At 37.8% G+C, this 68,971-nt stretch overlaps 9 protein-coding genes and 4 pseudogenes across 9 annotated transcripts; all 13 read right to left on the bottom strand.

The window, feature by feature from the left end:
• LOC131786715 (collagen alpha-2(V) chain-like) overlaps positions 1–286 on the bottom strand; it is a 2,573-nt pseudogene extending 2,287 nt beyond the window's left edge.
• A 6,626-nt stretch (positions 287–6,912) lies between these two features.
• On the bottom strand, positions 6,913–9,569 carry LOC136277033 (uncharacterized). The gene is made up of 2 exons (XM_066158644.1): positions 9,249–9,569; positions 6,913–7,959 (listed from the first exon to the last, which is right to left on the bottom strand). Exons 1-2 carry the CDS (start codon positions 9,567–9,569, stop codon positions 7,228–7,230), a joined length of 1,053 nt encoding a protein of 350 aa, XP_066014741.1. The 3' UTR covers positions 6,913–7,227.
• Positions 9,570–12,452: 2,883 nt separating this feature from the next.
• LOC136284096 (uncharacterized) lies at positions 12,453–14,791 on the bottom strand. The gene is made up of 4 exons (XM_066173911.1): positions 14,777–14,791; positions 14,359–14,664; positions 13,807–13,837; positions 12,453–13,141 (listed from the first exon to the last, which is right to left on the bottom strand). The coding sequence occupies exons 1-4, from the start codon at positions 14,789–14,791 to the stop codon at positions 12,453–12,455; spliced, it is 1,041 nt and encodes a 346-aa protein (XP_066030008.1).
• A 1,464-nt stretch (positions 14,792–16,255) lies between these two features.
• LOC131786753 (uncharacterized) lies at positions 16,256–18,620 on the bottom strand. Its single transcript, XM_059103813.2, has 3 exons — positions 18,306–18,620; positions 17,564–17,597; positions 16,256–16,964 (listed from the first exon to the last, which is right to left on the bottom strand). Exons 1-3 carry the CDS (start codon positions 18,618–18,620, stop codon positions 16,270–16,272), a joined length of 1,044 nt encoding a protein of 347 aa, XP_058959796.2. The 3' UTR covers positions 16,256–16,269.
• Positions 18,621–22,542: 3,922 nt separating this feature from the next.
• On the bottom strand, positions 22,543–25,017 carry LOC136284095 (collagen alpha-2(I) chain-like). Its single transcript, XM_066173910.1, has 3 exons — positions 24,703–25,017; positions 23,889–23,922; positions 22,543–23,237 (listed from the first exon to the last, which is right to left on the bottom strand). Exons 1-3 carry the CDS (start codon positions 25,015–25,017, stop codon positions 22,543–22,545), a joined length of 1,044 nt encoding a protein of 347 aa, XP_066030007.1.
• A 3,613-nt stretch (positions 25,018–28,630) lies between these two features.
• On the bottom strand, positions 28,631–30,955 carry LOC131777954 (uncharacterized; annotated as a pseudogene).
• Positions 30,956–33,423: 2,468 nt separating this feature from the next.
• On the bottom strand, positions 33,424–35,889 carry LOC131777892 (uncharacterized). Its single transcript, XM_066158731.1, has 3 exons — positions 35,575–35,889; positions 34,769–34,802; positions 33,424–34,118 (listed from the first exon to the last, which is right to left on the bottom strand). The coding sequence occupies exons 1-3, from the start codon at positions 35,887–35,889 to the stop codon at positions 33,424–33,426; spliced, it is 1,044 nt and encodes a 347-aa protein (XP_066014828.1).
• A 1,088-nt stretch (positions 35,890–36,977) lies between these two features.
• LOC136284094 (uncharacterized) lies at positions 36,978–39,805 on the bottom strand (annotated as a pseudogene).
• A 1,325-nt stretch (positions 39,806–41,130) lies between these two features.
• On the bottom strand, positions 41,131–44,401 carry LOC131786743 (uncharacterized). Its single transcript, XM_066173909.1, has 3 exons — positions 44,339–44,401; positions 42,419–42,443; positions 41,131–41,833 (listed from the first exon to the last, which is right to left on the bottom strand). The coding sequence occupies exons 1-3, from the start codon at positions 44,399–44,401 to the stop codon at positions 41,139–41,141; spliced, it is 783 nt and encodes a 260-aa protein (XP_066030006.1). The 3' UTR covers positions 41,131–41,138.
• Positions 44,402–46,818: 2,417 nt separating this feature from the next.
• LOC131786714 (uncharacterized) lies at positions 46,819–49,362 on the bottom strand (annotated as a pseudogene).
• Positions 49,363–53,482: 4,120 nt separating this feature from the next.
• On the bottom strand, positions 53,483–55,958 carry LOC131777957 (uncharacterized). The gene is made up of 3 exons (XM_059094332.2): positions 55,644–55,958; positions 54,830–54,863; positions 53,483–54,177 (listed from the first exon to the last, which is right to left on the bottom strand). The coding sequence occupies exons 1-3, from the start codon at positions 55,956–55,958 to the stop codon at positions 53,483–53,485; spliced, it is 1,044 nt and encodes a 347-aa protein (XP_058950315.2).
• Positions 55,959–58,492: 2,534 nt separating this feature from the next.
• LOC136277047 (uncharacterized) lies at positions 58,493–61,468 on the bottom strand. The gene is made up of 2 exons (XM_066158670.1): positions 61,129–61,468; positions 58,493–59,786 (listed from the first exon to the last, which is right to left on the bottom strand). Exons 1-2 carry the CDS (start codon positions 61,466–61,468, stop codon positions 59,092–59,094), a joined length of 1,035 nt encoding a protein of 344 aa, XP_066014767.1. The 3' UTR covers positions 58,493–59,091.
• A 4,734-nt stretch (positions 61,469–66,202) lies between these two features.
• On the bottom strand, positions 66,203–68,725 carry LOC136277065 (uncharacterized). The gene is made up of 4 exons (XM_066158711.1): positions 68,713–68,725; positions 68,284–68,609; positions 67,543–67,576; positions 66,203–66,897 (listed from the first exon to the last, which is right to left on the bottom strand). Exons 1-4 carry the CDS (start codon positions 68,714–68,716, stop codon positions 66,203–66,205), a joined length of 1,059 nt encoding a protein of 352 aa, XP_066014808.1. The 5' UTR covers positions 68,717–68,725.
• Between the last annotated feature and the right edge of the window lie 246 nt (positions 68,726–68,971).

Raw genomic sequence — 68,971 nt, 5'->3', positions numbered from 1 at the left:
GAGGCTTTCTTCTCTGTAGCTGAAAAAAGTATTTTCTTTGATTTGAAAGAAAACGCCATTTTCGGCTCCTTCAGTTGTCTTTGCCGCCGAGAACAAGACGACTAAAAATAGGTACTCGACCTGCGGAAACATCTGTCGAGAGAATCTTAGGACAAACTTATGATTAGTAAATGTATGGATCATATAAATTACCTGCCTTCAGACAAAATTGTCTGACAAGACAGAAAGGGAGAGAAATTTTAACCCACCCTTTGATTTTAACAAAAACAGCGCGCGACACGCTCAAACCTTTGTGTATAAGTTTGCACCGTTAGTACCAATTGTAAATTTATTATTGATTCCGTGATCTTCGTCTGAATTGTATTTGTCTATTTAAGTATAATAATACAGCTTTGACCTTTTGTTTTCTTAGCGATAAGTTTCCAATTACCCCACAACTCTATTTTGACATTTAAATGAAAACAAAAGTCCTGCAGGTTTATAATGCAATTACCACGATATCTAGGTAAACAGAATATGGAAATACCGGAAAGGTTGCGATAAGCTCTTTTATGAAACAGTTCAGCGAAGAAGAAAATAATTTAAAATGCAAATTTAAAAACAAAAAGAATTGGTGGGAGATAAAATTAAAACTGGAGATGAAAACACATCTTTTTTGTTTGAAACACCTGGCAAAGAAAAAGTACTTTTCTGAGTGCAAATGAAAAAGTAGGGCCTGCTTTTGTAGAGATGATTTAATATGTTATTTGTTAACCAGTCCTTTCAACCTGATATTTTTCCTTTTATTTATTACATTTATTACATATATTAATACATGTTTGATAATTTTTTCAAGATCGAACAATCATTTTTCACTTGGTTGAGCTCGACTCTCCACTAGCATCACGTGTAAGCCAATGATCTCCAGGGCAACTATCCAATTGATAGCAAGACCCGCTTCAGCGCATGCTCCAAGAGAATAACGGTCCATAGCCTTAGGATTTATTGGATGAAATTTTAAAGCAGTAAAGAAGAAAAAGTAACTTTGCATAAAATTCCCTTAGCAAATAATGATTCCGTGATCTTCGCTTGACCGTTCTATTTTTCTATTTGGATACAGCAATACAGCTTTGACATTTTGTTTTCTTAACAACACGTTTCCAATTACTCCACAACTCTATTTTGACATTTTAAATGAAATGCACAAGTCTTGCAGGTTTATAATGCAATTATCATGACTTTTAGGTAAACAGAATATGGAAATACCGGAAGGCTGAAAAAAAGAAAATTGGTAAGAGACAAAATTAAAACTGATCATGAAAACACAGCCTTTTGTATTAAACACCTGGCAAAGAGGAGTTACTTTCCTGAATGGAAATAAAATAGCAAGGCTTGCATAATTCAGCGAGAGAATTGGATCATTTACAAGTTTGATGATGTTGCAGATTGTTGGCTACAGTTATAAAACGTGCTAAAAAGGGCAGGCTAAATGTACAGATACCAAATAGTGCCGAGAATTTGCTAGAAAAATGAAAGGATCCCTCCCTGTGATTTTTAATGATTTCTATTTTGCTTTTCGTTCGGCTTTTTTTTCTTGATGTCTTTTGTTTGTTTAATAAAGTCTGATAAAGTAGAAACAATAACATCGCAAAAATTTTTAAAAATTAAATATACAGTCCGAAAAACAAGGATTTTGCCCTAGGGAACAGCGGCAAGTATATTGATTAAATTGTAACGTTCTGTCAGAATATTCGCGGAGGAGAGTCAAGTGGTAATTTTGTGATACGAGAAAAATCTTAGGTTCGTCAATGAATGATTTGAATATGAGGAAGCGAGAATCTACAGTGACCTGCCTTAAAGATCGCGATCAATCCCTATTACGAAAAGGTTTACGCTGTTGACAAGACCAGACAACGTTTTATTTACATAAAATCAATTTAATCAAATTATAATAATTATTTTATTTGATAGTATTTTCAAGGACATGTACTATCTTGTTATTGCTGATTTATTAAAAAATAATCAGTGGTTGGGCATTCTCTGTGTCTTTACCAGCTGTTTTAGCAAGAAAAACTAATCAAGTAATATAAATTCGTTTCACTTGAATTTTTCTTATGACTGTTTTGTATACCCTTCCCTGAGTAAATGTGCTATAAGAAATATAAGTATAACGGAAACAGGTGCTCATCACAGAACAACTAACTTTCATAAACTAATTTAACAAATGAAATGCTCCTTGATCATGGACAGGCCAGTTACGCCCTGTGGAACCGTTAAAATAATAGTACGGGTTGACGGTTTTGAAAATCGGTCCACAGTTTACTATCCGTTCAAAAAATGAGAATGCCGGTGTATCTTTGCACGTGTCAGTCACGTGATTGATGACCTGACAGTTGATGTCAGCCAATTTTGCAGGTGGTTTAACCAATTCTCTTTCTCCGTGGGGTCAAAACTGAATGGCACAGCAAGAAAGAGTCTAAAGGAAGGACTATAAAAAGAATTGGCTGCCAATTAACTGTCAATTAGGGGGATCATAGGAACATTCCAGAGCCTTATTAGGGATCCAATGAATTTTATCGTTAATCAACCAAACATCTTCTCACCCCCGGCGATAGTAATGACTGGCGTCTTAAGGATACATTAATCACAGTGCATTACATCTTTATTAACTTCCGCCGCTTTTCATTCGATCCCTTCATACTGAAGTCAAAATTTTAACTACTACTTTTCCAACTTTATTTACAACACTATACGTTACTAAGTGTACATAAAATGCCCTTAAATAATATTACATGTCCTTATCTCACTTTCCAAGACTAACATTATCGCCAGTACTTACTTTGCTTAAAATGCCAACAATTGAACATAGCGAACATTCCATTTCACCCCTTACCACCACAACACTTTTTACGGTACTACCACTGTTTAGGCTGGTCGATGCACTGCCCAGCCTGGGTTCCCACCGAGTCATCTAAGTTTAGAGCATGCCCAGAGGTGGCCTTTTCAAATGATGCCACAAGGCCACAAAGTTAAAACCTCTCTCTTTCAGGTTGTCAGTTTTTATTCAGTTATTGGACTTAACGATGTGTTTCACTGGTTCCTGATTGTGTACATACACTGGAATATCTATTAAGAATTTTTCCTCAACGCCTTCACGAAAGGAATTTCGCCTTAGGATTGGTTTATACCTGGATTTTACATGCCTTTGCATGATTGCATGATATTGCCTCTCCCTCCCCACTCCCTACTTTCTTCTTATTTCTAGCTGTTCACTTTTGTTTCAAGGTAATTAGAGTATTTTTCAGTTTCTCCTAGAGTCTCAAGTTACTGGGAATCGTCTGTAAACAAACAAAGCAATCGTGGATAAACATCGACGCCCAATTGAAAATTGCACTAAAAAAAGGAATCCAGGGAGACAATCAGTTGATTTTACATGATGAACGTAGCCAACACTTCGCTTGTGTTCGTTTAACCATAAAAAATGCCTAAAACGTCAGCTTTAAGATTTATTGAAAAATTCTTACTTTTCGCTGCTATGAGCATATCAGAATTTGGTGCAACATAGAATAAGACAGCTGATCATTTCATCGATTCTTATCACTTGGGTAATGTATTCATATTTACAAAGAAAGTAGTCGGCCCTTGGACGTTCTGTGTGTGAGAATTAATTTGCTACAGTCTGCCTTGGCTATAAGCCTCGAATAAAAATATTACCATATGGATTTACAACATTTGTCATTTGGTTGGGCGAATTTGTTCCGGAACGATCATGGGTAGGAAAATGGTTCATGGTAGAGCCATCAAAATAGTAGTACACGGTGTTCCACGGCCCACTCATGGAGAACAGCGGTCCATAGCTTTGGGGCAACTTGTTTGGAAAAAAAAGGGAATGAACCAACGTGTTACTCGGATCATCCGGCACCTGTTTAATTATCGTACAGTTGACGCCACCTTCCTGCCAATCAACCAAGCTGCCACTTCCCGGATCACACACCAGCCAATTGTTTATGTTGCTTTTGATGAGGACCTGTCTGCCGAGTTGTCTCCAGAGTGAAAAGTTCATGGCGTTGTAGTCTGTTTCATTTAATGGAGGAGTTGTGGAGATAGGAACATCCGCTTCAGATCTCACCGGCCAATTTGGCCTCGGAGTGATCGCATTTGATTTACGCCTAAAATGACTGTAGTTAGTGAAGGAATAACTCCATAAAAGAGTCCAACCTCCTCCATCAGTTTCCATGTCACAGTAAGCCTTGAAAGGATTGGCCTGAGATCCACCACTTGGATTAATCCAATAAACACCCGAAGGGGAAGTGGGATATTTCCTGAGGAGGGTCTGGCACGAGTTTCCAATTGAATGCCGGGTTGAACCAGAGTGTAAAGGAGTGGTTTGACCTGGTCCAAGAAATTTAGAGAGAGGATGATAAGATGTTTAATGATTAAAACTAGGTTTCATAAATATTTCCTAATGGTGCCACGTCGGTGGGAGCGTATAAAAGGGTAATTTGGGAATATCAACTAAATTGATAACGTAAATTGGCCACTGTATAGAGTTTCAAAGCTGACGTTGCGAACTGGCTTTGAAACTCTTTACGGTGGCCAATTTACGGTATTAACTCAGTTGATAATGCTAAATGATAGTTTACATCAGTGTTATAGTTACCAATTCAAACAATTTGCGTCTCCGTCTTACCTTGGGATGAGCCGGATTTTTTTGGTAGGTCAACCTGTATTGGCGTTAGACAAAACATCTCAATTAACATCCATACTTCATGCCATGTGCATCTTCAAAGAATTCCTTAAGGCCCATTGGCACACAGTGTATCTTTACACTTTTGGCTTCCGCTTTTAACCGAACGTTTTATGGGTGTTTGAATAGAGAAACTGATATTGAATGAACTTCCTTTGATCATGCATGCTTTCTGAGGAAACTGTGGTGCTGCGCGTGTGGGGGGTATCACAAGATATTTTGGTGTTATCAACTGAGTCGTTAATGTAAACCTGTCACCGTAAAGAGTTTTTAAAGCTGACGTAGGGTTAACGCTTGAAACGAATACTCATCTCAATTTATTTACGTCGATCTTTAGAGATATTTCTCTTTCTTTGGACTTACAGAGCAATGTAAATAAAACGCCAAAGTCCTGTTACGTTCATAGTTTTTCCTAAACAAAAATTACATTTTGCGTAATGTTTTTCTCGTGAAAGGATGGTGAAAGTAAACATGATCGCTGTGAAGAAACCTCCCCTTTGGTGGGAAGGAAGGAGGGTTGAACTTGTTGGTGGTAGTGCTAAAATTATCGTGTTTTGAGTTATCATCTTAAAACTGCAACATATCATCAATGGCAAATACCTTTGTTAAATATATAGAACCATCTCGCTGGTAAAGATGCCCAGCTGCTGAACTTGTTTGCATTTCGCCGCGAAGAAGGTGACAAAGTCTTTGGTTTTCTAAAAAGTTTGCTCTTCTGCAAGAAGTTTCCCGCCCACACAAAGCAGAACAGGAAAGCAAAGAGTCAGTTTTGCCAGACCAAACGAGACTTTCCTCACTGAAACCGAAAAAGCTGTTTTCTTTGATTTGGAAGAAAACGCCATGGTCGGCTCCTTCAGTAGTCGTCTTTGCCAAGAACAAGACGAAAGCAAATCGGTACACGACTTGAAATAGCATCTGTCAAGAGAATCTTACGACAAATTTTTTTTATTTAGTAAACATACGAAGATACAAATTGCCTACTTGTTGAGAAAATGGCAGAAAAATCAGAAAGGCAGAGAATATTTACTTACGCTTTTCGTTTATGAAAAACACCGCGCGACAGTCAGAAACCTTTCTGAATAGATCTGCATCGTTAGTGTTAATTGTAAATTTGCTGATTCTGTGATCATCGTCTGAAAGTGTATTTCTCTCTTTGAATGGTGCAATATAGCTTTGACATTTTGCTTTCTAACAATAAATTTTCAATTACCCCCAACTCTATTATGACATTTACATGAAAATCGCAAGTCCTGCAGGTTTTTAATGCAATCATCATAACTTCTAGACAAACAGAATGTGGAAACACCGGAAAGACTATAATGTGCTATTTCATCTAAAAAAGAGAAAACCATTAAATCTCGAGTAAAAATTCTATCCTGTTAGATATCTGGCATCGAATAATTGCTTTTTTGAGTGCATTCTGTAAGAATGAAAAGCTTAATCTCTGTCCAGCTAAAACAGAGCCACCATCAGACCTCGTAAACATTTAAGACGGGTGGAATAGTCTCGTCTCAGAAGTAGACATATTGAATTTTAAGTCAAATTCAGCCGAATATATTCGCAGAAATAATGTATTTGAAACTCAAAATTTCGTTTGCTATGCTAAAATATATTTAAATATCATCGGCTATTCACTAAGCAATCTTTTCAATCTAATATTGTACTTTAAGTTTATTTATTAAATTTAGTAATATATGTTTAATGACCTTTTCAAGCTCGAACTAAAATGTCTCTCACGCATCCTTTTAACCTTTGATTCCTTGAATTCGCTTTGTGTGCCGGTGTCAGATGAGTAATGTTTACTTACCTTTGGTGTTCTATGTTCTCTCGATAGTGTCATTAGGCCTTTTGGTACAGAAAACAAGTCAGTTTAGACTCGTGATACAGCAACTCATCCTAGCTGCTTAATACGCTGGATGAAGAACCTACATACCCTTTGTAAGGCCCGAAATGATTACCAAACCCTCTTGAGCAAGGAAAACTCTATTGGGTCAAATGTAGAGGTGCTCTTTACCCCTCCCCCATCAAGTGTACAGCTGATGAATAGTCTGAGGTTTACAACGCAAATTGTAGTTTTGAACATGTTTAATGGAGTGATTATGTAATAGATATCCTGTGCAGATTAACATCAGTCTTTAACGTCTAGAGTTTTAACCGTAATGTCTTTTAGAAAGCTATCTGTTGTGTTGCGTTACATATTTTTTTTATTGCGTTAACAATTGGCGCATGTTTTCTAGAGAGAGTTCCACAAAGTAGGAGGTCTCGCTTGTGCTCATCTCATAAGAAGCGGACCGCGCGTGAACCTTCAGCTTTCAAAATCTGATCCGAAATTCTTTCTTTCTGGTAGCGATACTTTTCCACTGAAAATAAGTTGGAGATATTTAGAGTTCTATCAGAATAATATCATATAGCTGATACGTTGATTAATTTTCCTCACTTGTTTGCCAGGTAATAGAATGATTTTTCCGGGTAACTACAAAGAGTTTGTTATCATGTCTTTGCTACTCAGCTCGAATGAAAATGTTGCCGTGTGGATCAACAACATTTTTCTTTTGGTTTGGCTTATTTGTTCCGAGGGGATCATGGGTAGGCCAATACTCCCCTGTGTATCCGTCAAAATAGTAATAAAAGCTATTCGAGCGCTTCCTCAAAGAGAACAGCGGTCCATACCGATTTTGGTGGTACGGTGAAAACTCAGAAGGGACCACCTCGTGACTGAGGTCAATCACGTGTTTGATGATTGTACAGTTGACATCACCTTCATGCCAATCAACCAAACTGCCTTCTCCCGGACGACACACCAACCAGTTGTTTATATTGCTCTTGATGAGGACCTGTCTGCCGATTTGTTTCCAGATTGAGAAGTTAATGGCGTTGTAGTCTGTCTCACTTAATGGAGGAGTTCTGGAGATAGGAACATCCACTTCAGGTCTCACCGGCCAATTTGGCCTCGGAGTGATCGCATTCGATTTACTGTTAAAATGACTGTAATTAGTAAAGGAATAGCTCCATACCAGTGTCCAGCCTCCTCCATCCGTCTCCATATCGCAGTAAGCCTTGAAAGCGTTTGCCTGAGATCCATTAAAAGGATCAATCCAATAAACACCAGAATTTGAAGTAGGATTCTCCTTAAGGAGGGTCTGGCATGAGTGTCCTACTACTGAGTTCAAGTTTGAACCAGAGTGCAAAGGAATGGTTTCACCTATTAGGTCATAAAGTTTTGAAAAAAATGGGTCACAAGTGTTTCAATTATTAAAACTGGGTTTCGTAAGGATTTTATTATTGAGGACCAGTTCTCTATCCCCAGTTCATCATCCAGCTCTTATTCCCTCACCTGCTTATCGATCTGACAATTCAACGATATTTCAGACAAGTATTACTCATTTTTTAAATTTTTGTTGTTTGCCAACTTTATTGCGACATCATGATCACAGTCTTTCAAAACCATGCAATGTTTAACTTCCAATTTTTTGTGTCGTGTTTTTCTGCGGTATGAAAGCTAAGAAACTGCCATCAACTTTTCATTAATAACTTGACCCCTAAGAGTGCCCCCTGGCATTTTTTTTTTCATTACAAAATCACCCTTGAACCAGAATCACGATAATAAAGGAAACGATCACCAACTAACGAAGCTCTTGATTGATAAACAAATTCTCCTAGCCAGTACCTTAAGAAAAGTATAAAGACCAGTTTATGGAGAATATGCATATTGATGTTGGGGTTCAGAGGGTGAAATATGGCAGTTTAAATCAGTCCCCTAGTTATTAATCTCAACACAAGTCTGCCGCTCTCACCTTGGGGTGAACTGGGTATTCCTTGGAGGTAAACCTGCGTTGGAGTCAAACAATACATACAGTTAATATCCATACCTCATACGCATGCGTACGAAATTCTTGAAGGCTCATTGGTTAATAAATGTACGTGCCCGTAATTGTTGGTGGCTACCGCTTAAAACTGGACGCGTTATGTGCTTTGGATGATAAGCTTGATTTTGAAACTAACTTGTGGTAATTGGTTATGTCGTTCCTATGTTTTAGCTTAAGGGGGTAATTTTCGAAAGAAGCTCTGGTGTTAAATCGGTGGGGTCAATGCAAACTAGCTAACATTGAGTTTCTAAAGCTGAAGGAGGGCCATAGCTTGAAAGGCTAGCTCTCAAAACTCTTGAAGGTGGCCAATTAACATTACCAACTCAGTTGATAACGCCAAAATATCTTTTTTTTTTAAGCATATCACCACTGATTATGTTGCTCTTTATGAATATTCATGCATCTAAGACTTTTCCTTTTTTATTAATTCAGCGCACTATGAATTAAACGCTCTGGTCTTTTTCGTAGTTTTCTCAAACTGACATTAAATTTGATAGAGTTTTTGTCTCTTGAAATTATGGTAACAGTAATCAGTTTTGCTGTGAAAAGTCTTCTCTCTGATGGGAAACATCGAGCAACGGTTTTCTGGGTCGTGATAGTGCTAAAATGATCGCAAGTTGTCATCCGAAAACTATAACATGTAAAACAAAAAAGATGTGAAATACCTTTTTTAAATAGAATGAGCCATCTCGCTCTAAAAGCCACCCAGCTGCTGAACTTGTTTGCATTTCGTCGCGAAGAAGATAACAATGTCCTGCTTTTTGCAGAAAGTTTGCACCTCTGCAAGAAGCTTGCCTCGCACACAAAACAGAACAGGAAAGCAAAGAATCAGCCCCAGACCAAAAAGGGCTTTCTTCTCCAAAGCTGAAAAATTTGTTTTCTTTGATTTGAAAGAAAACACCATTTCCGGCTCCTTCGGTTGTCTTTGCCGCTAAGAACAAGACGAATGCAAATCGGTACTCGACTTGAAGTAACATCTGTCAAGAGAATCTTGAGACAAAATGTATAGTTAGTAAACGTGTAAAACATTTGAACTACCTGCCTATAGACAAAATAGTCAAACAAGACAGAAAGATCAGAAAGCAACAAAAATTTTAGCCCACCCTTTTCTGTTGATGGAAAAACACCGCACGACACACAGAAACCTTTGTGAACAGATCTGTATCGTTAATATAAATTATAAATTTAATTATTCCGTGATCTTCGCGTGATAGTCAATTTTTCTATTTGGATATAGTAATACAGCTTTGACATTTTGTTTTCTTAACAACACGTTTCCAATTACTCCACAACTCTATTTTGACATTTTAAATGAAATGCACAAGTCCTGCAGATTTATAATGCAATTATCATGACTTTTAGGTAAACAGAATATGGGAATACCGGAAGGCTGAAAAAAGTTCTTTTATGTACCAGTGAAGAAATCAAAAATTTGAAATGCAAAGTTAAAGAAAAAGAAAAAAAGGAAATTGGTAAGAGACAAAATTAAAACTGAACATGAAAACACAGCCTTTTGTATGAAAACCCTGGCAAAGAAGAATTACTTTCCTGAATGGTAGTGAAAAAGTGAGGCTTGCATAATTCAGCAAGAGAACTGGATCAATTACAAGTTTGATAATGGTGCAGATTGTTGGCTACACGGTTATAAAACGTGCTAAAAGGGAAGGCTAAAGATACCAAATAGTGCCGAGAATTTGCTAGAAAAGTGAAAGGATCCCTCCCTGTGATTTTTAATGATTTCTATTTTGCTTTTCGTTCTGCTTTTTTTTTTGCTTGATGTCTTTTGTTTGTTTTTGCTTTTATTCGTTCGTTTTTACTTAATAAAGTAGAAACAGCAGCATCGCAAAAATTTATAAAAATCAGATATACAGTCCGAAAAACAAGGATTTTCCCTCAGGGAACAGCAGCAAGTATATTGATGAAATAATAACGTTCTGTCAGAATATTTGCGGAGGAGAGTCAAGTGGTAATTAATGAATGATTTGAATATGAGGAAGCGAGAATCTGTGGTGACCTGACTTAAAGATCGCGATCAACCCCTATAACGAAAAGGTTCACGTTATTGACAATACAAGACAACGTTTTATTCACATAAATCAATTTAATCAAATTGTGATAATTATTTTATTTGACAGTATTTTCAAGAGAATGTACTATCTTGGTACTGCAGCTGATTTATTAAAATATCATCAGGGGTTGGGCATTCTCTGTGTCTTTTAGTAAGAAAAACTAATCAAGTAATATGAATTTGTTTTACTTGAATTTTCCTTATGACTGTTTTGTATGCCCTTCCCTGGGTAAATGTGCTATAAGAAATATACGGATAACGGGAACAGGTGCTCATTACAGAGCAACTAACTTTCATAGACTAATTTAACAAATGAAATGCTCTCTGATCATGGACAAGCCAGTTACACCCTGTGGAACCGTTAACCCGCCATTGTTTTAAAGTAGCCATATACGGTCATTGTTAGTCTTTAAACAAAGCTATACAACTTTATTCCGATCCGCTTTTCTTGATACGAAAATAATAGTACGGGTTGACGGCTTAGAAAATCGGTCCACAGCTTACTATCCGTTCCAAAAATAAAGATGCCGGTGTATCTTTTCACGTGTCAGTCACGTGCTTGATGACCTGACAGCTGATGTCATCTTCCCTCCAATCAGCCAAGCTGCCAGTTCTCGGATGCAATGATTTTAAGAATTCAATCACCTCTGAAAGATATATGTGTGGTTTTATTACTATGTCTTTGCCACTCGGCTCGAATAAAAATGGTTTGGCTCTGTTCTTCATTGGTGGCCTGCACCTCCAAGGGAACATTTTATGTACCTTTGGATACAAAACGTGATGTTACAACATACTTCTGTTTGTCGATATTTGCCGCTAAGAACAAAGACCAATGCAAATCGGTACTCGACTTGAAATAACATATGTCGAGAGAATCTCACGACAAATTTCTTTCTTTAGTAAACGTGTAAAACATATAAATTGCCTTGTCGAGAAAATTGTAAAACAATCCAGAAAGGGAATTTTAACTCGCTCTTTTCTTTTAATGGCAAAACACCGCGCGACACACAGAAACCTTTGTGAATAAATCTGCACCATCGGTATATATTAGTTCAAATTTTCTGATTCCGTGCACGTGATCTTCGTCTGAAAGTCTATTTTCCTATTTAAGTAGAGAAATACAGCTTTGAAATTTTGTTTTCTTTACAATACGTTTCCAATTACTCCACAACTCTTTTTTGACTTTAAACTGAAAAACAAAAGCCCAGCAGGTTGATAATGCAATTATCATGACTTCTATAAATAAACAGCATTTGGGAAGAACATCCAAAAGGCTTCAACGGAAAAATGAATGACGAAAAAAATTAGTGGAAGACGAATTAAAACTGAACATCTAACTGCAGTAAAGTTGTTTGAAACACCTAGCAAGGAAACTTAAATGTTTTGAGTACAAATGAAAATGTAAACGTTTAAAAAAGTGTGTCTTAAAGCAAAATTATTGTTACCAACCGGCCTCGCAAACGCATTTGAGATGAAACAAAATAATAATGTAGATGCCGAAGTCAATATTTCAGTCTGAATATTTTTAAAAGTAATGTGTATTGAACGTTTTAAAGAAAAAATGTTTACAAAACACTAAATTTGAATTGCGAGTCATCAGCCGGCTTGAACTTCAAAGTGATATTTAACTTTTTATTTATGCCATTTATTTCATATACTAATGATCGTTAATATTTTCAAGGTCGGTTTTAATTCGTCTTCCACTAATTTTTTTCGTTATTCATTTTTCCGTTGAAGCCTTTTGGATATTCTTCCCAAATGCTGTTTATTTATAGAAGTCGTGATAATTGCATCATCGAACAATGTTTCCATGTGGATGAACAACATTCTTCTTTTGATTAGGCCTATTGCTTCCACTAGGATCATGGGTAGGCCAATGATTTCCTGTAAAACCATTAAAGTAATAGGAGGTGCTCCCCCAGAGTGTACTCAGGTAGAACAGCGGTCCATAGGCTCGGTTCGGCGAAAACTTAGAAGGCGCAGAAGAAAATGATATGTTTGAGTCAATCACGAGTTTAATTATCTTACAGTTGACGTCACCTTCCTGCCAATCAACCAAGCTGCCATTTCCCGGATGACACACCAGCCAGTTGTTTACGTTGCTCTTGATGAGGACCTGTCTGCCAAGTTGTTTCCAGAGTGAGAAGTTTATGGCGTTGTAGTCTGTTTCATTTGATGGAGGAGTTGTGGAGATAGGAACATCCACTTCGGGTCTCACCGGCCAATTTGGCCTCGGAGTGATTGCATTTGATTTGCTCGTAAAATGACAATAATTAGTGAAGGAATAGCTCCACACTAGTGTCCAGCCTCCTCCATCAGTTTCCATGTCACAGTAAGCCTTGAAAGCGTTGGCCTGGGATCCACCATCAGGATCAATCCAATAAACGCTAGAGATCAAAGTAGGATATTTACTGAGGAGAGTCTGACACAAGTGTCCTGCTGAATGCTGGGTTGAACCAGAGTGCAAGGGAATGCTTTGACCTACAGGGTAACCGATGTTTCGGAAAGACGATAACAACATGTTTGGTGATCAGAAGTAGGATTTATTTCCATACTGGCAACAGTCGAGCTATTCATCGACAATACAATCATGTACGAATGGGTATAAAAATTTGACAAGTATCACCTCTTTTTCAGTTTCGGGGTGATATGCATTTAAACCATCATAAAAATTAGTTTAATTGGTGATATATATTGGAAAGGAAAAACTTCGAACCGTTTAAGTTAACCTCCCCCATCAGTCTCCATGTCACAGAGAGCTTTGAATAAGTTCACAGGGGATTCACGATGAGGACCAATCCAATAAACACCCGAAGTCGAAGTGGGACATTAGTTGAGGAGAGTCTGGCTCGCGGTTACTGCTAAATGTTAGGTTGAACCGTGCAATTCTGGGCATGGGCACTCTGCTGCTTTGTCCTGGGGTCGACTAATTTGCCCTGCGTTACAAAAGTACAGAGCTCAATTACAGGGTGGAACGTTGCTACAGTGACCTTATGCGTCAACCCCTTTTTCGTTGCGGTGCATTAAAAGGTGTGGTACAATTAGTTCTTTCGAACAGCTTTGCTTCTATTCATAGAATAGGTCTTAATCACGGAGCCCTTTTGGGTACAAGGAAGACATGGTGAATATAGAAAATGATCACATACCTCGTGGACCAGATATTCCAGGAGAGACAACCTGTGAACCGCAACGAAGTTCAATTTTGGTCATCTTTTTTTGCTCCAGGTTTTTTCTCTAATAATTTTTTAAATTGTTAGCTGGCTGTGGAATTTTATCACGGTTCATTTAAAGTAGTCTTTGATTCAGGCTACCTGAGAGGGTACATACAGATGAAAGCGACAGGTGCAATTTTCTTTTCCAATACTTCAAAGTAAATTAATGAGAATGAATAACAAACATTTACAAAATGGATACGATAGAACATGCCGACATCTATCTTTTATTGATCAGGTCTTCCGGCTATATGGCATTTCCGACACTAGAACATAGAATTTCCAGTCAAACTTTAAGAAAAGGATTGTGAAAACCAAATTGAAACATAAACATGTGAAAGAAAACAATAAAATAAAATAAAAACAACAACAACCGCACAGCATTGCCTAAAATATCTGGCTCTCAAAGAAAGTTTCATTCAGTTGAGATCGCACTGAATAAAAAAATGAATGGCAACGGCAAAGTATACAAAATTTACGAAGTACCTTTTTCACATAGAAAGAACCATCCCGTTTTACAAATCTCTCCAACTTTTTTGCTTGTTTCCCTTCGCCAAAAAGCGAACAGGTGCCTTTGTTCGCCAAGAATGTTGCTCCTTTACAAGAAGCCTCTCTCCTACACATTTGAGCACAGGCCAATAAAGAGTCAGCGTTTTCACTTTGAAGAGCATTTTCATCGACGAGACAAGCGTTTTCTTCTATGCGAAAGAACATGCCCCGATCTTCCTCTGCAGATATCTTAGGTGTTACCAAAAAAGCCCATATGAGAGCAAATATGTCCCAAGGAAAGATCTGCAAGAAAGGAAATTAAAATATGATAACATAAGGAAGAACAGTCAAAGTAGGAGGACCCTGTTGGATTATTGCTTAACATATTGCAAAACTTTGAAGAGAAGTTACTCACAAATTTTAAAGCCATCATCGATGGGAAAATTAACATTGGGAGCAGATCTTCATGATTTTATCGAGTTTTGTTTGTCAAACAAAAATAAACGTAATGCATTCGAGTACAACCTAAAAGGACTTTATGTTCTGTTTCATTTGTTTACTTATCATTCTTATCATTCTCTCGGGGATCGGAGAAAGTATGGGTGTACGAGTTTTTGGGAAAAAAGATTGAGTGTTCAGAAGTTCAGAACGCGTGGTTCAAAACCTTGAAATAAAGATCAGCTTTAATTTGCCTTTTTTTATCGAATGAATCTAAGAAAACAATCATAAAAGGCAAAAACACCTGTAATAATATCCAGAAATCTAACGAGGATTGATTTTTGGAAAGCTTCTGAAATATATCATTTACGGTTTATTAATGCAGAATAAGTCATAGCAAACACTATGGTCTTAACATGTAATACAAGTTGTTTTTATTAGCATTTCGAAGGTAGTTAGCCTAAAGGCAAACTAAGTTTCCACGCAGTACACTATTTTGAAACTCCGTTACATGTTTTTATTATTACTTAATGCTCATTACTCAACCCCTTTACTTCTGGCCTTTCGATGTAAATAAAAAAAAAACTGCGGCGACAATGATATCCAGAAATCAAACGAGAATTTATTTGGTCAGGTGGCTGTACTCAATTGCCAAAAAACCTCAGAGTGGTTTTGGAAAGCTCCTGAAATATATCAATTACGGTTTATAAATGCAGAATAAGTAATAGCAAACACTATGGTCTTAACATGAAGTAAAAGTTGTTTTTATTAGAATTTCGAAGGTAGTAAGCGTAAAAAGGAAAACTCAGTTTCCACGCAGCACACCATTTTCAAACTCCGTTATATGTTTTTCCTATTAATTAATGCTCATTACCCAACCCCCAAGAAAAAAAAACCCGTGGCGACAATTATTTAATGTGGTCATCGATCCAGGCTTCCTTAAGTCAATCTTATTTACTCATTTTATTCTAAGAATTGCTCTAGCTGATTGCAACTATCTGGTTTAGTGGTTGGCACGAGTTTTGTAAACATCAGCGGTAAAAGTCATTATTAAAAACACTGAGAGCTTAAATTTTGTCGTACAACAACAAAGAAGAAGCTAGCACCTAATCAAGTCAAAGTTTCGCGAAGTGATTTGAATTCTCTAAAATTCCGTTGGAAAGTAAAATTCTGAAAGATAATCCCCCAATCTCTCATGATGAGTGTAACTGGTGCTTTGCCTGTTGTCATCTTACGAGAGTGAAACAAGCTTGAACCTTCAGCCTCCAAGATCTGATCCGAAATTCTCTCTCTAATGGGGTTTTCTCAGTAATTGCGATAGAAGAATTTAGAGTTTTAGCAGTTTCATGCCTTCAAGGTCCTACAGATGATTCTCGTCACACGTTTTCAAGGTAATGTAATGATTTTGTGCAGATAAGTTAACCAACTCTAGAAGATACGTGTGTAAAGGTTTGTCATTGTCTGTCTATGCTACTCGGCTCGAATAAAAATGTTACCGTGTGGATCAAGAACATTTTTCTTTTGGTTGGGCCCATTTCTTCCACAAGGATCATGGGTAGGCCAATATTTGCCCGTGTAACCATTAAAATAATAAAAGTTGCTGTCCCAGCGCCCACTCGAATGGAACATTGGTCCATGGTCGATATTTGGTGAAAACTTGGAAGGCGCCGAAGCTGATTCTCCAGGGTCAGCCACGTATTTTGTGATTGTACAGTTGATGTCACCTTTCTGCCAATCAACCAGGCTGCCAGTTACCGGTTGACACATCAGCCAGTTGTTTATGTTGCTCTTGATGAGGACCTGTCTACCGAGTTTTTTCCAGAGTGAGAAGTTCATGGCGTTGTAGTCTGTTTCATTTAATGGAGAAATTGTAGAGATAGGAACATTCACTTCATTTTTGGCTGGCCAATTTGGCCTCGGAGTGATTGCATTTGAATCATCGTTAAAATGAGTGTAGTTAGTAAAGGAATAGCTCCATACTAATGTCCAGCCCCCTGCATTTGTATCCATGTCACAGTAAGCTTTGAAAGCTTTGGCCTGGGAGCCACCATCAGGATCGATCCAATAAACACCCGTGGACGTTGCGGGAGACTGTTTGAGGAGAGTCTGGCATGAGGTTACTGCTGAGTGCTGGTTAGAACCAGGGGGTGGAGAAGTGTTTTGCTCTATAGCCATAAATTTGAAAATTGAAAGTGAGTCTACTGAAGTATCCTCTATGTGTACTAAAGCCCTTTAAGGGAAAATAGAGCTGGCGACCTAAATGTAGTTACGAGCATCAAACAAGACTGAACCAATTTTATGTTACTGAGCAATTTAAAAGGATCTAAACTTAAACACCGGCCCAACGTTTCCTGACATGCGTTCTAACTTGGATTTATCTTCCTTTTTTTTTACAATTCCGTTGAGCTGTCTCAGACAATTAGGATTCAGACTCGGTGAACGTACAACCACTAAGACATTCGAAACCATTCTACGTAGCTGTATAAATGTCCCGATTTTTTGGTGTTTTATTTTAATGACAATCGAAATTAAGGAAAAAGTATTCAATGCAAAAAAAATTAAAATTGGTAGCAATAGGCCAGGAAGGATATGGAAGAGAGGTAGAAGATGGAAGACACCAAAACGTGGTAGAAATAAAGAAATTGAAAATTATAAAAGTTGAAGTTTGTCTTGATGCATCTAGATTTATCCAATAGCTATGGCTGGTAATTTACATTAGCGCTCGGGTTACTGATCTTAATAATACTGAAGTCATAATTCTCACCTTGAGGTAAATCGGTTCTTTCTGGAAGGTTGATCTGAATTGGAGTTAAACAAGAAATTTATAGTTAGTATCCGCACCTCGTGTTATGCGCATATGTACGAAATTGTTGAAGAATCACCGGGCGACTGTGGTCTTATTTCAGTTGTTGGTGGCTTCTGCTTATAATTGAACGTTTCATAAAGTTTTAAATTATGGTCTTGATGTTAAGACAAGCTTCTGTGGGTCTTGTCGTCTTAACCTTTCCTATAAGGTCTCATCTCAATTTATTCACGTTCCTCCACAAATGTCCTCTCATGTTTCAGCTTTTTTCCTGCTAAAGCGCAAATTACTCTAAACGCCCGATCAAGTCTCTTACGTAGATCTCATAAGCTTAATCAAAACGTTTGCGGAGTTTTTGTTTCGTGAAATGATCGTAGCAGTTATCTTTATCGCTTTCAAAAACGTTGTTTATTTTGACAAATTTTCAATCATCATAAACATTTTACAAGTTCGGATTGGAGGTGAATTCCTTAGCAAACTATGCTGGCTGGTCTTATGAATAGATCGGGCGTTGACGGAATTTGACGGCTTTTATATTTTTAATGCGGATGCAACAGACGAAACAAAAATTTGTCCTTTCATTTTAACCGGGAAATTCTAGTTTTGTCTACTTGTGCGGAAGGCCCTTAAACTTGTTCGTGATAAGGTGTACATTATCGGAAGGTGTCACCAAAAAACATGGTATGTCATCAATGCCAAATACCTTTGTCAGATAGAAAGAGCCATCTCGCTGTAAAAGTCGCCCAGTGGCTGAACTTGTTTGCATTTCGCCGCCAAGAAGGTAACAAAGTCCTGTGTGTTCCAGAAAGTTTGCACTTCCGCACGAAGCTTGTCTCGCACACAAAACCGAACAGGAAAGCAAATAATCAGTTTTTCCAGACCAAAGGAGGTTTTCTTCTCTGTAGCTGAAAAAAGTGTTTTCTTTGATTTGAAAGAAAACGCCATTTTCGGCTCCTTCAGTTGTCTTTGCCGCCGAGAACAAGACGACTGCAAACAGGTACTCGACTTGCAGGAACATCTGTGGAGAATCTTTGGACAAACTTATGATTAGTAAATGCATGGAACATATAAATTACTTGCCTATAGACAAAATAGTCTGACAAGACAGAAAAGGAGAGAAATTTTTAACCCACCCATTGATTTTAATTGAAAACACCGCTCGACACGCTCAAACCTTTGTGAATAAGTTTGCACCGTTAGTACCAATTGTAAATTTATTCATTCCGTGATCTTCATCTGAAAGTCTATTTTTCTATTTAAGTATAACAATACAGCTTTGACCTATTGTTTTCTTAGCAATACGTTTCCAATTACCCCACAACTCTGTTTTCACATTTAAATGAAAACACAAGTCCTGCAGGTTTATAATGCAATTATCACGACTTCTAGGTAAAAAGAATATGGAAATACCGGAAAGGTTGCGATCAGCTCTTTTATGAAACAGTTCAGTGAAGAAGAAAATAATTTAAAATGCAAAGTTGAAAATAGAAAGAGTTGGTGGGAGATTTAATTAAAACTGGACATGAAAACACATCTTTTATGTTTGAAACACCTGGCAAAGAAAAAGTGCTTTTTTGAGCGCAAATGGAAAGGTAAGGCCTTTATTTTTAGAAATTATTTAATATGTTATTTGTTAACCAGTCCTTTCAAACTTATATTTTTCCTTTTATTTCTTACAAGTAGTAGTAGGCTACAAGTACTAGCCTTACCGTTTTTAAAAAGCAACTTAAAACATTTCTATTTAGGAAAGCTTTTAGTTTGTTTTGATAGATCTAATGTTTATTGCCTTTGAATATTTTAATTTTAATTAGTATAGAACTTTAACTTCTGTAAAGCGCTTCTGAATATTGTTTAAAGTTTGAGCGCTATATAAATTCCATATCATTATCATTATCATTATTATTTTTTATATAAAGTAATACATGTTTGATAATTTTTTTCAAGATCAAACAATCATTTTTCACTTGCTTGGGCTCGACTCCTCCACTAGGATCACGTGTAAGCCAATAATCTCCAGAGCAACTATCAAATTAATTCAGCGCATGCTCCGAGAGAATGGTGGCCCATAGCCTTGGGATTTGTTGGATGAAATTTCAAAGTAATAAAGTAGAAAAAGTGACTTTGCATAAAATTCCCTTAGCAGATGTGGGGCCATCATCCCATCACTCAAGCCTCCAAGATGTGATTCAAATATCTCATTTTTGGCTTCTATGCTCTTGTACAGTAAAGTACTCAAAAGACCAAAGTGAAATATCAAAATGATACCCTTTTGCTGATAAGTTCGTTCATTTTAATAACTTTTCTGGTGGATATGGTATTAATATTGTGAGGAGAAGTTAATTACTTCTGAAGTTATTTGAGTAGAAATTTGTCAGAATCTCTCTTTCCTACTCGACTCGAATGAAAATGTTACCATGTGGATTTGCAACATTTTTCTTTTGGTTAGGACTATTTCCTCCGAGAGGATCATGGGTAGGCTTATGGTTTTCACTGCGACCATCAAAATAATAGTTAGTGCTGTTATAGCGTTTGGTCATGCAAAGCAGCGGCCCATAGCTATTGTTTTGATTTCGGTGAAAACCTTGATGGAACCAACTTGTGACTTGGGCCAGTCACGCGTTTGATGATGGAACAGTTGATGTCACCTTCCCGCCAAAAACCAGGCTGCCAGGCCCTGGATGAGACACCAGCCAGTTGTTGATGTTGCTCTTGATGAGGACCTGTCTGCCGAGTTGTTTCCAGAGTGATGGCATTTGAACCATCATTTAAATGAGTGTAGTTAGTAAAGGAATAGCTCCATACGAGTGTCCAGCCCCCTCCATAAGTATTCGTGTCACAGTAAGCCTTGAAAGTGTTGACCTGGGATCCATTATGGGGATCGATCCATTAAACACACGTAGCGGGATATTGTTTGAGGAGAGTCTGGCACGAGGTTACGGCTGAATGCCGGTTAAGACCTGGGAGTGGAGAAGCGTTTTGTTCTATAATGATAAAGATAAGTACTAATCCAACAACTTTATAATCGAAAGGTCAAAAAGGACTGTGGAAGAGGGTTAAAAAAATGAATGAAGGGGGTAAGTTTCTAGAGAAACTGCGGTGCTGCGTCGGAGGGAGAGTATAACAGGGTAATTTGGCACTATCAACTGAGTTGATAACTGGCGTAAATTGACCATTGTAAAGACTTTAAAAGCTGACGTTTCGATGCCCAAGGGTTCTCAACTTCGTTAAAGAATATTTGACTCTGAGAAAATGCAAAATCTCTCGTGAGTTTATTCAGAGATCTCGTTCACCACTGACAGGAAAAGTTACACATGGGTGAACAATTAATGTTCATCAACAAATGGATGAAAATGTTCCCACGAGGCTCAGCGACGCCGTTCAATTGGTCGAGCTCACCTTTTTCACATGGATCACGGACAGGTCAGTCATACTCTGTCAGAGTATCGAATTTATAATAACAGCTGTGGATAAAGAATATCGGTCCAAAGCCTAATCCACTGCCAAAAAATGAAGGTGCTAGTGTCTCTTTGCACGTGTTAGTCACGTGTTTAATGATCATACGGTTGATGCCACCATCCTGCCTATCAGCCACCCTACCATTTCCCTTGAAAGCGTTAGACTGAGACACACCATCAGGATTAATCCAACAAATACCTGTGGAGGGAGGGAGAGATTGGTCGAGGAGAGTCTTGCACGATGGGATTGTTGAATACTGGGTTAATCCACGAGGTGCTGGCATGTTCTTTCCTATGATCAAACAATATGGTTATCGACCTTTGCTTTAAGGCACATATTTCATTTATTTCCTACTTAATGAAAAGGACAGTGAAAACTAAATTGAAACATGAACAAGTTGTATAAAAAATTGCCATTGCATAAAACTACCCAAAACATCCGGCCCTCACTCCACTCCTTTGTAATCGCACGGAGTAAAGAAAGAAATGGTAACACAACTCACATTAATCTGTAAAATCTACAAAATTCCAGAAATACCTTTTCTATATAGAAAGAACCATCCCGTTTTACAAATCTTCCACCTTTCTTGCCTGTTGTCCTTTGTCAAAAAGCGAATGGATGATTTTGTTCGCCAAAAAATTTGCCTTTTTACAAGCAGCTTCTCTCCTACACATTCGAGCATAGGTCAATATAGAATCAGCCTTTTCACTTTGAAGAGCATTTTCATCATCAAGAAAAACGTACCACACTATGGTCTTAACATGGAATACAAGTTGTTTTTATTAGCATTTCCAAGGTAATTAGCCTAAAAGACAAACTAAGTTTCCACGCAGAATACCATTTTCAAACTTCGTTATATGATTTTACTATTAATTAATGCTCATTACTCAACCCGTTACTCATTACTCATTACTCCTGGCTTTTCCATGGAAATATGAAAAAAAACCGTGGCGACAATTACTTAATGGGGTAATTGATCCAGGCTTCCTTAAGTGAATCTTATTTATTCATTTTATTCTAAAAATTGCTCTAGCTGATTGCACTATCTGGTTTAGTGGTTGGTACGAGTTTTGTAAACATCAGCGGTAAAAGTAGTCAACAGCAAAGAAGAAACTAGCACCTAATCAAGTCAAAGTTTCGCGAAGTGATTTGAATTATCGAAAGTTCCATGGGAAAGTAAAATTCTGAAAGATGATCCCCCGACCTCACATGATGAGCGTAACTGGTGTTTTGCTTGCTGTCAACTTACGAGAGTAAACCAAGCTTGAACCTTCAACCTCCAAAATCTGATCCAAAGTTTTCGCTTCTGATGACGTTTTCTCAGTAATTACGATAGAAGAATTTAGAGTTTATCAGTTTAATACCCTCAAGGTCCTCTAGATGATTCTCGTCACACTTTTTCTAGGTAATGTAATGATTTTGTGCAGATAAGTTAACCAGCTCAAGAAGATACGTGCGTAAAGATTTCTCATTGCCTGTCTTTGCTACTCGGCTCGAATATAAATGTTACCGTGTGGATCAAGAACATTTTTCTTTTGGTTTGGCCTATTTTTTCCACTAGGATCATGGGTAGGCCAATTTTTGCCCGTGTAACTATTAAAATAATAAAAGGAGCTGTTCCAGCGCCCACTCGAATGGAACATTGGTCCATAGCTGATATATGGTGAAAACTTGGAAGGTGCCGAAGCTGATTCTCCAGGGTCAGCCACGTATTTTGTGATTGTACAGTTGATGTCACCTTTCTGCCAATAAACCAGGCTGCCAGTTACCTGTTGACAGACCAGCCAGTTGTTTATGTTGCTCTTGATGAGGATCTGTCTACCGAGTTTTTTCCAGAGTGAGAAGTTCATGGCATTGTAGTCTGTTTCATTTAATGGAGAAATTGTGGAGATTGGAACATTCCCTTCATTTTTGACCGGCCAATTTGGCCTAGGAGTGATCGCATTTGAATCATCGTTAAAATGACTGTAGTTAGTAAAGGAATAGCTCCATACTAATGTCCAGCCCCCTCCATTCGTATCCATGTCACAGTAAGCCTTGAAAGCGTTGGCCTGGGATCCACCATCAGGATCGATCCAATAAACACCCGTGGACGTTGCGGGAGACTGTTTGAGGAGAGTCTGGCACGAGGTTACTGCTGAGTGCTGGTTAGAACCAGCGGGTAGAGAAGTGTTTTGCTCTATAGCCATAAAGTAGAAAATTGAAAGTGAGTCTAGTAAAGTATCTTTTGCGTGTGCTAAAGCCTTGTAAGGGAAAATAGTGCCGGCGACCTAAATTCAGTTACGAGCATTAAACAAGAACCAATATTATGTTACTGAACAAGTTAAAGGATCTAGACTTAAACACCGGCCCAACGTTTCCTGACATGCGTTCTAACTTGGATTTTTCTTTCCTCTTTTTTTTGTTAAATTCCGCTGAGCTGTCTCAGACAATTAGGATTCAAACTCAATCACTTCCTTACTATTAACCTTGTAAATAAATGATCAAATTGGTGAACGTACGGCCACTAGGACATTCGAAACCATTCTAAGTAGCTGTGTAAGTGTCCCAATTTTTTGTGTTTTATTTTAATGAAAATAGAAGCTGAGAAAAAAGTGTTCAGTACAAAAACAAACTAAAATTGGCAGCAATAGGATAATGGAAGACAATGGATAATGGAAGAAGGGTAGAAGATGGATGACACCAAAACGTGGTAGAAATGAAGAACTTGAAAATTATAAAAGATCCAAGTTTATCTTGGTGCATCGAGATTTATCCAATAGCTGTGGGCAGTAATTGACATTAGTGCTCGGGTTACTGATCTTAATAATACTGAATTCCTAACTCTCACCTCGGGGCGAATCGTTTCTTTCTGGAAGGTCGACCTAAATTGGAGTTAAACAAGACATTTATATTTAGTTTTCGTGCTTCGTGTCATGTGCATGTATACGAAACGGTTGAAGGCACACCGGGCGACTGTGGTCTTATTTCAATTTTTGTTGGCTTCTGCTTATAACTGAACGATTCATAAAGTTTTAAATTATGATCTTGATGTTAAGACGAACTTCTGTGGGTCTTGTCGTCTTAACTTTTCTAATAAGGTCTCATCTCAATTCATTCACGTCCCTCCACAAATGTCCTCTCATGTTTCAGCTTTTTTCCTGCTAAGGCGCAAATTACCTTAAACGCCCGATCAAGTCTCTTACGTAGATCTGATGAGCTAGATCAAAAAGTTTGCGGAGTTTTTGTTTCGTGAAATGATCGTAGAAGTTATCTTTATCGCTGTCAAAAATTGTCCTTCGTACTGCAGCTAGGAAAGAAAACTATCGCCATGCCGCACTAGCCAAAAAGTTGTTTATTTTGACAAATTTTCAATCATCATACACATTTTACAAGCGCCGGTTGGGCGTGAAACATATGGCAAACTATGCTTGCTGGTCTTATGAATAGATCGGCCGCTGACGGAATTTGACAGCTTTAAATTTTTAATGCGGATGCAACAGACGAAACAAAACTTTGTCATGAAAAAATTTGTCCTTTTATTTTAACCGGGCAATTCTAGTTTTGTCTGCCCGTGCTGGAAGGCCCTTACACTTGTTCGTGATAGGGTGTACAGTATCGGAAGGTGTCACCAAAAAACATGGTATGTCATCAATGCCAAATACCTTTGTTAGATAGAAAGAGCCATCTCGCTGTAAAAGCCGCCCAGTTGCTGAACTTGTTTGCATTTCGCCGCGAAGAAGGTAACAGAGTCCTGGGTTTTCCAGAAAGTTTGCACTTCTGCACGAAGCTTGTCTCGTACACAAAACCGAACAGGAAAGCAAAGAATCAGTTTTTCCAGACCAAAAGAGGCTTTTGTCTCTGTAGCTGAAAAAAGTGTTTTCTTTGATTTGAAAGAAAACGCCATTTTCGGCTCCTTCAGTTGTCTTTGCCGCCGAGAACAAGACGACTGCAAATAGGTACTCGACTTGCGGAAACATATGTCGAGAGAATCTTGGGACAAACTTATGATTAGTAAATGTATGGAAAATATAAGTTACCTGCCTATAGACAAAATAGTCTGACAAGACAGAAAGGAAGAGAAATTTTAACTCACCCTTTGATTTTAATCGAAAACACCGTGCGACACGCTCAAACCTTTGTGAATAAGTTTGTACCGTTAGTACCAACTGTAAATTTATTGATTCCGTGATCTCCGTCTGAATTCTATTTTTCTATTTAAGTATAATTAATAGCTTTGATCTTTTGTTTTCTTAGCGATACGTTTCCAATTACCCCACAACTCTGTTTTTATATTTAAATGAAAACACAAGTCTTGCAGGTTTATAATGCAATTATCACGGCTTCTAGGTAAACAGAATATGGAAATACCGGAAAGATTGCGATAAGCTCTTTAATGAAACTGTTCGGTGAAGAAGAAAATAATTTAAAATGCAAAGTTAAAAATAGAAAGAATTGGTGGGAGATAAAATTAAAGCTGGACATGAAAACACATCTTTTTTTGTTTGAAACACCTGGCAAGGAAAAATTACTTTTTTTAGTACAAATGGAAAGGTAAGGCCTGTATTTGTAGAGATTATTTAATATGCTATTTGTTAACCGGTCCTTTCAAGCTGATATTTTTCCTTTTATTTCTTACATTTTTTACATAAAGTAATACATGTTTGACCATTTTCTCAAGATTGAACAATCATTTTCACTTGGTTGGGCTCGACTCTTCCAATAAGATTACGTGTAAGCTAATGATCTCCAGAGGAACTGTCAAATTAATAGCAAGACCTACTTCAGCGCATGCTCCAAGAGAATAGCGGTTCATAGCCTTGGGATTTGTTGGGTGAAATTTTAAAGTAGTAAAATTAAAAAAAGTAACTTTGCATAAAAATTCCTTTGGCAAATATGGAGCCATCATCCCATCACTCCAGCGTCCAAGATGTGATTCGGATTTCTCACCTTTGGCTTCTATGCTCTTGTACAGTAAAGTAGTCAAAAGAACAACCTGAAATATCAAAATGATACCCTTTTGCTGATAAATTCGTTCATTTTCACAACCTTTCTGGTGGATATGGTATTGATATTGTTAGGAGAAGTTAATTATTTCTGGAAGTTATTTGAGTAGAAATTTGTCAGAGTTTGTCTTTCCTACTCGACTCGAATGAAAATGTTACCATGTGGATTTGCAGCATTTTTCTTTTGGTCTTTTGGGCAGGCTTATGGTTTTCAGTGTGATTATCAAAATAATATTTATTTAATATTTATTAGTCGTGCAAAGCAGCGGCCCATAGCCATTGTTTTGATTCGGTGAAAACTTGGATGGGACCAACTCATGACTTGGGTCAGTCACGTGTTTGATGATCGATCAGTTGATGTCACCTTCCCGCCAAAACCAAAGTTTGCGAAGTGATTTTTTTCTTTAAAACTCCATTGGAAAGCAAAATTCTGAAAGATAATCCCTCGACTTCACATGATGAGTGTAACTGGTGCTTTGCTTGTTCTCATCTTACGAGAGTTAACCAAACTTGAACCTTCAGTCTCCAAAATCTGATCCTAAATTTTCCCTTCGGATTCTGGTGGGGTTTTTCTCAGTAAATACGATAGGATAACTTAGAGTTATATCAGCTTAAGACCCTCTAGGTCCTCCAGATGATTGTTGTCACATTTTTTCTAGGTAATGCAATGATTTTGTGTAGATAAGTTAACCAGCTCTAGAAGATACGTGTGTAAAGGTTTGTCCTTGTCTGTCTTTCCTACTTGGCTCGAATGAAAATGTTACCATGTGGATCAAGAACATTTTTCTTTTGTTAATAATAATAATAATAATAATAATAAAATCTTTATTACCGTTTCAATTTATTTAGCTCATAGAGCTAATTGGGGACACCTACTATTACAAAATTAATAAAAAACTATGTACAGTATTATAATAAGTAACAATATAGCCGATAAACTATGCATTAAAATTTAAAAATATTTAGAAATATTAACAATGTTCAGATAACATAAAAATACTTGTACAATGCAGATAATTAAAAAAATCACGTGCTGCAAAGATTGCAGCAGTTGCCACTGTCTTCCACTAGGCTGACCAGGTCAACTCTACGGATTTTAGTTTTAAAGATGCTAAGGCTTGGTAGTTCACGCATACCATTTTCTAATTTGGACCAGATATATGGTCCTTGATACGTAAGTGTGTGTTTACCATAGCGTATAGTGTTAAATCGTGGTATTTCAAAGTCACTATTCCTAAGGTTATAACGAGTACCCTTTCGAGTAAATATCTCAGATATGTAGCTAGGTACTAGATCGTTCTTTACTTTATACATTAGTATTGCTATGTCCTGTAAGCGTCTATTATGAAGCGTAGGTAACTTAGCACGCTTAAGAAGTTCCTCATATGTCTCTGTTGTTGTTTTGAAGACCGCACGCAGAGCTCGCTCTTGGATGCGTTCGATTTTTCGCCCATCTGAAGATTTACAAAAGTTCCAGACTAAATGACAGTATGTTAAATGTGGCATTATAGCTGTTTTATACAGTATGAGCTTAGCTTGGCATGGTATTAGGTTGCGCAAGCGCATGAGGACTCCTACTTTCTGGCTAGCTTTAGTGCATATTTCGCTAATGTGTTGTGTAAAGTTAAGGTTCTTGTCTATATTTACTCCTAATAGCTTGATTTGTTCAATTTTCATGATCTCGTCATTGGCGATGGTGAGAACGCTGCCCTTCTTATCTGTATCTATGTTTCTTGGGTTAATCGTAAGAGACTGAAACTTATCTGGATTTGCCAAGAGGAAGTTGTCCCTATACCATAACAGTGCTTGTTGACCCTGAGTCACTAGAGTAGATTCAACTTCTTCATAGGTTTTTCCTGTCACATATAATTGGTGGTCATCAGCATAGAGCGTAAGGTTTGAGTCAGGGATATGAAATACCATATCATTTTGGAACATGTTCCAGAGGAGAGGGCCAAATGACGATCCCTGAGGACAACCACGTTCCATAATTCTCCATTCACTCGTGTGGCCATTTATTTTTACTCTGTTTAGCCTGCTATCAAAAAATGATCTAATCAGTTCAATTGAACTGCTATTAAAACTGTAGGCATCCAGCTTTTTTAGAGTGAGTGAATAGCTTAACGAGTCAAATGCTTTACTCATGTCAGCAGATAATATTGTTACCAGCTCTTTTCTGTCCACTGCAGACCTCCAGTCTTCAATCAACATCAGCAGGGTTGTCTCACAGCTGTGTTGTTTTCTATAAGCTGTCATCCTGTGGTACAGAGCAGGGTCATAATGTCTGGTCACTTGTTTGCTGAGTAAGTGTTCAAAAATCTTGTCCACACATATAAGTGAAGTGATTGGACGATAGTTCAATTTGTCTTGTCTGTCTCCCTTTTTAAATACAGGGGTCCATTCGCCTTTCTTCCATTCAGACGGTCACTCGCCTAAGTCAATACAGTTATTGTAAAGTCTAGTCAGGGATGGTGCAATTCCTTCAGCCACTCCCTTAAAGAGTTTTGGTGGTGCTGTCACATCCCACCCATACGACTTTCTTACATTGAGATTTTTAATTTTTTAATTTACATTGAGATTTTTAATTTTAACTGTTGGGCTTATGTCTTCCCAGAGGATCATGGGTAGGCCAACCTTTGCCCGTGTAACTATTAAAATAATAAAAGGTGCTATTCCAGCGCCCACTCGAATAGAACATTGGTCCATAGTTGGTGTTTGGTAAAAACTTGGAAGGCGCCGAAGCTGATTCACTAGGGTCAGCCACGTATTTGGTGATTGTACAGTTGACGTCACCTTTCTGCCAATCAACCAGGCTGCCATCTCCCGGATGACACACCAGCCAGTTGTTTATGTTGCTCTTGATGAGGAACTGTCTACCAAGCTGTTTCCAGAGTGAGAAGTTCATGGCGTTGTGGTCTGTTTCATTTAATGGAGAAATTGTGGAGATAGGAACATTCACCCCATTCGTAACCAGCCAATTTGGTGTTGAAGTGATCGCATTTGAATCATCTTTTAAGTGACTGTAGTTAGTAAAGGAATAGCTCCATACTAATGTCTAGCCCCCTCCATCAGTATCCATGTCACAGTAAGCTTTGAAAGCGTTGGCCCGGGATCCACCATCAGGATCGATCCAATAAACACCCGTGGACGTAGCGGGAGATTGTTTGAGGAGAGTCTGGCACGAGGTTACGGCTGAGTGCTGGTTAGAACCAGGGGTTGAAGAAGTGTTTTGGTCTACAATAATGAAATTGAAAATTAGAAAAATAATTTCATCATTGAAAGCGAGTCTAGTAAATTATCCTCTATTGGAGCTGGCGACCTAAATTTAGATACGATCATCAAACAAAGAACCAATATTATGTTACTGACCAGTTTAAAACGATATTAACTTTAACACCGGGCCAACGTTTCCTGACATGCGTTCTAACTTGGTTTTTTTTTCCCTTCTTTTTTCACAACTCCGTTCAGCTGTCTCAGATAAACTCAATCATTTCTGCACTATTAACCATGTAGATAAATGATTTTTTCGATCAACATACGACCATGAGGACATTCGAAACCATTCTACTTAGCTATATTTCTTTGTGTCTTATTTTAATGACAATCGAAAATTAGGTAAAAGTATTCAGAAACCTAAAATTGGCAGCAATAGGCCAGGAAGGATAATTGAAGAGGGGCAGAGGATGGATGACACCGAAACGTGGTAAAAATGAAGAACTTGAAAATTCAAGTTTATCAGTTGGTGCATCAATATTTATCTATTAGATATATGTAATAATTTTCTTAAGCGTAACTTTCACCTTGGGGTTAGCTAGTCAGGTCGACCTGAATTGGAGTTAAACAAGACATTCAGTTAGTACCCGTACTTCGCGTCATGCGCATGTGTATGAAATTGTTGAAGGCTCTTTGGACAACTGTGGTCTTACTTACTGGTGGCTTCTGCCTATAAACGAACGTTTCATATGCTTTTGAATTATGATGTTGATGTTAAGACGTGCTTCTATGGGTCGTGCCGTCTTAACTTTTTTAATAAGGTCTCATCTCAATCCATTCACGTCACTCCACAAATACCCTATCGTGTTTCAGCTTTTTTCCTGCTAAAGCGCAAATTGCTTTAAACGCCCGATCGAGTCTCTTACGTAGATTTGATGAGCAGACAGAATAAAAAAAAATTCCAGAGTTTGTTTCATGAAATGATCGTAACAGTTATCTTTATCGCTGTCAAAAATTCTCCCTCGTACTGCAGCTAGCAAAGAGAATTAGGACCATTCCGCACTAGTGAAAAAATTGTTTATTTTGACAATTTCTATAATCATAAACATTTTACAACTGCGAATTGGAGGTGAAATCCTTGGAGAAACTATGCTGGCTGGTCTTATAAATAGATCGGGCGTTGACGGAATTTGACGGCTTCAACATTTTTAATGCGGATGCAACAGACGAAACAAGAATTTGTCACGACAAAATTTGTCCTTTTATTTTAACGGGACAGTTCTAGTTTTGTCTGCCAGTGCGGGAAGGCCCTTAAACTTGCTCGTGATAAGATGTACATTATCGGAAGGTGTCACCAAAAAACATGGCATTTCATCAATGCCAAATACCTTTGTTAGATAGAAAGAGCTATCTCGCTGTAGAAGCCGCCCAGCTGCTGAACTTGTTTGCATTTTTCTGCGAAAAAGGTAACAAAGTCCTGGGTTTTCCAGAAAGTTTGCACTTCTGCACGAAGCTTGTCTCGCACACAAAACCGAACAGGAAAGCAAATAATTAGTTTTTCCAGACCAAAAGAGGCTTTTTTCTCTGTAGCTAAAAAACGTGTTTTCCTTGATTTGAAAGAAAACGCCATGTTCGGCTCCTTCAGTTCTTTTTGCCGCCAAGAACAGGACGAATGCAGGTACTCGACTTGTAGAAACATCTGTCGAGAGAATCTCAAGAGAAACTTATAATTGGTAAATGTAGGGATCATATAAATTACCTGCTTATAGGCAAAATAGTCAGACAAGACAGAAAGAGAGAGAAGTTTGAACCCACCCTTTGATTTTAGGGAAAACACCGCACGACAAACGCAAACCTGTGTGAATAAGTTTGCACTGTTAGAACCAATTGTAAATTCATTGATTCCGTGATCTTCGTCTGAAAGTCTATTTTCCTATTTTTGTGTAATAATACAGTTTGGACCTTTTGTTTTCTTAGCAATACGTTTCCAATTACTCCATGACTCTATTTTGACATTTAAATGAAAAACACAAGTCCTACAGGTTTATAATGCAATTATTACGACTTCTAGGCAAACAGAATATGAAAATACCGGAAAGGTTGCAATAAGCTCTTTTATGTAACAGTTCAGTGAAGAAAACAAATTAAAATGCAAACTTAAAAATAAAAAGAATTGGTGGGAGATAAAATTAAAACTGGACATGAAAACACGTCCTTTTTGTTTGAAACACCTTGAGTGCAAATGAAAAAGTAAGGCCTGTATTTGTAGAGATGATTTAATATGTAATTTGTTACCAGTCCTTTCAAACTTATATTTTCCCTTTTATTTATTAAATTTAGTACATATAGTAATACATGTTCGATAAAGTTGTCAAGTTCGGACAATCATCAGTTCACTTGGTTGGGCTCGACTCTTCCATAAGGATCACGTGTAAGCCAATAATCTCCAGAGCAACTATCAAATTAAAAGTAAGACCTGCTTACTTTTTTCCATGATCTTCGTTTGAAACTGCGTTTTTCTATTTGAGTAGAGCAAGGCAGCTTTGACGTTTTGTTTTTTCAACAATACGTTTTAAATTAATCCGAAATTCTGTTTAACATTTTAACAAAGAAAGCACAAGTCTTGCAGGTTTATAATGCAATTATCATGACTACTAGGTAAACAGAATATGAAAATACCGGAAAGGCTGCAGTAAGCAGTCGAGATACCAAAAATTTAATCATTTGCAAAGTCAAAGAAATATAGATATATAAATAAATATGGGGGTAGAGTCTACCTTGGCATAAAGTGCTCAATGCTGTGGCAGCAGAGCTGGGTATATATAAGTGAAAGAATCAAAGAGGACGCATCGATTCTCTGTTACTCTGAGTTTCGCGCCTAAGCGCTCGTCAGACAGAACTTTATTCAATGAAGAACATACCTCCTTATATACAAATTAGATGAGTAGCTAATTAATTCACTTGTGAGATGATCTGATCTACGTTTAAAAAAAAAGATTCTATAGAGCTATTGTTGGCGGCTTGTGAAATTTGCTAAGTAAAACTTATTCTCGTGGCGGCACTTAGAAATGAGTTCTGTTCTTTTGTTTAATAAAGACGGTTTCTTAGCTCTAACTAAATAAAGTTTTTCTGTGAGGCACAAGTGGCACCGTTTGCTTTTGTTGCTGTAGGCCGGGTCGGTCGCTAAAATACTCCAGTTTATTGTGAAATTGGTGTTGCTGTCTTTGAGTGTCCAGATATGTTTTGATAGTTCCGTGCTGTTTGAATAGTTTCTGTTCCGAAAAGAAAGTTTCAGAAATACCTTTTCTATATAGAAAGAACCATCCCGTTTTACAAATCTTTCCACCTTCCTTGCCTGTTGTCCTTCGTCAAAAAGCGAATGGGTGGTTTTGTTCGCCAAGAAATTTGCTTCTTTACAAGCAGCTTCTCTCCTACACATTCGAGCACAGGTCAATATAGAGTCAGCCTTTTCACTTTGACACCATTTTCAAACTTCGTTATATGCTTTTACTATTGATTAATGCTCATTACTCAACCCGTTACTCATTACTCATTACTCCTGGCTTTTCCATGGAAATATGAAAAAAAAAGCCGTGGCGACAATTACTTAATGGGGTAATTGATTCAGGCTTCCTTAGGTTAATCTTATTTATTCATTTTATTCTAAAATTGCTCTACCTGATTGCACGATCTGGTTTAGTGGTTGGTACGAGTTTTGTAAACATCAGCGGTAAAAGTAGTCATTATTAAAAACATTGAGAGCTTAAATTTTGTTGAACAACAACAAAGAAGAAACTAGCACCTAATCAAGTCAAAGTTTCGCGAAGTGATTTGAATTATCGAAAGTTCCATGGGAAAGTAAAATTCTGAAAGATAATCCCCCGACCTCACATGATGAGCGTAACTGGTGTCTTGCTTGCTGTCAACCTACGAGAGTGAACCAAGCTTGAACCTTCAACCTCCAAAATCTGATCCAAAGTTTTCGCTTCTGATGACGTTTTCTCAGTAATAACGATAGAAGAATTTAGAGTTATATCAGTTTAATACCCTCAAGGTCCTCTAGATGATTCCTGTCACACTTTTTCTAGGTAATGTAATGATTTTTTGAAGATAAGTTAACCAGCTCTAGAAGATACGTGCGTAAAGATTTCTGATTGTCTGTCTTTGCTACTCGGCTCGAATATAAATGTTACCGTGTGGATCAAGAACATTTTTCTTTTGGTTTGGCCTATTTTTTCCTCTAGGATCATGGGTAGGCCAATATTTGCCCGTGTAACTATTAAAATAATAAAAGGAGCTGTTCCAGCGCCCACTCGAATGGAACATTGGTCCATAGCTGATATATGGTGAAAACTTGGAAGGCGCCGAAGCTGATTCTCCAGGGACAGCCACGTATTTTGTGATTGTACAGTTGATGTCACCTTTCTGCCAATCAACCAGGCTGCCAGTTACCGGTTGACACACCAGCCAGTTGTTTATGTTGCTCTTGATGAGGATCTGTCTACCGAGTTTTTTCCAGAGTGAGAAGTTCATGGCATTGTAGTCTGTTTCATTTAATGGAGAAATTGTGGAGATTGGAACATTCCCTTCATTTTTGACCGGCCAATTTGGCGTAGGAGTGATCGCATTTGAATCATCGTTAAAATGACTGTAGTTAGTAAAGGAATAGCTCCATACTAATGTCCAGCCCCCTCCATTCGTATCCATGTCACAGTAAGCCTCGAAAGCGTTGGCCTGGGATCCACCATCAGGATCGATCCAATAAACACCAGTGGACGTTGCGGGAGACTGTTTGAGGAGAGTCTGGCACGACGTTACTGCTGAGTGCTGGTTAGAACCAGGGGGTGGAGAAGTGTTTTGCTCTATAGCCATAAAGTTGAAAATTGAAAGTGAGTCTAGTAAAGTATCTTTTGCGTGTGCTAAAGCCTTGTAAGGGAAAATAGAGCTGGCGACCTAAATTCAGTTACGAGCATCAAACAAGAACCAATACTATGTTACTGAGCAAGTTAAAAGGATCTAGACTTAAACACCGGCCCAATGTTTCTTGGCATGCGTTCTAACTTGGATTTTTTCTTTCCTATTTTTTTTTTTCAATTCCGTTGAGCTGTCTCAGACAATTAGGATTCAAACTCAATCATTTCCTCACTGTTAACCTCGTAAATAAATGATCAAATAGGTGAACGTACGACCACTAGGACATTCGAAACCTTTCTAAGTAGCTGTGTAAGTGTCCCAATTTTTGTGTTTTATTTTAATGACAATAGAAAATAAGGAAAAAGTATTCAGTGCAAAAAAAAAAACAACTAAAACTAGTAGCAATAGGCCAGGAAGGATAATGGAAGAGGGGAAGAACATGGAAGACACCAAAACGTGGTGGAAATGAAGAAATTGAAAATTATAAAAGATCCAAGTTTATCTTGGTGCATCAAGATTTATCCAATACCTATGGGTATATAATTTACATTAGCGCTCGGGTTACTTATGTTAATAATACTGAATTCGTAACTCTCACCTCGGGGTGATTCAGCTCTTTCTGGATGGTGGACCTGAATCGGAGTTAAACAAGACATTTATAGTTAGTATCCGTACTTTGTGTCATGCGCATATGTACGAAATTGTTGAAGGTTCACCGGGCGACTGTGGTCTTATTTCAGTTGTTGGTGGCTTCTGCTTGAAACTGAACGTTTCATAAAGTTTTAAATTATGATCTTGATGCTAAGACGAGCTTCTGTGGGCCTTGTCGTCTTAACATTTCTTATAAGGTCTCATCTCAATTCATTCACGTTCCTCCACAAATGTCCTCTCATGTTTCAGCTTTTTTCCTGCTAAAGCGCAAATTACTTTAAACGTCCGACCAAGTCTCTTACGTAGATCTGATGCGCTAAGTCAAAAAGTTTGCGGTGTTCTTGTTTTATGAAATGATCGTAGTAGTTATCCTTATCGTTGTCAAAAAATCTCAGTACTGCAGCTAGGAAAGATGATTATGGCCATTCCGCACTAGCGAAAAAATTGTTTATTTTGACAAATTTTCCATCATCATAAACATTTTACAAGCGCGGATTGGGGGTGAAACCCCTTGGCAAACTATGCTGGCTGGTCTTATGAATAGATCGGCCGCTGACGGCATTTGACGGCTTTAAAATTTTCAGTGCGGATGTAGCAGACGAAACAAAAATTTGTCATGACAAAATTTGTCCTTTTATTTTAACGGTACAATTCTAGTTTTTTCTGCTAGTACGAACTTGTTCGTACTAGCAGAAGGTGTACATTATCGGATGGTGTCACCGAATAACATGGCATGTCATCAATGCCAAATACCTTTGTTAGATAGAAAGAGCCATCTCGCTGAAAAAGCCGCTCAGTTGCTGAACTTGTTTGCATTTCGCCGCCAAGAAGGTAACAAAGTCCTGGGTTTTCCAGAAAGTTTGCACTCCTGCACGAAGCTTGTCTCGCACACAAAACCGAACAGGAAAGCAAAGAATCAGTTTCTCCAGAGCAAAAGAGGCTTTCTTCTCTGTAGCTGAAAAAAGTATTTTCTTTGATTTGAAAGAAAACGCCATTTTCGGCTCCTTCAGCTGTCTTTGCCGCTGAGAACAAGACGACTGCAAATAGGTACTCGACTTGCAGAAACATCTGTCGAGAGAATCCTAAGACAAACTTATGATTAGTAAATGTATGGAACATATAAATTACCTGCCTTCAGACAAAATTGTCCGACAAGACAGAAAGGGAGAGAAATTTTAACCCACCCTTTGATTTTAACAAAAACAGCGCGCGACACGCTCAAACCTTTGTGTATAAGTTTGCACCGTTTAGTACCAAATGTAAATTTATTATTGATTCCGTGATCTTCGTCTGAATTGTATTTGTCTATTTAAGTATAATAATACAGCTTTGACCTTTTGTTTTCTTAGCGATAAGTTTCCAATTACCCCACAACTCTATTTTGACATTTAAATGAAAACACAAGTCCTGCAGGTTTATAATGCCATAATCCCGATATCTAGGTAAACAGAATATGGAAATACCGGAAAGGTTGCGATCAGCTCTTTTATGAAACAGTTCAGTGAAGAAGAAAATAAATTAAAATGCATAAGAAAGAATTGGTGGGAGATAAAATTAAAACTGGACATGAAAACACATCTTTTTTGTTTGAAACACCTGGCAAAGAAAAAGTACTTTTTTGAGTGCAAATGAAAAAGTAAGGCCTGCTTTTGTAGAGATGACTTAATATGTTATTTGTTAACCAGTCCTTTCAACCTGATATTTTTCCTTTTATTTATTGCATTTATTAGATATAGTAATACATGTTGGATAATTTTTTCAAGATCGAACAATCATTTTTCACTTGGTTGAGCTCGACTCTCCCACTAGCATCACGTGTAAGCTAATGATCTCCAGAGCAACTATCCAATTGATAGCAAGACCCGCTCCAAGAGAGTAACGGTCCATAGCCTTGGGATTTATTGGATGAAATTTTAAAGCAGTAAAAAAGAAAAAGTAACTTTGCATAAAATTCCCTTAGCAAATATGGAGCCATCATCTCATCACTCAAGCCTCCAAGATGTGATTCAAATTTCTCATTTTTGGCTTCTGTGCTCTTGTACAGTAAATCATTTGAAAGACCAAAGCGAAATATCAAAATGATACCCTTTTGCTGATAAGTTCGTTCATTTAAATAACTTTTCTGGTGGATATGATATTGATATTGTGAAGAGAATTTAATTAATTTTGAAGTTATTTGAGTAGAAATTTGTTAGAGTCTGTCTTTCCTGCTCGACTCGAATGAAAATGTTACCATGTGGATATGCAACATTTTTCTTTTGATTAGGACTATTTCCTCCGAGAGGATCATGGGTAGGCCTATGATTTTCAGTGAGACCATCAAAATAATAGTTAGTGCTACTATAGCGTTTAGTCGTGTAAAACAGCGGCTCAGAGCCATTGTTTTGATTCGGTGAAAACTTGGATGGGACCAACTCGTGACTTAGGTTAGTCACGTGTTTGATGATCGAACAGTTGATGTCACCTTCCCGCCAAAAACCAAGCTGCCAGGTCCTGGATGACACACCAGCCAGTTGTTGATGTTGCTCTTAATGAGGACCTGTCTGCCGAGTTGTTTCCAGTGTGAGAAGATCATGGCGTCGTTGTCTGTTTCATTTAACGGAGGGATTATGAAGATAGGAGCATTAACTTCATTCTTGACCGGCCAATTTGGCCTCGGAGTGATGGCATTTGAACCGTCGTTTAAATGAGTGTAGTTAGTAAAGGAATAGCTCCATACGAGTGTCCAGTGTAAGTATTCATGTCACAGTAAGTCTTGAAAGTGTTGACCGGGAATCCATTATGGGGATCGATCCAATAAACACCCGTAGCAGGATATTGTTTGAGGAGAGTCTGGCACGAGGTTACGAGACCTGGGAGTGGAGAAGCGTTTTGTTCTATAATGATAAAGATAAGTACTAAGCCAACAACTTTATAATCGAAAGGTCAGAGAGGATTGTTGGAGAGGGTTTAAAAAAATGAATAAAGGGAGAAAGTGTAAAATCTTTCGTGAGTTTATTCAGAGATTTCGTTTACCACTGATGGGAAAAATTACACATCGGTGAACAATTAATGTTCATCAACAAACGGATGAAAATTTTCTGAAGAGGCTCAGCGACACCGTTCAACTGGTTGAGCTCACCTTTTCCACATGGATCATGCCAGTCATACTCTGTGAGAGTATCGAAGTGATAATAACGGCTGTGGATAAAGAATATTGGTCCAAAGCCTAATCCACTGCCAAAAACGTGTTAGTCACGTGTTTAATGATCATACAGTTGATGTCACCATCCTGCCAATCTACCAAGCTGCCATTTCCCGGATCACACACCAGCCAGTTATTTATGTTGCTCTTGATGAGGATCTGTCTACCGAGTTTTTTCCAGGGTGAGAGGTTCACGGCGTTGTAGTCTGTTTCATTTAATGAAGGAGTTATGGAGATAGGAACATGCATATACCTATGACACCAAACAGGCCAGTTTGCTCTTGGAGTGATCGCATTTGAACGGTCACGAAAGTGACTGTAACTAGTAAATGAATAACTCAGTACTAGAGTCCAACCCCCACCACTGGTCTTCCATGTCACAATAAGTCTTGAAAGCGTTGGACTGAGACCCACCATCAGGATTAATCCAATAAATACCTGTGGAAGGAGGGGAAGATTGGTCGAGGAGAGTCTTGCACGATGAGACTGCTAAATGCTGGGTTAATCCACGGGGTGCAGGCTTGTTCTTTCCTATGATCAAAGAATATGGTTACCGAGCTCTGCTTTAAGCTATAGGCACATAAATCTAAAAAAAAAGTTGTTTTTGTATGACTGTTGTGTTAAAAGTGGCATTTAGAGACAGAATGGGTATTTTTTGAAAACACATTCCACCGAGCACGCCAAAAGGTGCGGCAGTATCATTCATTTGAGGAGTTGGTGACTTAAAAATGACGAAATCCGGTGTGAGCCACCATGAACTGAGCTTTGTGCGAGGACAAATTTGCTATAAAAAAAATTGAGAGACAACCTATTAAGTGGGCCAAAAGGAGGCAAACATTCGAGTGAGTAAGAAACTTTCAATCATATTAATGGTTTGCAAGCTACACAATGATTTGCACTTTCGATTAAAGAGACGAACAAAAAGAAGTCTTGTCTCTGATCACTTTTTCAAAATGTTTGCTTTGATTACCTGATCCTCATCAACTTAAGATTTGAATTTTCTGTTTAATAACTGTAAAAGCTGAGGGTAGGGTTTTTTTTTTCTTAAAGATATTCAATTTTAAACTTCAATTTTATCACCTTTTCTTTTCTGCCGTTCTCTCGTCTATTGTTTTAGTCAATAGTTGGAAAATTGTCCAAGGGTCATTTAAAGTAGTCTGATTCAGAGTAGACGGGCACAACATGAAAAGAGAAGTATTTTTTGAGGTAACCGAAACTTGAAAATGTATCGATACAAATGTAAAATAAACATAATTACAAAACGGACTCGATAAAACATGCCGACTGCCACCTTTTAGTGATCTTTTATTGATCAGGTTACAGCGGCTCTGTGACATCACGGACATGAGAAAAATTTTATTAAATAATATAATCTGTAAAATCTACAAAATTCCGTTTTACAAATCTCTCGACCTTCCTTGCCTGTTGTCCTTTGCCAAAAAGCGAACGGGTGGTTTTGTTCGCCGAGAAATTTGCTTCTTTACAAGCAGCTTCTCTCCTACACATTCGAGCACAGGTCAATATAAAGTCAGCCTTTTCACATTAAAGAGCATTTTCATCATCAAGAAAAAAGTTTTCTTCTATGCGAAAGAACATGCCCTGATCTTCTTCTGCATATATTTTTGGTGTTACCGAAAAAGCCCATATGAGAGCAAATATGTCCCAGGGAAAGATCTGCAAGAAAGGAAATTAAAATGATATAATAGCATGAAGAACAAGCAAAGTAGGAGGTCCCGTTGGATTGTTACTTAATAAATTACACGACTTTGAAGAAAAGTCACTCACAAATTTTAAAGCCATCATCGATGGGAAAATTAACGTTGGGAGTAGATCTTTACTCATGATTTTATCGAGTTTTTGTCCAACAAAATAAACGAAATGCATTCTAGTACAACCTAAAGGGATTTTATGTTCTGTTTTATTTGTCAATACTCATCATTCACTAGAGGATCGCAGAAAGTATGGGTATGCGAGATTTTGGAAATAAGACTGAGTGTTCAGAAGTTCAGAATACATGATTCAAAACCTTGAAATAAAATGATAATCAGCTTTAATTTGCCTTTTTTAAGGAACGAGCCTGAGAAAAACAATCATAAAAGGCAAAAACACCTGTAATGATATCCAGAAATCTAAGGAGAATTTACTTGGTCAGGTGGCTGTACTCAATTGCCAAAAAACTCAAACTGGTTTTGGAAAGCTCCTGAAATACATCAATTACGGTTTATAAATGCAGAATAAGTAATGGCAAACACTATGGTCTTAACATGAAATGCAAGTTGTTCTTATTAGCATTTCGAAGGTAGTTAGCCAAAAAGGTAAACTAAGTTTCAACATGTAGTAGAAAAGAAATTGAAGTGTCTTGGAAAGGTATGCACCCTTTAGAACTAAGCTTTATACCGTTTTAAACTTTGTTACTAGGAAAGTATGTTTATACTATTAAGTAATGCTCATTATTAAACCCTAATTTTGCGCCTTTCCATGCAAACATATAAAAATAACTGTGACATCAATTAATTAATGTGGTGATTGATCCAGGCTTCCTTAAGTGAATTTTATTTATTTATTTCATTCTACAAATTGCTCTAGCTGATTGCAACCATCTAGTTCAGTGGCTGGCACGAGTTTTGCAAACAGTAGCGGGAAAAGCAGTCATTATTAACAACATCAGGAACTTAAATTTTGTTCTACTAAAACAAAGAAGAAAAAACATACAAAAACAAATTTTAAAAAAATTTACGAAAGTCTCTTGAATAGTGACTAGTACCTCATTAAGTCAAACTTTTGCGAGGTGATTTTAATTCTCTAAAACTCCATTGGAAAGCAAAATTCTGAAAGATAATTCTCCAACTTCACATGATGAGTGTAGCTGGCGCATTGCTTGTTCCCATCTTACGAGAGTGAACCAAGCTTGAACCGTCAGCCTCCATAAATCTAATCTTAAATTCTTTCCTTCTGGTGGGGTTTTTCTTAGTAAATACATCAGAAGAATTTAGAGTGATATCAGTTTAATACCCTCTTAGCTAGGTCCAGATGATTCTTGTCACATTTTTCTAGGTGATGTAATGATTTTGTGCAGATAAGTTAACCAGCTATGGGAGATATGTGTTTAAAGGTTTGTCATTGTCTGTCCTGGCTACTTGGCTCGAATAAAAATGTTACCGTGTGGATCAAGAACATTTTTCTTTTGGTTGGGCTTTCCTCTTCCCAGAGGATCATGGGTAGGCCAATTTTTGGCCGTGTAACTATTAAAATAGTAAAAGGTGCTGTTCCAGCGCCCACTCGAATAGAACATTGGTCCATAGTTGGTGCTTGGTAAAAACTTGGAAGGCGCCGAAGCTGATTCACTAGGGTCAGCCACGTATTTGGTGATTTTACAGTTGACGTCACCATTCTGCCAATCAACCAAGCTGCCAGTTACCGGCTGACACACCAGCCAGTTGTTTATGTTGCTCTTGATGAGGACCTGTCTGCCAAGTTGTTTCCAAATTGAGAAGTTTATGGCATTATAGTTTGTTTCATTCAATGGAGGAGTTGTGGAGACAGGAACATTCACCCTTTTCGTAACCAGCCAATTTGGTATTGGAGTGACCGCATTTGAATCATCTTTAAAATGACTGTAGTTAGTGAAGGAATAGCTCCATACAAGGGTCCAGCCCCCTCCATCAGTATCCATGTCACAGTAAGCTTTGAAAGCGTTGGCCCGGGATCCACCATCAGGATCGATCCAATAAACACCCGTGGACGTAGCGGGAGATTGTTTGAGGAGAGTCTGGCACGAGGTTACTGCTGAGTGCTGGTTAGAACCAGGGGTTGAAGAAGTGTTTTGGTCTACAATCATAAAGTTGAAGATTAGAAAATAATTTCATCATTGAAAGCGAGTCTAGTAAAGTATCCTCTATTGGAGCTGGCGACCTAAATTTAGTTACGATTATCAAACAAAGAACTAGTATTATGTTACTGAGAAATTTAAACCGAAATTAATTTGAACACCGGGCCAACTTTCCTGACACGCGCCCTAACTTGGATTTTTTTTCCTTCTTTTTTTACAATTCCGTTGAGCTGTCTCCGATAATTAGGTTTCAAACTCAATCATTTCTTCACTATTAACCTTGTAAATAAATGATTTTATCGGTGAACGTACGACCACGAGGACATTCGAAACCATTCTACTTGGCTATATACACTCCTAATTTCTTTGTATCTTATTTTAATGACAATCGAAAATTAGGTATAAGTATTCAGAAAACCTAAAATTGGCAGCAATAGGCCAGGAAGGATAATAGAAGAGAGGGCAGAGGATGGATGACACCGAAACGTGGTAGAAATGAAGAACTTGAAAATTCAAGTTTATCTTAGTGCATCAATATTTATCCATTAGATATATGTAATAATTTTCATAAGCGTAACTTTCACCTTGGGGTGAGCCAGTCAGGTCGACCTGAATTGGAGTTAAACAAGACATTCAGTTAGTACCCGTACTTCGCGTCATGCGCATGTGTACGAACTTGTTGAAGGCTCTTTGGGCAACTGTGGTCTTACTTGTTGGTGGCTTCTACTTATAAACGAACGTTTCATATACTTTTTAATTATGATGTTGATGTTAAGAGGAGTTTCTATGGGTCGTGTCGTCTTAACTTTTTTAATAAGGTCTCATCTCAATCCATTCACGTCGTTTGTTTTCGGTATGGATTCGGTATGGAATCAGATTTGGTATGGAATCAGATGAATCCATTGATTTGGTAGATTCCGAGGCAGTAAACGCTTATGGATCGGTTGTTCAAAAACGCGAAAATCCTTGCGAGCATTCTGAAGAAGGTGAAAATGTTGAACGCCACCACGTTTTCATTCATTCATCAATTTTTTTTCTATACTTTCCATACTTGTTAAATAGGACCAAGGGTCAGTTGAAGTTTCCTGCTCGTGGAGAGGAACTTGCGTTCGAAAGAGTGGTCGAGGTTGTTTTCCACGCAAAAGAGCAAATAAGAATTGTAACGCAAACTGTCAGTGTCGCTGACGTTCCTGCAAGGAAGTGACTAAACTTAAAATAATCAAACGTCCGGCAGTACGATATTTTTCCATATTTCTCTTCGAAATCCAAAAAATATTTATAGGAAAATGTTCTACTTTTATTTACAATCCTCAAGCGCTTCCAGGCAGCCTAAAATTTCGAACTTGATGTTCCTCGCTAAACCCAGATACAGAGTAGGAAGCCATCCAAGCGCTCGACACTTCAAAACTTTTCAATGACACGGCTGGACTCGGTCCTCAAATAATTCCACATTTCTTTTTGAAATATACCAATTTTTCTTCGGAAAATATTCTACCGTCATTTACAACCCTCAAGCGCTTCTAGAAGGCGAAAAAATACCAACGTTACCCGTTTCGCTGACCTTGTACACAGATCCAAGCGTGACACTAAGAAAATTTACACCGGACACTACCGGACACGGTTTTTCGAATAACTAAACGTCCGGCAGTCTGATATTTTTCCATATTTCTCTTTGAAAAATACCAATTTCTTTTGGAAATATTTTATCTTTATTTAGAATCCTCTAGCGCTTCCAGAAAGTGAAAAAATTTAAACGTTGTCCTTTTCGCCGACTCTGTTCACAGAGTACGAAGAGATCCAAGCGTGCCGCTTAAAAAACATCTTCTGAACAAAATTAAAAATACTGTAAAGAAACTGTAAATAACGAACAGCGAATGTATTTACCGTAAAACAGTTGACTATATGTCCAAGATGGCTCTTGAGAAAGGCGATTTTAGAAGGTTTTCAGTGATCTGGGAATTTCGTGTTACAGGAAACTAGGGCACGGCGCGCGTTGCATCAAAGTTGGAAATGGGTCTCTAAGCGCAAATTACTTTAAACACCCGATCGAGTCTCTTACGTAGATTTGATGAGCTGAATCAAAAATTTTGCGGAGTTTTTGTTTCATGAAATGATCGTAGCAATTATCTTTATCGCTGACAAAAAATCTCCCTCGTTCTGCAGCTAGGAAAGAGAATAGGGCCATTCCGCACTAGCGAAAAAGTTGTTTATTTTGACAAATGTTCTATCATCATAAACAGTTTGTAAGTGCGGATTGGAGGTGAAATCCTTTGCCAAGCTACGCTGGCTGGCCTTATGAATATATCGGGCGCTGACGGAATTTGACGACTTTCAAATTTTTAATGCGGATGCAACAGACGAAACAAGAATTTTTCCTTTTATTTTAACGGGATAATTCTAGTTTTGTCTGCCAGTGCGGGAAGGCCCTTAAACTTGTTCGTGATAAGGTGTACATTATCGGAAGGTGTCACCAAAAAACATGGCAAGTCATCAATGCCAAATACCTGTGTTAGATAGAAAGAGCCATCTCGCTGGAAAAGCCGCCCAGTTGTTGAACTTGTTTGCATTTCGCCGCGAAGAAGGTAACAAAGTCCTGGGTTTTACAGAACGTTTGCACTTCTGCAAGAAGCTTTTCTCGCACACAACGAAGTTCAATTTTTTGTCACTTTTTTTTTCTCTGGGTCTTTTTTCTCTAATAAGTTTCTATGAAAATTCTAGCTTGCTGTGGAATTTCATCACGGGTCATTTAAATTAGTATTTTCTTTAAACTGCCTGAAAGGGTACATACAGATAAAAGCAACAGGTGCAATTTTCTTTTTCAAAACTTCAAAGTAAATTAATGAGAATGAATAATAAACATTTGCAAAACGGGTACGAGAGAACATGGCGACATCTATCTTTTACTGATCAGGTTTTCCGGCTATATGGTATTTCCGACATTAGAACATAGAATTTCCAGTCGAGCCTTTAGAAAAGGGTTATGAAAACTACATTGAAACATAAACATGTGAAAGAAAACAATAAAATGAAAAAAAACAACAACAACAACCGCACAGCTTTGCCCGAAATATCTGGCTCTCAAAAGAAAGTTTCATCCATTTGTGATCGCACTGAATAAAAAAAGAAATTGTAACACAAAATGGTAACGGAAAAATCTCGAAAATTCTCGATATACCTTTTCAATATAGAAAGAACCATTCCGTTTTACAAATCTCTCCATCTTCCTTGCCTGTTGTCCTTCGTTAAAAAGCGAACAGGTGCCTTTGTTTGCCAAGAAATTTGCTCCTTTACAAGCAGCTTCTCTCCTACACATTTGAGCACAGGTCAATATAGAGTCAGCCTTTTCACTTAGAAGAGCATTTTCATTGTTAAGAAAAGCATTTTCTTCTATGCGAAAGAACATGCCCTGATCTTCTTCTGCAGATATCTTTGGTGTTACCGAAAAAGCCCATATGAGAGCATATATATCCCAAGCAAAGATCTGCAAGAAAGGAAATTAAAATGATATGATGAGAATACCAAAGAACAATCAAATTAGGAGGACCATGTTGGATTATTGCTTAATACATTACATGACTTTGAGGAGAAGTCACTTACAAATATGAAAGCCATCATCGATGGGAAGTAACATTGGGAGCAGATCTTTACTCCTCGTAATTTTATCGAGTTTTGTTTGTCAAACAAAAATAAACGTAAAGCATTCGAGTACAACCTAAAAGGATTTTATGCTCTGTTTTATTTGTCATTACTTATCATTCTCTCGGGGATCGGAGAAAGTATGGGTGTATGAGTTTTTGGAAATAAGACTGAGTGTTCAGAAGTTCAGAACGCGTGGTTCAAAACCTTGAAATAAAGATCAGCTTTAATTTGCCTTTTTTATCGAATGAGTCGAAGAAAACATTCATAAAAGGCAAAAACACCTGTAATAATATCCTGAAATCTAACGAGAATTGATATGATCAGGTGGCTGTACTCAATTGCCAAAAAAACTCAAAGTGGTTTTGGAAAGCTTCTGAAATATATCAATTACGGTTTATTAATGCAGAATAAGTAATAGCAAACACTATGGTCCTAACATGTAATACAAGTTGTTTTTATTAGCATTTCGAAGGTAGTTAGCCTAAAAGGCAAACTAAGTTTCCACGCAGTACACCATTTTGAAACTCCGTTACATGTTTTTACTATTACTTAATGCTCATTACTCAACCCCTTTACTCCTGGCCTTTCTATGTAAATAAAAAAAAAACTGCGGCGACAATGATATCCAGAAATCTAACGACAATTTATTTGGTCAGGTGGCTGTACTCAATTGCCAAAAAACCTCAGAGTGGTTTTGGAAAGCTCCTGAAATATATCAATTACGGTCTATAAATGCAGAATAAGTAATAGCAAACACTATGGTCTCAACATGAAGTAAAAGTTGTTTTTATTAGAATTTCGAAGGTAGTAAGCGTAAAAAGGAAAACTCAGTTTCCACGCAGCACACCATTTTCAAACTCCGTTATATGTTTTTACTATTAATAATTAATGCTCATTACACAACCCCCAAGAAAAAAAACCCGTGGCGACAATTATTTAATGTGGTCATCGATCCAGGCTTCCTTAAGTGAATCTTATTTACTCATTTTATTCTAAGAATTGCTCTAGCTGATTGCAACTATCTGGTTTAGTGGCTGGCACGAGTTTTGTAAACATCAGCGGTAAAAGTCATTATTAAAAACACTGAGAGCTTAAATTTTGTCGTACAACAACAAAGAAGAAGCTAGCACCTAATCAAGTCAAAGTTTCGCGAAGTGATTTGAATTCTCTAAAATTCCGTTGGAAAGTAAAATTCTGAAAGATAATCCCCCAATCTCTCATGATAAGTGTAACTGGTGCTTTGCCTGTTGTCATCTTACGAGAGTGAAACAAGCTTGAACCTTCAGCCTCCAAGATCTGATCCGAAATTCTCTCTCTAATAAAGTTTTCTCAGTAATTGCGATAGAAGAATTTAGAGTTTTATCAGTTTCATGCCTTCAAGGTCCTACAGATGATTCTCGTCACACTTTTTCTAGGTAATGTAATGATTTTGTGCAAAAGTTAACCAGCTCTAGAAGCTACGTGCGTAAAGATTTCTCATTGTCTGTCTTTGCTACTCGGCGCGAATAAAAATGTTACCGTGTGGATCAAGAACATTTTTCTTTTGGTTGGGCCCATTTCTTCCACAAGGATCATGGGTAGGCCAATATTTGCCCGTGTAACCATTGAAATAATAAAAGCTGCTGTCCCAGCGCCCAATTGAATGGAACATTGGTCCATAGCTGATATATGGTGAAAACTTGGAAGGCGCCGAAGCTTATTCTCCAGGGTCAGCCACGTATTTGGTGATTGTACAGTTGACGTCACCTTTCTGCCAATCAACCAGGCTGCCAGTTACCGGTTGACACATCAGCCAGTTGTTTATGTTGCTTTTGATGAGGAACTGTCTACCGAGTTTTTTCCAGAGTGAGAAGTTCATTGCGTTGTAGTCTGTTTCATTTAATGGAGAAATTGTGGAGATAGGAACATTCCCTTCATATTTGGCCGGCCAATTTGGCCTAGGAGTGATCGCATTTGAATCATCGTTAAAATGACTGTAGTTAGTAAAGGAATAGCTCCATACTAATGTCCAGCCCCCTCCATTCGTATCCATGTCACAGTAAGCCTTGAAAGCGTTGGCCTGGGATCCACCATCAGGATCGATCCAATAACCACCCGTGGACGTAGCGGGAGACTGTTTGAGGAGAGTCTGGCACGAGGTTACTACTGAGTGCTGGTAAGAAGCAGGGGGTAGAGAAGTGTTTTGCTCTATAGTCATAAAGTAGAAAATGAAAGTGAGTCTACTGAAGTATCCTCTATGTGTACTAAAGCCCTGTAAGGGAAAATAGAGCTGGCGACCTAAATGTAGTTACGAGCATCAAACAAGACTGAACCAATTTTATGTTACTGAGCAATTTAAAAGGATCTAAACTTAAACACCGGCCCAACGTTTCCTGACATGCGTTCTAACTTGGATTTATCTTTCCTTTTTTTTTTACAATTCCGTTGAGCTGTCTCAGACAATTAGGATTCAGATTCAATCATTTCCTCACTATCAACCTGGTAAATAAATGATTTTATTGGTGAACGTACAACCACTAAGACATTCGAAACCATTCTACGTAGCTGTATAAATTTCCCGATTTTTTGGTGTTTTATTTTAATGACAATCGAAATTAAGGAAAAAGTATTCAATGCAAAAAAAAATTAAAATTGGTAGCAATAGGCCAGGAAGGATAATGGAAGAGAGGTAGAAGATGGAAGACACCAAAACGTGGTAGAAATAAAGAAATTGAAAATTATAAAAGTTGAAGTTTGTCTTGATGCATCGAGATTTATCCAATAGCTATGGCTGGTAATTTACATTAGCGCTCGGGTTACTGATCTTAATAATACTGAATTCTTAATTCTCACCTTGAGGTAAATCGGTTCTTTCTGGAAGATTGATCTGAATTGGAGTTAAGCAAGACATTTATAGTTAGTATCCGCACCTCGTGTTATGCGCATATGTACGAAATTGTTGAAGACTCACCGGGCGACTGTGGTCTAATTTCAGTTGTTGGTGGCTTCTGCTTATAATTGAACGTTTCATAAAGTTTTAAATTATGGTCTTGATGTTAAGACAAGCTTCTGTGGGTCTTGTCGTCTTAACCTTTCCTATAAGGTCTCATCTCAATTCATTCACGTTCCTCCACAAATGTCCTCTCATGTTTCAGCTTTTTTCCTGCTAAAGCGCAAATTACTTTAAACGCCCGATCAAGTCTCTTACGTAGATCTCATAAGCTTAATCAAAAAGTTTGCGGAGTTTTTGTTTCGTGAAATGATCGTAGCAGTTATCTTTATCGCTTTCAAAAACGTTGTTTATTTTGACAAATTTTCAATCATCATAAACATTTTACAAGTTCGGATTGAGGTGAAATCCTTAGCAAACTATGCTGGCTGGTCTTATGAATAGATCGGGCGTTGACGGAATTTGACGGCTTTTATATTTTTAATGCGGGTGCAACAGACGAAACAAAAATTTGTCCTTTCATTTTAACCGGGCAATTCTAGTTTTGTCTACTTGTGCGGAGGGCCCTTAAACTTGTTCGTGATAAGGTGTAAATTATCGGAAGGTGTCACCAAAAAACATGGTATGTCATCAATGCCAAATACCTTTGTCAGATAGAAAGAGCCATCTCGCTGTAAAAGTCGCCCAGTCGCTGAACTTGTTTGCATTTCGCCGCCAAGAAGGTAACAAAGTCCTGTGTGTTCCAGAAAGTTTGCACTTCCGCACGAAGCTTGTCTCGCACACAAAACCGAACAGGAAAGCAAATAATCAGTTTTTTCCAGATCAAAAGAGGTTTTCTTCTCTGTAGCTGAAAAAAGTGTTTTCTTTGATTTAAAAGAAAACGCCATTTTCGGCTCCTTCAGTTGTCTTTGCCGCCGAGAACAAGACGACTGCAAACAGGTACTCGACTTGTAGAAACATCTGTCGAGAATCTTTGGACAAACTTATGATTAGTAAATGTATGGAACATATAAATTACTTGCCTATAGACAAAATAGTCTGACAAGACAGAAAAGGAGAGAAATTTTTAACCCACCCATTGATTTTAATTGAAAACACCGCTCGACACGCTCAAACCTTGGTGAATAAGTTTGCACCGTTAGTACCAATTGTAAATTTTTTCATTCCGTGATCTTCATCTGAAAGTCTATTTTTCTATTTAAGTATAACAATACAGCTTTGACCTATTGTTTTCTTAGCAATACGTTTCCAATTACCCCACAACTCTGTTTTCACATTTAAATGAAAACACAAGTCCTGCAGGTTTATAATGCAATTATCACGACTTCTAGGTAAAAAGAATATGGAAATACCGGAAAGGTTGCGATCAGCTCTTTTATGAAACAGTTCAGTGAAGAAGAAAATAATTTAAAATGCAAAGTTGAAAATAGAAAGAGTTGGTGGGAGATTTAATTAAAACTGGACATGAAAACACATCTTTTATGTTTGAAACACCTGGCAAAGAAAAAGTGCTTTTTTGAGCGCAAATGGAAAGGTAAGGCCTTTATTTTTAGAAATTATTTAATATGTTATTTGTTAACCAGTCCTTTCAAACTTATATCTTTCCTTTTATTTCTTACAAGTAGTAGTAGGCTATAAGTAGTAGCCTTACCGTTTTTAAAAAGCAACTTAAAACATTTCTATTTAGGAAAGCTTTTAGTTTGTTTTGATAGATCTAATGTTTATTGCCTTTGAATATTTTAATTTTAATTAGTATAGAACTTCAACTTATGTAAAGCGCTTCAGAATATTGTTTAAAGTTTGAGCGCTATATAAATTCCATATCATTATCATTATCATTATTATTTTTTATATAAAGTAATACATGTTTGATAATTTTTTCAAGATAAAACAATCATTTTTCACTTGCTTGGGCTCGACTCCTCCACTAGGATCACGTGTAAGCCAATAATCTCCAGAGCAACTATCAAATTAAAAGTAAGATCTAATTCAGCGCATGCTCCGAGAGAATGGTGGCCCATAGCCTTGGGATTTGTTGGATGAAATTTCAAAGTAGTAAAGTAGAAAAAGTGACTTTGCATAAAATTCCCTTAGCAGATGTGGGGCCATCATTCCATCACTCAAGCCTCCAAGATGTGATTCAAATTTCTCACTTTTGGCTTCTGTGCTCTTGTACAGTAAATCATTTGGTTAGGACCATTTCCTCCGAGAGGATCATGGGTAGGCCTATGGTTTTCAATGTGACCATCAAAATAATAGTTAGTGCTGTTATAAAGAGTTTATTCGTGCAAAGCAGCGGCCCATAGCTATTGTTTTGATCCGATGAAAACCTTGATGGGACCAACTCGTGACTTGGGCCAGTCACGTGTTTGATGATCGAACAGTTGATATCACCTTCCCGCCAAAAACCAGGCTGCCAGGTCCTGGATGAGAAACCAGCCAGTTGTTGATGTTGCTCTTGATGAGGACCTGTCTGCCGAGTTGTTTCCAGAGTGATGGCATTTGAACCATCATTTAAATGAGCGTAGTTAGTAAAGGAATAGCTCCATACGAGTGTCCAGCCCCCTCCATAAGTATTCGTGTCACAGTAAGCCTTGAAAGTGTTGACCTGGGATCCATTATGGGGGTCGATCCATTAAACACACGTAGCGGGATATTGTTTGAGGAGAGTCTGGCACGAGGTTACGGCTGAATGCCGGTTAGGACCTGGGAGCGGAGAAGCGTTTTGTTCTATAATGATAAAGATAAGTACTAAACCAACAACTTTATAGTCGAAAGGTCAAAAAGGACTTTGGAAGAGGATTAAAAAAATGAATGAAGGGGGTAAGTTTCTAGAGAAACTGCGGTGCTGCGTCGGAGGGAGAGTATAACAGGGTAATTTGGCACTATCAACTGAGTTGATAACTAGCGTAAATTGGCCACTGTAAAGACTTTAAAAGCTGACGTTTCGATGCCCAAGGGTTCTCAACTTCGTTAAAGAATATTTGACTCTGAGAAAATGCAAAATCTTGGTCGAGCTCACCTTTTCCACATGGATCACTGACAGGCCAGTCATACTCTGTAAGATTATTGGAATTATAATAACAGCTGTGGATAAAGAATATCGGTCCAAAGCCTAATCCACTGCCAAAAAATGAAGGTGCTGATGTCTCTTTGCACGTGTTAGTCACGTATTTAATGATCATACAGTTGATGTCACCATCCTGCCAATTTACCACGCTGCCATTTCCCGGATCAGACACCAGCCAGTTGTTTATGTTGCTCTTGATGAGGATCTGTCTGCCGAGTTTTTTCCAGAGTGAGAAGTTCACGGCGTTGTAGTCTGTTTCATTTGATGAAGGAGTTGAGGAGACAGGAACATGCACATACTTATAAAACCAAACAGGCCAGTTTGTTCTCGGAGTGATCGCATTTGAACGATCACGAAAGAGGCTGTAATTAGTAAAGGAATAACTCAATACTAGAGTCCAACCCCCAACACTGCTGAATGCTGGGTTAATCCACGGGGTGCTGGCGTGTTCTTTCCTATGATCAAACAATATGGTTATCAACCTCTTCTTTAAGTTACAGGCACATAAACCTAAAAAAAGTTGTTTTTGTAACTGCTGTTGTGCTAAATGTGACATTTAGAGACAGAATAGGTATTTTTTGAAAACACATTCTACCGAGCACGCCAAAAGGTGTGGCAGTATCATTCATTTGAGGAGTTGGTGACTTAAAAATGACGAAATTCAGTGTGAACCACCATAAACTGAGCTTTATGTGAGGACAAATTTGCTGTAAAAAAGATCACATACCTTGTGGACTAGAGACTCCTTGAAAGGCAACCTATTAAGTGAGCCAAAAACAGGCAGCCTTTCGCGTGAGTAAGAAACTTTCACTCATATTCATAGTTTGCAAGCTACACTTAAATTTGTACATTTATTTGAAAAGAAGTAGGTATTCATTTCGATTGAAAAAACCAACAAAAAGAAGTCTTGTCTCTGATCACTTTTTCAAAATGTTTGCCCTGATTACCTTATCTTCATCAACTTAAGATTTGAGTTTTCTGTTTGATGATTGTAAAAGCTGAGGGAAGGGGTTTTTTTGTCTTAAAGATATTCATTTTTAAACTTAAATTTTATCACCTTTCCTTTTCTGCCGTTCTCTCGTCTAATGTTTTAGTCAATAGTTGGAAAATTGTCCAAGGGTCATTTTAAGTGATCTGATTCAGAGTAGACGGGCACAACATGAAAAGAGAAGGTCAATATAGAGTCAGCCTTTTCACTTTGAAGAGCATTTTCATCATCAAGAAAAACGCACCACACTATGGTCTTAACATGGAATACAAGTTGTTTTTATTAGCATTTCGAAAGTAATTAGCCTGAAAGACAAACTAAGTTTCCACGCAGAATACCATTTTCAAACTTCGTTATATGTTTTTATTATTAATTAATGCTCATTACTCAACCCGTTACTCATTACTCATTACTCCTGACCTTTCCATGGAAATAAGAAAAAAAACCGTGGCGACAATTACTTAATGGGGTAATTGATCCAGGCTTCCTTAAGTGAATCTTATTTATTCATTTTATTCTAAAAATTGCTCTAGCTGATTGCACTATCTGGTTTAGTGGTTGGTACGAGTTTTGTAAACATTAGCAGCAAAAGTAGTCATTATTAAAGACATTGAGAGCTTAAATTTTGTAGTACAACAAAAAAGAAGAAACTAGCACCTAATCAAGTCAAAGTTTCGCGAAGTGATTTGAATTATCGAAAGTTCCATGAAAAAGTAAAATTCTGAAAGATAATCCCCCGACCTCACATGATGAGCGTAACTGGTGTCTTGCTTGCTGTCAACTTACGAGAGTGAACCAAGCTTGAACCTTCAACCTCCAAAATCTGATCCAAAATTTTCGCTTCTGATGACGTTTTCTCAGTAATTACGATAGAAGAATTTAGAGTTCTATCAGTTTAATACCCTCAAAGTCCTCCAGATGATTCTCGTCACACGTTTTCAAGGTAATGTAATGATTTTGTGCAGATAAGTTAACCAACTCTAGAAGATACGTGTGTAAAGGTTTGTTATTGTCTGTCTTTGCTACTCGGCTCGAATATAAATGTTACCGTGTGGATCAAGAACATTTTTCTTTTGGTTGGGCCCATTTCTTCCGCAAGGATCATGGGTAGGCCAATATTTGCCCGTGTAACCATTAAAATAATAAAAGTTGCTCTCCCAGCGCCCACTCGAATGGAACATTGGTCCATGGTCGACATTTGGTGAAAACTTGGAAGGCGCCGAAGCTGATTCTCCAGGGTCAGCCACGTATTTTGTGATAGTACAGTTGACGTCACCTTTCTGCCAATCAACCAGGCTGCCAGTTACCGGTTGACACAACAGCCAGTTGTTTATGTTGCTCTTGATGAGGAACTGTCTACCGAGTTTTTTCCAGAGTGAGAAGTTCATGGCATTGTAGTCTGTTTCATTTAATGGAGAAATTGTAGAGATAGGAACATTCACTTTATTTTTGGCCGGCCAATTTGGCCTAGGAGTGATTGCATTTGAATCATCGTTAAAATGAGTGTAGTTAGTAAAGGAATAGCTCCATACTAATGTCCAGCCTCCTGCATTTGTATCCATGTCACAGTAAGCTTTGAAAGCGTTGGCCTGGGAGCCACCATCAGGATCGATCCAATAAACACCAGTGGACGTAGCGGGAGACTGTTTGAGGAGAGTCTGGCATGAGGTTACTGCTGAGTGCTGGTTAGAACCAGGGGGTGGAGAAGTGTTTTGCTCTATAGCTATAAAGTTGAAAATTGAAAGTGAGTCTAGTAAAGTATCTTTTGTATGTGCTAAAGCCTTGTAAGGGAAAATAGAGCTGGCGACCTAAATTCAGTTGCGAGCATCAAACAAGAACCAATATTATGTTACTGAGCAATTTAAAAGGATATAGACTTAAACACCGGTCCAACGTTTCCTGACATGCGTTCTAACTTGGATTTTTCTTTCCTCTTTTTTTTGTTAAATTCCGCTGAGCTGTCTCAGACAATTAGGATTCAAACTCAATCACTTCCTTACTATTAACCTTGTAAATAAATGATCAAATTGGTGAACGTACGACCACTAGGACATTCGAAACCATTCTAAGTAGCTGTGTAAGTGTCCCAATTTTTTGTGTTTTATTTTAATGAAAATAGAAGCTGAGAAAAAAGTGTTCAGTACAAAAACAAACTAAAATTGGCAGCAATAGGATAATGGAAGACAATGGATAATGGAAGAAGGGTAGAAGATGGATGACACCAAAACGTGGTAGAAATGAAGAACTTGAAAATTATAAAAGATCCAAGTTTATCTTGGTGCATCGAGATTTATCCAATAGCTGTGGGCAGTAATTTACATTAGCGCTCGGGTTACTGATCTTAATAATACTGAATTCCTAACTCTCACCTCGGGGCGAATCGGTTCTTTCTGGAAGGTCGACCTAAATTGGAGTTAAACAAGACATTTATATTTAGTTTCCGTGCTTCGTGTCATGTGCATGTATACGAAACGGTTGAAGGCTCACCGGGCGACTGTGGTCTTATTTCAATTTTTGTTGGCTTCTGCTTATAACTGAACGATTCATAAAGTTTGAAATTATGATCTTGATGTTAAGACGAACTTCTGTGGGTCTTGTCGTCTTAACTTTTCTAATAAGGTCTCATCTCAATTCATTCACGTCCCTCCACTGATGTCCTCTCATGTTTCAGCTTTTTTCCTGCTAAAGCGCAAATTACCTTAAGCGCCCGATCAAGTCTCTTACGTAGATCTGATGAGCTAAATCAAAAAGTTTGCGGAGTTTTTGTTTCGTGAAATGATCGTAGAAATTATCTTTATCGCTGTCAAAAATTCTCCTTCGTACTGCAGCTAGGAAAGAAAACTATCGCCATTCCGCACTAGCCAAAAAGTTGTTTATTTTGACAAATTTTCAATCATCATACACATTTTACAAGCGCCGGTTGGGCGTGAAACCTATGGCAAACTATGCTGGCTGGTCTTATGAATAGATCGGCCGCTGACGGAATTTGACAGCTTTAAATTTTTAATACGGATGCAACAGACGAAACAAAACTTTGTCATGACAAAATTTGTCCTTTTATTTTAACCGGGCAATTCTAGTTTTGTCTGCCCGTGCGGGAAGGCCCTTACACTTGTTCGTGATAAGGTGTACAGTATCGGAAGGTGTCACCAAAAAACATGGTATGTCATCAATGCCAAATACCTTTGTTAGATAGAAAGAGCCATCTCGCTGTAAAAGCCGCCCAGTTGCTGAATTTGTTTGCATTTCGCCGCGAAGAAGGTAACAAAGTCCTGGGTTTTCCAGAAAGTTTGCACTTCTGCACGAAGCTTGTCTCGCACACAAAACCGAACAGGAAAGCAAAGAATCAGTTTTTCCAGACCAAAAGAGGCTTTTGTCTCTGTAGCTGAAAAAAGTGTTTTCTTTGATTTGAAAGAAAACGCCATTTTCGGCTCCTTCAGTTGTCTTTGCCGCCGAGAACAAGACGACTGCAAATAGGTACTCGACTTGCGGAAACATATGTCGAGAGAATCTTGGGACAAACTTATGATTAGTAAATGTATGGAAAATATAAGTTACCTGCCTATAGACAAAATAGTCTGCCAAGACAGAAAGGAAGAGAAATTTTAACTCACCCTTTGATTTTAATCGAAAACACCGTGCGACACGCTCAAACCTTTGTGAATAAGTTTGCACCGTTAGTACCAACTGTAAATTTATTGATTCCGTGATCTCCGTCTGAATTCTATTTTTCTATTTAAGTATAATTAATAGCTTTGATCTTTTGTTTTCTTAGCGTTACGTTTCCAATTACCCCACAACTCTGTTTTTACATTTAAATGAAAACACAAGTCTTGCAGGTTTATAATGCAATTATCACGGCTTCTAGGTAAACAGAATATGGAATTACCGGAAAGATTGCGATAAGCTCTTTAATGAAACTGTTCGGTGAAGAAGAAAATAATTTAAAATGCAAAGTTAAAAATAGAAAGAATTGGTGGGAGATAAAATTAAAGCTGGACATGAAAACACATCTTTTTTTGTTTGAAACACCTGGCAAGGAAAAATTACTTTTTTTAGTGCAAATGGAAAGGTAAGGCCTGTATTTGTAGAGATTATTTAATATGCTATTTGTTAACCAGTCCTTTCAAGCTGATATTTTTCCTTTTATTTCTTACATTTTTCACATAAAGTAATACATGTTTGATCATTTTTTCAAGATCGAACAATCATTTTCACTTGGTTGGGCTCGACTCTTCCACTAAGATTACGTGTAAGCTAATGATCTCCAGAGCAACTGTCAAATTAATAGCAAGACCTACTTCAGCGCATGCTCCAAGAGAATAGCGGTTCATAGCCTTGGGATTTGTTGGGTGAAATTTTAAAGTATCACTCCAGCGTCCAAGATGTGATTCAGATTTCTCACCTTTGGCTTCTATGCTCTTGTACAGTAAAGTAGTCAAAAGAACAACCTGAAATATCAAAATGATACCCTTTTGCTGATAAATTCGTTCATTTTCACAACCTTTCTGGTGGATATGGTATTGATATTGTTAGGAGAAGTTAATTACTTCTGGAAGTTATTTGAGAAGAAATTTGTCAGAGTTTGTCTTTCCTACTAGACTCGAATGAAAATGTTACCATGTGGATTTGCAGCATTTTTCTTTTGGTCTTTTGGGCAGGCTTATGGTTTTCAGTGTGATTATCAAAATAATATTTATTTAATATTTATTAGTCGTGCAAAGCAGCGGCCCATAGCCATTGTTTTGATTCGGTGAAAACTTGGATGGGACCAACTCATGACTTGGGTCAGTCACGTGTTTGATGATCGATCAGTTGATGTCACCTTCCCGCCAAAACCAAGCTGCCAGGTCCTGGATGACACACCAGCCAGTTGTTTATGTAATTTGGTACTATCAACTGAGTTGATAACTGGCGTAAATTGGCCACAGTAAAGACTTTAAGAGCTGACGTTTCGATGACGAAGGGTTCTGGACTTCGTTAAAGAATTATTTGACTCTGAGAAAGTGCAAAATCTTTCGTGAGTTTATTCAGAGATTTCGTTCACCACTGACGGGAAAAGTTACATATCGGTGAACAATTAATGTCCATCAACTAACGGATGAAAATGTTCCCATGAGGCTCAGCGACGCCGTTCAACTGGTTGAACTCACCTTTTCCACATGGATCATGGACAGGCCAGTCATTCTCTGTGAGAGTATCGAAATGATAATAACGACTGTGTATAAAGAATGTCGGTCCAAAAAATGAAGGTGCTGGTGTCTCTTTGCACGTGTTAGTCACGTATTTCATGATCATACAGTTAATGTCACCATCCTGCCAATCTACCAAGCTGCCATTTCCCGGATCACACACCAGCCAATTGTTTATGTTGCTCTTGATGAGGATCTGTCTGCCAAGTTTTTTCCAGAGTGAGAAGTTCACGGCGTTGTAGTCTGTTTCATTTAATGAAGGAGTTGTGGAGACAGGAACATGCATTTAACTATCAAACCAAACAGGCCAGTTTGCTCTTGGAGTGATCGCATTTCAATGATCACGAAAGTGACTGTAATTAGTCAAGGAATAACTAAGTACTAAAGTCTAACCCCACCACTGCGTCTCCATGTCACAATAAGCCTTTAAAGCGTTGGACTGAGTTTGAGATTTCTATTTAGTGACTGTAAAATCTGAGGGTAGGGTTTTTTTTTCTTAAAGATATTCATTTTTAAATTCAATTTTATCACCTTTTCTTTTCTGCCGTTCTCTCGTCTCATTTTTTTAGTCAATAGTTGGAAAATTGTCCAAGGGTCATTTAAAGTAGTCTGATTCAGAGTAGACGGGCACAACATGAAAAGAGAAGTATTTTTTGAGGCAACCGAAACTTGAAAATGTATTTTTACAAATGAAAAATAATCATAATTACAAAACGGAATCGATAAAAAATATTTTTACTATTAAGTAATGCTTGTTATTAAACCCCTTATTTTGCGCCTTTCCATGCAAACATATAGAAAAACCTGTGACGTCAATTATGTAGTGTGGTGATTGATCCAGGCTTCCTTAAGTGAATCTTATTTATTCATTTCATTCTAAAAATTGCTCTAGCTGATTGCAACTATCTAGTTTAGTAGCTGGCACCAGTTTTGTGAACAGTATCGGTAAAAGCAGTCATTGTTAAAAACATCAAGAACTTAAAATTTGTTATACAAAAACAAAGAAGAAAAAACATACAAAAACAAATTTAAAAAAAATTTACGAAGTCTACTGAATAGTGACTAGCGCCTCATTAAGTCAAAGTTTGCGAAGTGATTTTTTTCTTTAAAACTCTATTGGAAAGCAAAATTCTGAAAGATAATCCCTCGACTTCACATGATGAGTGTAACTGGTGCTTTGCTTGTTCTCATCTTACGAGACTTAACCAAACTTGAACCTTCAGTCTCCAAAATCTGATCCTAAATTTTCCCTTCGGATTCTGGTGGGGTTTTTCTTAGTAAATACTATAGAATAATTTAGAGCTCTATCAGTTTAAGACCCTCTAGGTCCTCCAGATGATTGTTGTCACATTTTTTCTAGGTAATGCAATGATTTTGTGTAGATAAGTTAACCAGCTCTGGAAGATACGTGTGTAAAGGTTTGTCCTTGTCTGTCTTTCCTACTTGGCTCGAATGAAAATGTTACCATGTGGATCAAGAACATTTTTCTTTTGGTTGGGCTTATGTCTTCCCAGAGGATCATGGGTAGGCCAACCTTTGCCCGTGTAACTATTAAAATAATAAAAGGTGCTATTCCAGCGCCCACTCGAATAGAACATTGGTCCATAGTTGGTGTTTGGTAAAAACTTGGAAGGCGCCGAAGCTGATTCGCTAGGGTCAGCCACGTATTTGGTGATTGTACACTTGACGTCACCTTTCTGCCAATCAACCAGGCTGCCATCTCCCGGATGACACACCAGCCAGTTGTTTATGTTGCTCTTGATGAGGAACTGTCTACCAAGCTGTTTCCAGAGTGAGAAGTTCATGGCGTTGTAGTCTGTTTCATTTAATGGAGAAATAGTGGAGATAGGAACATTCACCCCATTCTTAACCAGCCAATTTGGTGTTGGAGTGATCGCATTTGAATCATCTTTAAAGTGACTGTAGTTAGTAAAGGAATAGCTCCATACTAATGTCCAGCCCCCTCCATCAGTATCCATGTCACAGTAAGCTTTGAAAGCGTTGGCCCGGGATCCACCATCAGGATCGATCCAATAAACACCCGTGGACGTAACGGGAGATTGTTTGAGGAGAGTCTGGCACGAGGTTACGGCTGAGTGCTGGTTAGAACCAGGGGTTGAAGAAGTGTTTTGGTCTACAATCATGAAATTGAAAATTAGAAAAATAATTTCATCATTGAAAGCGAGTCTAGTAAATTATCCTCTATTGGAGCTGGCGACCTAAATTTTGTTACGATCATCAAACAAAGAACCAATATTATGTTACTGACCAGTTTAAAACGATATTAACTTTAACACCGGGCCAACGTTTCTTGACATGCGCTCTAACTTGGTTTTTTTTTCCTTCTTTTTTCACAATTCCGTTCAGCTGTCTCAGATAAACTCAATCATTTCTGCACTATTAGCCATGTAGATAAATGATTTTTTCGGTCAACATACGACCACGAGGACATTCGAAACCATTCTACTTAGCTATATTTCTTTGTGTCTTATTTTAATGACAATCGAAAATTAGGTAAAAGTATTCAGAAACCTAAAATTGGCAGCAATAGGCCAGGAAGGATAATTGAAGAGGGGCAGAGGATGGATGACACATAAACGTGGTAGAAATGAAGAACTTGAAAATTCAAGTTTATCTTGGTGCATCAATATTTATCCATTACATATATGTAATAATTTTCATAAGCGTAACTTTCACCTTGGGGAGAGCCAGTCAGGTCGACCTGAATTGGAGTTAAACAAGACATTCAGTTAGTACCCGTACTTCGCGTCATGCGCATGTATATGAAATTGTTGAAGGCTCTTTAGGCAACTGTGGTCTTACTTGCTGGTGGCTTCTGCTTATAAACGAACGTTTCATATGCTTTTGAATTATGATGTTGATGTTAAGAGGAGTTTCTATGGGTCGTGTCGTCTTAACTTTTTTAATAAGGTCTCATCTCAATCCATTCACGTCACTCCACAAATACCCTCTCGTGTTTCAGCTTTTTTCCTGCTAAAGCGCAAATTACTTTAAACGCCCGATCGAGTCTCTTACGTAGATTTGATGAGCTGACAGAATAAAAAAAAAATTGCAGAGTTTTTGTTTCATGAAATGATCCTGACAGTTATCTTAATCGCTGTCAAAAATTCTCCCTCGTACTGCAGCTAGAAAAGAGAATTAGGACCATTCCGCACTAATGAAAAAGTTGTTTATTTTGACAATTTCTATAATCATAAAAATTTTACAAGTGCGAATCGGAGGTGAAATCCTTGGAGAAACTATGCTGGCTGGTCTTATAAATAGATCGGGCGTTGACGGAATTTGACGGCTTCAACATTTTTAATGCGGATGCAACAGACGAAACAAGAATTTGTCACGACAAAATTTGTCCTTTTATTTTAACGGGACAGTTCTAGTTTTGTCTGCTAGTGCGGGAAGGCCCTTAAGCTTGCTCGTGATAAGGTGTACATTATCGGAAGGTGTCACCAAAAAACATGGCATTTCATCAATGCCAAATACCTTTGTTAGATAGAAAGAGCCATCTCGCTGTAGAAGCCGCCCAGCTGCTGAACTTGTTTGCATTTCGCTGCGAAGAAGGTAACAAAGTCCTGGGTTTTCCAGAAAGTTTGCACTTCTGCACGAAGCTTGTCTCGCACACAAAACCGAACAGGAAAGCAAATAATTAGTTTTTCCAGACCAAAATAGGTTTTCTTCTCTGTAGCTAAAAAACGTGTTTTCCTTGATTTGAAAGAAAACGCCATTTTCGGCTCCTTCAGTTGTCTTTGCCGCCAAGAACAAGACGACTGCAAATAGGTACTCGACTTGCAGAAACATCTGTCGAGAGAATCTCAAGAGAAACTTATAATTGGTAAATATAAGGATCATATAAATTACCTGCCTATAGGCAAAATGGTCAGACAAGACAGAAAGAGAGAGAAGTTTGAACCCACCCTTTGATTTTATGGGAAAACACCGCGCGGCAAACGCAAACCTTTGTGAATAAGTTTGCACCGTTAGAACCAATTGTAAATTAATTGATTCCGTGATCTTCGTCTGAAAGTCTATTTTCCTAATTTTGTGTAATAATACAGCTTGGACCTTTTGTTTTCTTGGCGATACGTTTCCAATTACTCCATGACTCTATTTTGACATTTAAATGAAAAACACAAGTCCCAGAGGTTTATAATGCAATTATTACGACTTCTAGGCAAACAGAATATGGAAATACCGGAAAGGTTGCAATAAGCTCTTTTATGTAACAGTTCAGTGAAGAAAACAAATTAAAATGCAAACTTAAAAATAAAAAGAATTGGTGGGAGATAAAATTAAAACTGGACATGAAAACACGTCCTTTTTGTTTGAAACACCTTGAGTGCAAATGAAAAAGTAAGGCCTGTATTTGTAGAGATGATTTAATATGTTATTTGTTACCAGTCCTTTCAAACTTATATTTTCCCTTTTATTTATTAAATTTATTACATATAGTAATACATGTTCGATAATTTTGTCAAGTTCGGACAATCATCAGTTCACTTGGTTGGGCTCGACTCTTCCATAAGGATCACGTGTAAGCCAATAATCTCCAGAGCAACTATCAAATTAAAAGTAAGACCTGCTTACTTTTTCCGTGATCTTCGTTTGAAACTGCGTTTTTCTATTTGAGTAGAGCAAGGCAGCTTTGACGTTTTGTTTTTTCAACAGTACGTTTTAAATTAATCCGAAATTCTGTTTAACATTTTAACAAAGAAAGCACAAGTCTTGCAGGTTTATAATGCAATTATCATGACTACTAGGTAAACAGAATATGAAAATACCGGAAAGGCTGCAGTAAGCAGTCGAGATACCAAAAATTTAATCATTTGCAAAGTCAAAGAAATATTGATATATAAATAAATATGGGGGTAGAGTCTACCTTGGCATAAAGTGCTCAATGCTGTGGCAGCAGAGCTGGGTATATATAAGTGAAAGAATCAAAGAGGACGCATCGATTCTCTGTTACTCTGAGTTTCGCACCTAAGCGCTCGTCAGACAGAACTTTATTCAATGAAGAACATACCTACTTATATACAAATTAGATGAGTAGTTAATTAATTCACTAGTGTGATGATCTGATCTTCGTGTGAAATAAAGATTCGAGAGAGCTATTGTTGGCGGCTTGTGAAATTTGCTAAGTAAAACTTATTCTCGTGGCGGCACTTAGAAATGAGTTCTGTTCTTTTGTTTAATAAAGACGGTTTCTTAGCTCTAACTAAATAAAGTTTTTTCTGTGAGGCACAAGTGGCACCGTTTGCTTTTGTTGCTGTAGGCCGGGTCGGTCGCTAAAATACTCCAGTTTATTGTGAAATTGGTGTTGCTGTCTTTGAGTGTCCAGATATGCTTTGATAGTTCCGTGCTGTTTGAATAGTTTCTGTTCCGAAAAGAAAGTTTGTGTTGCGTGTAACGTTGTTTAAAAGTTCCTTCAGTAAGTCCAATGTAATTCTTTCCGGTTGTGTCATTTTCTGTTGTTACGTTGGCGTTGTAAACGACGCTTGGAGTGAGGCAGTTGTCTTTCAGAGGGCAGTCGTTTTTTTTCCTGCATTTGTTTTCCGTGGAGGGTGTCTTGCTTGTTTCGAGGATTTTTCTGTTGTGCTTCTTAATTATGGTTTGTAGGTTGTGTGTGCAGCTATAACTAACTTTCATGTTGTTTTTGTTGAAAATTTTGCTGTACCGGCGGTTTTTCGGAAAATGTTTACTGACGAGGTTCAGGTATGTTCTTCATACTCTTCCTGACTCTTCCCTGACGGGAGAAGTTACACATCGGTGACCAATAAATGTTAATTAACTAACGGATGAAAATGTTCCCATGAGGCTCGGCGACGCCATTCAACTGGTTGGGCGCGTGTTGTCCACATGGATCATGGACAGGCCAGTCATACTCCGTGAGAGCATCGAAATAATAATAAAGGCCGTACGCGTGGATAAAGAACATTGGTCCAGAGCCTAATCCACTGCCAAAAAATGAAGGTGCTGGTGTATCTTTGCACGTGTTGGTCACGTGTTTAATGATCGTGCAGTTGATGTCACCGTACTGCCAATCCACTAAGCTGCCATTTCCCGGATGACACATTAGCCAGTTGTTTATGTTGCTCTTGATGAGGATCTGTCTGCCGAGTTTTTTCCAGAGTGAGAAGTTCACAGCGTTGTAGTCTGTTTCATTTAATGGAGGAGTTGTGGAGACAGGAACATGCACATACCTATCAAGCCAAACATCCCAGTTTGGTCTTGGTGAGATCGCATTTGAACCATCATTAAAGTGACTGTAATTAGTGAAGGAATAACTCCATACTAGAGTCCAACCTCCACCACTGGTCTCCATGTCACAATAAACCTTGAAAGCGTTGGACTGAGACACACCATCAGGATCAATCCAATAAATACCCGTGGAGGGAGGGGGAGATTGGTCGAGGAGAGTCTTGCATGATGGGACTGCTGAATGCTGGGTTAAGCCACGGGGTGCAGGCATGGTCTTTCTTATGATCAAAGAATATGGTTACCGACCTCTGCTTTAAGTTACAGGCACATAAACCTAAAAAAAAGTTGTTTTTGTATGGCTGTTGTGTTAAATATGACATTTAAGACGGAATAGGTATTTTTTGAAAACACATTCTACCGAGCACGCCAAAAGGTGTGGCAGTATCATTCATTTGAGGAGTTGGTGACTTAAAAATGACGAAATTCAGTGTGAGCCACCATGAACTGAGCTTTGTGCGAGGACAAATTTGCTGTAAAAAAAATCACATACCTTGTGGACTAGAGACTCCTTGAAAGGCAACTTATTAAGTGAGCCAAAAACAGGCAGCCTTTCGCGTGAGTAAGAAACTTTCACTCATATTCATAGTTTGCAAGCTACACTTAAATTTGTACATTAATTTGAAAAAAAGTAGGTATTCACTTTCGATTAAAAAGACGAGCAAAAAGAAGTCTTGTCTCTGATCACTTTTTCAAAATGTTTGCCCTGATTACCTGATCTTCATCAACTTAAGATTTGAGTTTTCTGTTTAATGACTGTAAAAGCTGAGGGAAGGGGTTTTTTGTCTTAAAGATATTCATTTTTAAACTTCAATTTTATCACCTTTTCTTTTCTGTCGTTCTCTCGTCTTATGTTTTAGCCAATAGTTAGAAAATTGTCGCAGAGTCATTTTAAGTGATCTGATTCAGAGTAGACGGGCACAACATGAAAAGAGAAGTATTTCTTGAGGCAACCGAAACTTGAAAATGTATTGATACAAATGTAAAATATACATAATTACAAAACGGACTCGATAAAACATGCCGACTCCCATCTTTTAAGGATCTTTTATTGATCAGGTTACAGTGGCTGTGTGACATCACGGACATGAGAACAATTTTATTTCCTACTTAATGAAAAGGACAGTGAAAACTAAATTGAAACATGAACAAGTTGTATAAAAAATTGCCATTGCATAAAACTACCCAAAACATCCGGCCCTCACTCCACTCCTTTGTAATCGCACGGAGAAAAGAAAGAAATGGTAACACAACTCACATTAATCTGTAAAATCTACAAAATTCCAGAAATACCTTTTCTTTATAGAAAGAACCATCCCGTTTTACAAATCTTTCCATCTTCCTTGCCTGTTGCCCTTCGTCAAAAAGCGAATGGGTGGTTTTGTTCGCCAAGAAATTTGCTTCTTTACAAGCAGCTTCTCTCCTACACATTCGAGCACAGGTCAATATAGAGTCAGCCTTTTCACTTTGAAGAGCATTTTCATCATCAAGAAAAACGCACCACACTATGGTCTTAACATGGAATACAAGTTGTTTTTATTAGCATTTCGAAAGTAATTAGCCTGAAAGACAAACTAAGTTTCCACGCAGAATACCATTTTCAAACTTCGTTATATGTTTTTATTATTAATTAATGCTCATTACTCAACCCGTTACTCATTACTCATTACTCCTGGCCTTTCCATGGAAATAAGAAAAAAAACCGTGGCGACAATTACTTAATGGGGTAATTGATCCAGGCTTCCTTAAGTGAATCTTATTTATTCATTTTATTCTAAAAATTGCTCTAGCTGATTGCAACTATCTGGTTTAGTGGTTGGTACGAGTTTTGTAAACATTAGCAGTAAAAGTAGTCATTATTAAAGACATTGAGAGCTTAAATTTTGTAGTACAACAAAAAAGAAGAAACTAGCACCTAATTAAGTCAAAGTTTCGCGAGGTGATTTGAATTATCGAAAGTTCCATGAAAAAGTAAAATTCTGAAAGATAATCCCCCGACCTCACATGATGAGCGTAACTGGTGTCTTTCTTGCTGTCAACTTACGAGAGTGAACCAAGCTTGAACCTTCAACCTCCAAAATCTGATCCAAAATTTTCGCTTCTGATGACGTTTTCTCAGTAATTACGATAGAAGAATTTAGAGTTCTATCAGTTTAATGCCCTCAAGGTCCTCCAGATGATTCTCGTCACACTTTTTCTAGGTAATGTAATGATTTTGTGCAGATAAGTTAACCAGCTCTAGAAGATACGTGCGTAAAGATTTCTCATTGTCTGTCTTTACTACTCGGCTCGAATATAAATGTTACCTTGTGGATCAAGAACATTTTTCTTTTGGTTTGGCCTATTTTTTCCACTAGGATCATGGGTAGGCCAATATTTGCCCGTGTAACTATTGAAATAATAAAAGGAGCTGTTCCAGCGCCCACTCGAATGGAACATTGGTCCATGGTCGATATTTGGTGAAAACTTGGAAGGCGCCGAAGCTGATTCTCCAGGGTCAGCCACGTATTTTGTGATAGTACAGTTGACGTCACCTTTCTGCCAATCAACCAGGCTGCCAGTTACCGGTTGACACAACAGCCAGTTGTTTATGTTGCTCTTGATGAGGAACTGTCTACCGAGTTTTTTCCAGAGTGAGAAGTTCATGGCGTTGTAGTCTATTTCATTTAATGGAGAAATTGTAGAGATCGGAACATTCACTTCATTTTTGGCCGGCCAATTTGGCCTAGGAGTGATTGCATTTGAATCATCGTTAAAATGAGTGTAGTTAGTAAAGGAATAGCTCCATACTAATGTCCAGCCCCCTGCATTTGTATCCATGTCACAGTAAGCTTTGAAAGCGTTGGCCTGGGAGCCACCATCAGGATCGATCCAATAAACACCCGTGGACGTAGCGGGAGACTGTTTGAGGAGAGTCTGGCATGAGGTTATTGCTGAGTGCTGGTTAGAACCAGGGGGTGGAGAAGTGTTTTGCTCTATAGTCATAAAGTAGAAAATGAAAGTGAGTCTACTGAAGTATCCTCTATGTGTACTAAAGCCCTGTAAGGGAAAATAGAGCTGGCGACCTAAATGTAGTTACGAGCATCAAACAAGACTGAACCAATTTTATGTTACTGAGCAATTTAAAAGGATCTAAACTTAAACACCGGCCCAACGTTTCCTGACATGCGTTCTAACTTGGATTTATCTTTCCTTTTTTTTTTACAATTCCGTTGAGCTGTCTCAGACAATTAGGATTCAGACTCAATCATTTCCTCACTATCAACCTTGTAAATAAATGATTTTATTTGTGAACGTACAACCACTAAGACATTCGAAACCATTCTACGTAGCTGTATAAATCTCCTGATTTTTTGGTGTTTTATTTTAATGACAATCGAAATTAAGGAAAAAGTATTCAATGCAAAAAAAAATTAAAATTGGTGGCAATAGGCCAGGAAGAATAATGGAAGAGAGGTAGAAGATGGAAGACACCAAAACGTGGTAGAAATAAAGAAATTGAAAATTATAAAAGTTCAAGTTTGTCTTCATGCATCTAGATTTATCCAATAGCTATGGCTGGTAATTTACATTAGCGCTCGGGTTACTGATCTTAATAATACTGAATTCATAATTCTCACCTTGAGGTAAATCGGTTCTTTCTGGAAGGTTGATCTGAATTGGAGTTAAACAAGAAATTTATAGTTAGTATCCGCACCTCGTGTTATGCGCATATGTACGAAATTGTTGAAGACTCACCGGGCGACTGTGGTCTTATTTCAGTTGTTGGTGGCTTCTGCTTATAATTGAACGTTTCATAAAGTTTTAAATTATGGTCTTGATGTTAAGACAAGCTTCTGTGGGTCTTGTCGTCTTAACCTTTCCTATAAGGTCTCATCTCAATTCATTCACGTTCCTCCACAAATGTCCTCTCATGTTTCAGCTTTTCTCCTGCTAAAGTGCAAATTACTTTAAACGCCCGATCAAGTCTCTTACGTAGATCTCATAAGCTTAATCAAAACGTTTGCGGAGTTTTTGTTTCGTGAAATGATCGTAGCAGTTATCTTTATCGCTTTCAAAAACGTTGTTTATTTTGACAAATTTTCAATCATCATAAACATTTTACAAGTTCGGATTGGAGTGAAATCCTTAGCAAACTATGCTGGCTAGTCTTATGAATAGATCGGGCGTTGACGGAATTTGACGGCTTTTATATTTTTAATGCGGATGCAACAGACGAAACAAAAATTTGTCCTTTCATTTTAACCGGGAAATTCTAGTTTTGTCTACTTGTGCGGAAGGCCCTTAAACTTGTTCGTGATAAGGTGTACTTTATCGGAAGGTGTCACCAAAAAACATGGTATGTCATCAATGCCAAATACCTTTGTCAGATAGAAAGAGCCATCTCGCTGTAAAAGTCGCCCAGTGGCTGAACTTGTTTGCATTTCGCCGCCAAGAAGGTAACAAAGTCCTGTGTGTTCCAGAAAGTTTGCACTTCCGCACGAAGCTTGTCTCGCACACAAAACCGAACAGGAAAGCAAATAATCAGTTTTTCCAGACCAAAAGAGGTTTTCTTCTCTGTAGCTGAAAAAAGTGTTTTCTTTGATTTGAAAGAAAACGCCATTTTCGGCTCCTTCAGTTGTCTTTGCCGCCGAGAACAAGACGACTGCAAACAGGTACTCGACTTGCAGGAACATCTGTGGAGAATCTTTGGACAAACTTATGATTAGTAAATGTATGGAACATATAAATTACTTGCCTATAGACAAAATAGTCTGACAAGACAGAAAAGGAGAGAAATTTTAACCCACCCATTGATTTTAATTGAAAACACCGCTCGACACGCTCAAACCTTTGTGAATAAGTTTGCACCGTTAGTACCAATTGTAAATTTATTCATTCCGTGATCTTCATCTGAAAGTCTATTTTTCTATTTAAGTATAACAATACAGCTTTGACCTATTGTTTTCTTAGCAATACGTTTTTAATTACCCCACAACTCTGTTTTCATATTTAAATGAAAACACAAGTCCTGCAGGTTTATAATGCAATTATCACGACTTATAGGTA

Source organism: Pocillopora verrucosa, chromosome 11 (genome assembly GCF_036669915.1).
Source record: "Pocillopora verrucosa isolate sample1 chromosome 11, ASM3666991v2, whole genome shotgun sequence".
NCBI classification, from domain to species: Eukaryota; Metazoa; Cnidaria; class Anthozoa; order Scleractinia; family Pocilloporidae; genus Pocillopora; species Pocillopora verrucosa.
The sequence above is the reverse complement of the archived record's forward strand: the minus strand, read 5'-3'. Positions and strand labels throughout refer to the sequence as shown.

Coding starts and splice junctions, on each gene's coding strand:
- LOC136277033 (XM_066158644.1), bottom strand. CDS start 9,569: ATGTTACTTCAAGTCGAGTACCGATTTGCATTCGTCTTGTTCTTAGCG. Junction 7,960..9,248: donor ATTTAAAAAAGGTATTTCAC/ATCTTTTTTGTT, acceptor AACACTTGTGAC/CCATTTTTTTCAAAACTTTA.
- LOC131786743 (XM_066173909.1), bottom strand. CDS start 44,401: ATGCAAACAAGTTCAACAACTGGGCGGCTTTTCCAGCGAGATGGCTCT. Junction 42,444..44,338: donor GCTCTTTCTATCTAACACAG/GTATTTGGCATT, acceptor ACTCCAATTCAG/GTCGACCTGACTGGCTCACC. Junction 41,834..42,418: donor CCTGACTGGCTCACCCCAAG/GTGAAAGTTACG, acceptor TTATGATTGTAG/ACCAAAACACTTCTTCAACC.
- LOC131786753 (XM_059103813.2), bottom strand. CDS start 18,620: ATGTTCCTGCAAGTCGAGTACCTGTTTGCAGTCGTCTTGTTCTCGGCG. Junction 17,598..18,305: donor GCTCTTTCTATCTGACAAAG/GTATTTGGCATT, acceptor ACTCCAATTCAG/ATCAACCTTCCAGAAAGAAC. Junction 16,965..17,563: donor AAGAACCGATTTACCTCAAG/GTGAGAATTATG, acceptor TTATGGCTATAG/AGCAAAACACTTCTCCACCC.
- LOC136284095 (XM_066173910.1), bottom strand. CDS start 25,017: ATGTTTCCGCAAGTCGAGTACCTATTTGCAGTCGTCTTGTTCTCGGCG. Junction 23,923..24,702: donor GCTCTTTCTATCTAACAAAG/GTATTTGGCATT, acceptor ACTCCAATTTAG/GTCGACCTTCCAGAAAGAAA. Junction 23,238..23,888: donor AAGAAACGATTCGCCCCGAG/GTGAGAGTTAGG, acceptor TTATGGCTATAG/AGCAAAACACTTCTCTACCC.
- LOC131777957 (XM_059094332.2), bottom strand. CDS start 55,958: ATGTTTCCGCAAGTCGAGTACCTATTTGCAGTCGTCTTGTTCTCGGCG. Junction 54,864..55,643: donor GCTCTTTCTATCTAACAAAG/GTATTTGGCATT, acceptor ACTCCAATTTAG/GTCGACCTTCCAGAAAGAAC. Junction 54,178..54,829: donor AAGAACCGATTCGCCCCGAG/GTGAGAGTTAGG, acceptor TTATAGCTATAG/AGCAAAACACTTCTCCACCC.
- LOC136284096 (XM_066173911.1), bottom strand. Junction 13,838..14,358: donor GTTCTTTCTATGTGAAAAAG/GTACTTCGTAAA, acceptor TGCGGTTCACAG/GTTGTCTCTCCTGGAATATC. Junction 13,142..13,806: donor TGGAATATCTGGTCCACGAG/GTATGTGATCAT, acceptor GTTACCCTGTAG/GTCAAAGCATTCCCTTGCAC.
- LOC136277047 (XM_066158670.1), bottom strand. CDS start 61,468: ATGTTTCTGCAAGTCGAGTACCTATTTGCAGTCGTCTTGTTCTTGGCG. Junction 59,787..61,128: donor TGGCATTGATGAAATGCCAT/GTTTTTTGGTGA, acceptor TCATGATTGTAG/ACCAAAACACTTCTTCAACC.
- LOC131777892 (XM_066158731.1), bottom strand. CDS start 35,889: ATGTTTCTGCAAGTCGAGTACCTATTTGCAGTCGTCTTGTTCTCAGCG. Junction 34,803..35,574: donor GCTCTTTCTATCTAACAAAG/GTATTTGGCATT, acceptor ACTCCGATTCAG/GTCCACCATCCAGAAAGAGC. Junction 34,119..34,768: donor AAGAGCTGAATCACCCCGAG/GTGAGAGTTACG, acceptor TTATGGCTATAG/AGCAAAACACTTCTCCACCC.
- LOC136277065 (XM_066158711.1), bottom strand. Junction 67,577..68,283: donor GCTCTTTCTATCTGACAAAG/GTATTTGGCATT, acceptor ACTCCAATTCAG/ATCAACCTTCCAGAAAGAAC. Junction 66,898..67,542: donor AAGAACCGATTTACCTCAAG/GTGAGAATTATG, acceptor TTATGACTATAG/AGCAAAACACTTCTCCACCC.